The sequence below is a fragment of the Quercus robur genome, chromosome 8 (genome assembly GCF_932294415.1).
Source record: "Quercus robur chromosome 8, dhQueRobu3.1, whole genome shotgun sequence".
Taxonomy (NCBI): Eukaryota; Viridiplantae; Streptophyta; class Magnoliopsida; order Fagales; family Fagaceae; genus Quercus; species Quercus robur.
The window spans coordinates 39361913-39434001 of NC_065541.1; the positions used below are offsets into that span (position 1 = coordinate 39361913).

General features: G+C 36.8%; 2 protein-coding genes and 2 long non-coding RNA genes across 4 annotated transcripts; 2 read left to right on the forward strand and 2 right to left on the reverse strand.

Moving 5' to 3' along the window:
• Nucleotides 1-1980: 1980 nt before the first annotated feature.
• Nucleotides 1981-2525, reverse strand: LOC126696272 (uncharacterized). Its single transcript, XM_050393038.1, has 2 exons — nt 2231-2525; nt 1981-2096 (listed from the first exon to the last, which is right to left on the reverse strand). Exons 1-2 carry the CDS (start codon nt 2523-2525, stop codon nt 1981-1983), a joined length of 411 nt encoding a protein of 136 aa, XP_050248995.1.
• Nucleotides 2526-9607: 7082 nt separating this feature from the next.
• LOC126695456 (protein THYLAKOID FORMATION1, chloroplastic) lies at nt 9608-14995 on the reverse strand. The gene is made up of 5 exons (XM_050392214.1): nt 14642-14995; nt 13767-14034; nt 13020-13236; nt 11000-11115; nt 9608-9999 (listed from the first exon to the last, which is right to left on the reverse strand). Exons 1-5 carry the CDS (start codon nt 14838-14840, stop codon nt 9906-9908), a joined length of 894 nt encoding a protein of 297 aa, XP_050248171.1. The 5' UTR covers nt 14841-14995; the 3' UTR covers nt 9608-9905.
• A 13537-nt stretch (nt 14996-28532) lies between these two features.
• Nucleotides 28533-29109, forward strand: LOC126695457 (uncharacterized). The gene is made up of 3 exons (XR_007646030.1): nt 28533-28565; nt 28864-28947; nt 29031-29109. It is a non-coding gene; the product is annotated as an uncharacterized LOC126695457 (long non-coding RNA).
• Nucleotides 29110-29757: 648 nt separating this feature from the next.
• On the forward strand, nt 29758-30723 carry LOC126695458 (uncharacterized). The gene is made up of 2 exons (XR_007646031.1): nt 29758-30242; nt 30372-30723. It is a non-coding gene; the product is annotated as an uncharacterized LOC126695458 (long non-coding RNA).
• Nucleotides 30724-72089: the final 41366 nt, after the last annotated feature.

Here is a 72089-nt window from a genome sequence, read left to right on the forward strand (position 1 = left end):
TGGGCCTTGGGCTTAGTATAAAGTGGGCCGGGGTTGTCAAATTCTTTGGCCCCACAATACTAATTTAAGCAATTTCATTCAATAAATTTACATTTTTCCTCCTTAAGAATATCATTGATCATTTTAAGAGAAATGCTACAACTAAAAACTTTTTAGAACAGTTTTTAAAACTATTGAGGTAGCAAATTCTTATTGGTTTATATTTGGACCTAACAATTACATCACTTTTTTTACTTACTGATAACCACTCATCACAAAACAATTTGGAAAATGGTTTGTAGATCTAGTATTTTTCCTTATTTTAAAGGCCATAAAAAATTTTTATAGATCTAAAATCTAAAAGAATATATACAAGCCCAAAAAAGTTAACCTAAGAACAAAAATTACCGATAGCAAAGCTAAAAAAATAAAAAATAAAAATTACGACCAATCAACCAATTTTATAAATATAAATAAAAATAAAAACTTGGCCTTTTAAAAAATTTTAAACAAATTAATTTTTTCCTTATCTACAAAAGACTCACTCTACACACACACAAACAAAAATAATTAAAGAAAATCCTTGCTAGTTAAGTTGCAAAGCCAAAAGTCAAAGCAACTGCACACAGCCAACAACAAAGCCGTCTCCCCTAACTCCAAATCTTGGCTCCATCCCTGTTTGTGCACCACCATTTTGGTTTACTATGAGTATAAAGATTTAATTAAGATTGGCCTTCCTAGTCTAATCCTATACTGGGTGTTTGGTTTGCTATGATATGTCTCTGATGTGATACACATTATGATGATATGTCATTGAAGTTTTTGGTTTATTTTCTTTTTTCTAACATTACAATAATTTAAAACTATAAAATATATCACACCATCTTAATCTCATCACCTTCCTAAACAATGTAATATTGTATTCTTGTATTGAGATTACATTAATATAATATTACAATAACATAATATTACGGCGTAATGTAACATCATAGCGAACTAGACACCCCCTAAATCAATATGATGGGTGAAGGTTTATCCTTGTGCACCACTATATTTGATTTGCTATGTGTATAGATGTTTATTCAAGGAAGACTTTTTTTAATATATATATGAGTTAGGTTCAAATTACACCTGATGTAACTCTAAGTAGTGTTACACTATCCAATAACTTGTTATATAATTCATATTTTAAGAATCTCACCATTGAATTACATGTTCTATATGTGCTTAACAAGCATGCCAATTTTCATGCCAATTGGATGTTATTTATCATGTGATCCATAAACTCATCTTTTATGTAATTAAACTACAAAAACTTGAATTTAAACAATTGATTGATGACACGACTATTGATCTTTGATCACCATAAAATTTTGCAAGCATGAAGAGTATATGAATATAATGTAATCCTATGGTAGATTTCTCAAAATTCGCATCTAATAATAAGTTATTAAGTGTTGTAATATTGTTTAGAGTTACAATAAGTGTAACTTGAACCCAACTATATATATATATATATATATATATATGAAATTTACAAATTTTCTTGCCATCCATGAGGACCCCAATGTAAAGCTAGAAAAACCCAATTCAAAAAAAAAAAAAAAAAAATGAGTGAGAGAGAAAGACCATTACAAATATTCTTGAAAAAAACAAACAAATAAACAAACGAGAAGTACTCAAAAAGTTAAAATCAAATTATAGTGGTTAAAAGAATGCATAATCACACCTTTTCTGCTAAAGTCTGTTCTAGTTGGATTTGAGGTCAGCTGGGCCTCCTTAGGAATGGAATGGATTAGAGAAGTTAGGGAAGAGATGAGGAAGAAATAGTTTGTTCTTATTGCCTGAAGATTCAATAAAATCAATAGCTATTTATACAAGTCTACAAGGCTTACTGCACCACTAACTAACTACTGCTAGCTGTAGTAACTAACTCTACCTGTTGTCCACCCCATACTAGCTAACTAACTGCCATACAAATGTAATACCAGCTACTCATGCTCAAACTGAATCAATCTTCCCAATTACAATCATCATGATCAAACTTAGCTGGTCTCCTAATAATTGCCCCTCCTTTAAAGCACCTTGCCCACAAGATGAGGGAATTGTTGCTGAAGCTGATACAGATTCTCCCAAGTAGCATTATCTTTAGTTCCTCCCTGCCACTGGATGAGCACTTGTGTGACAGTTCTATTTCTGATCTAATGGGACCTCTCTTGCAGTACAGCAACTGGCCCTGGATTAAGAATACCTTCTGAGTTCACTGCTGGAAGAGTAGAACATGGTGTCACCTGTTGTCCAAGCTTAGCCTTAAGGTATGAAACATGAAATACAGGATGAATTTGAGAGCCAAGAGGTAGATCTAGCTTGTAGGCAACTGCCCCTATCTTCTGTAGCACTTGGAATGGACTATAAAACCTTGGAGATAACTTATTAAAGGTCTTATGGGTAATGGACTTTTGCCTATAAGGTTGTAACCTCAAGTACACCCAATCCCCAATCGAGAATGACCTTTCTAACCTATGCTTATCAGCATGAAACTTCATTCTTTCCTGAGCACTGACAAGATTGGACCTGAGTAAGGAGAATAGTTCCTATCTAGACTTCAATTGAGCATCTACAACTTCAACTTTAGTTGTGCCAGGTATATAATCAAGCAGTCTTGGAGGTGGGGAGCCATATAAGGCTTCAAAGGGAGTGAGTTTAGTAGCAGTATGGAAGTTGGTATTAAACCAATATTTTGCTAATGGAAGCCACTCCACCCAGCTATGAGGCTTATCAGCTGCATAAGTCCTAAGACAGTGCTCTAAGCTTTTATTCACCACTTTAGTTTGGCCATCTGTTTGAGGATGATAAACAGAGAACATGGCCAATTTCACTCCTTGCAACTTCATCAATGCAGTCCAAAAATGTGAAGTGAAAATTGGATCTCTATCACTCATAATTGAAGAAGGCATTCCATGAAGCTTGAAGACAAACTACATGTGTAAGGCTGCTACCTTTGAGGATATATAAGGATGTGTTAGTGGAATGAAATGTACATATTTAGAGATCCTATCTACCACTACCAAAATGACATCCTTCTGCTGAGATTTAGGTAAACCCTCCACAAAGTCCATGCTAATGTCAAGCCATGGTCTTGCTAGAATAGGTAAGGGCTACAGTAAACCAGCTGATTTACAAGTCTCAGTCTTATCCTTTTGGCAATTATCACACTCTTGAATGTGCTTCTTCAAATCTTTCTTCATTCCTAGCCAGTAGAAGTCCTGTTGGAGTCTGTGTAAAGACTTCAAGTATCCTGAATGTCCCCCTAAGGATCCATTATGGATTTGCTACAACACATTAGTTTTAAGGTCACCTTGAGATCCCAAATAGAGCCTTCCTTTGTACAACAAAAAGCCATTTTGCAAAGAGAAGCCTTTGGAAGCTTGTTTCCCTTCTTGTAATGACTGAAGTAATCCTTGCACCACTTGATCAGATTCATAACTAGCTTTCAAATCTGCAAGCCATGTAGGAGTAGGAAAGGAAATGATACAATAAGTGCTCACTGGACCAGAACATGTATCATCAACAACTTGTAACAAGCTAGCATCTTCTTCAAAAGTGTCTATGTCCCTCCTAGACAAAGCACCTACCACCTTGTTCTCCTTGCCCTTCTTATATTCCACTATGAAATCATAGCCCAGTAACTTGGTGATCCATCTTTGTTGTGTTGGTGTACCAATTATTTGCTCCAGCAAGTACTTCAAACTTTGTTGGTCAATCTTAATGTTGAAAGGTTTGCCCCATAGATAAGTCCTCCATTTCCTGACTGCAGTCACCAAGGCTAGCAATTCTTTTTCATAAGTAGATAAAGAAAGACTTCTACCCTTTAAGGCTTGACTATGAAAGGCAATGGGTCTCTGATCTTGCATTAGGACAGCACCTAAGCCTTGGCCAGAAGCATCACATTCAATGGTAAATGGCTTGTTAAAATCTAGTAAAGCTAGCACTGGAGGATTGGAGACAGCTAACTTGAGTTGAACAAAAGAGTTTTCAGCCTCTTCAGACCATGAAAAAGAATCTTTCTTTAGCAAGGCTGTTAATGGAGCTGCAATTTGCCCATAACCCTATACAAACTTCCTGTAATACCCAATGAGACCAAGAAATCCCCTTAAGGCCTTAACATCAATAGGGGTAGGCCATTGCTGCATGGCAGTAGTCTTTTTAGGGTCAGCCTTTACACCTTCACTAGAAATAAGATGTCCAAGGTACTTTACCTCCATACAAGCAAACATACATTTGGATTTCTTTGCATACAAATGATGTTTAGCTAATGTACTCAAAACAATTCTAAGGTGGTTAACATGATCAGCCAAAGACTGACTATACACCAAAATGTCATCAAAAAAGACAAGTACAAACCTCCTAAGATATGGCTTAGAGATATCATTCATCAAGAACTGAAAAGTAGAAGGGGCATTAGTCATGCTAAAGGGCATGACCAAGAACTCATAATGCCCTTCATGAGTCCTAAAAAGCTGTCTTAGGAATGTCTTCCTCCCTCATTCTGATTTGGTGATAACCAGACCTTAAGTCCTTTAAGAAAAACGACAAGCACCATGGAGTTCATCAAACAAATTATATATGACAGGTATTGGGTATTTATCTTTAATTGTCTCATGATTAAGTGCTCTATAGTCTATGCACATTCACCAAAAGCCATCTACTTTCCTGACTAATAAAACAGGAGATGCAAAAGGACTTTGGCTATTCCTGATTAAACCAACCTTCAGTAATTCCTTAACAATCTTTTATATTTTAGTTTTTTGGTAGTATGGATACCTGTAGGGTTTCTGACAGATGGGTTGTGCTCCATTCTTCAAGTTGATCTGGTGCTCATGCCCTCTTAAGGGAGGTAATCCAATTGGTTTATCAAAAACTCCATTGAATTCCTGCAACAAGGATTCAATCTCTGCTAGATAAACACTCTGTTGGGCACCTGCAGTAGGCCCTTGCATTGCAATATGAACTAACAATCCCTTCTTGAGTGATCCTTTTAAGAAACTGTCACCATCTTGTAAATTGGAACCTGTAGCCTTCATACCTTGTAACAGAACTTGATGACCACAGTACATAAAGGACATAGTTAAGAGCTTAAAGTTCCAACTAATAACCCCAAGAGTACTGAGCCATTGTGTGCCTAAGACCAAATCACAGCCACCTAAAGACAGGACATGCAATTGAACATAAAATTTTTAGCCTTGTATCACTACTAACACATCAGTATAAAGACCATGAGTTTGGATAATGGTTCCATTAGCTACTTTTACACCAAGAACTTGAGTAGTATCAATAGGAACATGCAGTTTAGAAAGCAAGGACACATCAATGAAATTGTGGGTACTTCCAGAGCCTAAAAGAATTACTAACCCTTCTTTTTCTATTCTACCTTTGACCCTCATGGTTCTTGGAGTAGGATTGCCTATAAGAGCATACAAGGTAATTTATGCTTCCTCTACACGACTATCTTGCAAAACTGCTTCTGCTTCTAACTCACCATTTAATTCTGTAATCTGAACCCCTTGGTTAAATTCTGGACCAAAATCTAACCCTTCCAACAAAAACAAATTAGCCCCCTTACACTTATGATCTGGAGACCATTTATCATCACAGTTGTAACACAACCCTTTCTTCCTTCTTTTTTCCACTAGAACAGGAGAAAGCCTCTTAATTGGCAGCTTGATCTTGGTTTCATTGCCAGTAGTCAGTTAAGGGCCCCAAGAATAGAAGGTCTGATTTGTTCTTAAACATTCTTGCAATTCTTCTTGTTTGTTAACAAATATTCTTCTTGAATCTTAGCCAACCCAAAAGCTGCATTTAAGGTAGATGGATTCAACATCTTCACTGGCAATGTGATGTCATCCTTCAATCCACTTAGAAAAAAACTAAACCTGTGCCTTGGAGACAATTCCCTGATTATGTTGGATAAGGCCTTAAATTCTGGCTTGTAAGCAACCACTGTTGTTGATTGCCTCAATCTTGTTAAAGCTTCCATTGGATCGTCATAAGTTGTAGTCCCAAACCTGATCTGTAGTGCTTCAACCAAGGTTTCCCAATCTTTAAATAACCTAGTGTCTTCACCTTCTTGAAACCAGACTAATGCCTCCCCATCCATATGGAATAAAGCTAGTAACAATTGCTCATCAAGAGGAGTGTTGTAATGCTTGAAATACTAATTGGCTTTATAAACCCACCCAGTAGGCTACTCTCTTGAAAATCGTGGAAATTCCAATCTCAAGGGTTTGGAGATAGCAAGAACTGTTGAAGTGTTTGATTGAAATTCATGGTTTCTTATGGTCTGTTGCCTAGTTGCTTTTAAAGAATTCATCTTTTGCAAGATTGCACTGAGTTTCTGATTCATTTCATTTAGCATGCAAGTATGGATGCTGGTGATCTTGTGGATTTCCTCAATACCTTTGGCTTGGTGATCTGAGGTTGTGCGAAGAGAAGCAATGGACTCATTGAGGATAGCATGGGATCGTGTTTCTGCCATTTGACTTACAGGATGATCCTGCTTTGATACTAGTTGCTAAAGTCTATTATAGCTAGATTTGAGGTCAGCTAGCCTCCTTAGGAATGGAATGGATTAGAGAAGTTAGGGAAGAGATGAGGAAGAAAAAGTCTGTTCTTATTGCCTGAAGATTCAATACAATCAATAGCTATTTATACAAGTCTACAAGGCTTACTGCACTATTAACTAACTACTGCCAGCTGTAGTAACTAACTCTACCAGCTGTCCACCCCATACTAGCTAGCTAACTACCATACAACTATAATACCAGCTACTCGTGATCAAACTGAATTAATCTTCCTAATTACAATAATCATGACCAAACTTAGCTAGGCTCCTAACACTTTCTTTGAAGAAACCCACTTGATGAGCCCTCAATCAAAAGCTTGGATAAACAATCTCAACCCTGCATGTACCCTTTTTCTCTTAGAAATCTTGTCCACCCACCAACCATTGTTATCAAACGCATCAACCTCATCAAGTAGAGAAAACTCAATAGCCAAATAATTAGATGGTATGGGACTGACCTTGTCCATACCAACATCTCAATTAGTGAATAAGAAACATAGCTGAAAGGGTTCACGCCCACCAAAACAAGCTATTTGATACAGTGGAAGCACATCAACCTCGATTAAAACCGATTACACCCCCTTCGATAGTCTTGTCAATGCCATTGTCATTGCTCCAAGATCATTTAACTTCTCGATCCTGCTCTCTACAAGCTCTACTTCTTCAACTCAGTCCACCTCCCTTTTTTTGATGTCATTTGGAAGAAACACAAGGGTTGGTTGTCTACATCATCCATACCAAGGCCTTCTTTGGCTCTACCCAAACCTAGCCATCCTAGGGCATAACTACTTCGATGAGAACACCATGTACTAGGGGTGTAATCGGTTCGGTTCGGTCGATGTTGAATGCATTTTTTGCACCGAACCGAAAATTTCGGTTTTAATTTTTGAGCATCGAAACCGATTTGTAAGGAAGGGACGCCGAACAAAAGCAATTAAAAAAAAAATCATCAAACAGAGATATAATTGAAACACAATCGTAGTACAACAACTAACAAGAAAAGCAAAACCAACACAAACCCTATTGTCAACACAAAATACAGAGCAACATAGCCAAAAACATAAAACACAAACTAAGATTAAGCCACCATCTACAACAAAAGGTAGTAGCTACAAAGTTTCTTTAAAAAAAAATCAAGAAGACATACCCATAGCAAGCAACCAAGAGAGAGAATCGGTGCTGGAAGAAATGAGAAAAATATGATCACGGTATGTGAATATCAAAAAACGAAAAAGATGCAAGGTATGTTTGTGAGAGGGATAGAAAATTGGGGAAGGGCAGCTGGAATGAGGGTTGTAGACTATGAGGGTTATAAGTTTATAACTTATAAGATGCTAGGGTTTAATTTTTTTTTAAAAACTCAAGAAGGGTAGCGTGAAGGCTCGAACTTGTGATTAAGAGGCTAAAACACACGTGTCATTCCACTAAGCTACTCACTCTATTATGTTTTAAACTTACATAAATAAATAAATAAATAAATATATAAGTAGGTTCGGTCGGTTTCGGGGTGAAAAAATCTAGCACCAAAACCGAAACCGAAATATTTTGGTTTCAAGAAATCCAAACCGAAACCAAACCGAACTAAAAATTAGACTTAGTTCGGTCTATTTCGGCCCCTTTTTTCGATTTATTGGTTTTTTGCACAACCCTACCATGTACTGCGACTTTTGGGGGAATAACATTGTTTGTGTGTGGAGAGAGAGAGAGAGAGAGAGAGAGAGAGTTTACAAATATTTATTATCTAGTTTGATAAAGAGTATCATTGTGGCTTAAATAGAATTCAAAATGACATTTTTGAAAAAATAAAAAAATTACGGATGATGGTTAAAGCCACCTTGACCAAGAACCAAAGCCTTGAAAACTATGTTTGTATATGATGCCTTAATACAAACAGAAAATTATGATTAGAAGAAATATTACACCTTTGTGATATTGCAATAATTATCTTATACATTCTCTTCTTACAATGTAAACCCCATAACAATAGTTATTAAATCCAAATCGACCCAGCTAGTCAGAGTGGAAACTTGGTGACCCAGCACCTAGATTGGTTCAGGTATTTAAATGGACCATTTCTACATATGACCCGATCAAATCCAATCAAACCTGGTGGGTTTGTGGCAACCTGAGTAACCCAAATTAGTTTATATAACCTAATTAGGTTTGTAAAATTAGTAAAAGTATATCTATAGGTCCACTTAATTGACTTCTTTAATGTTTAATGTGTTATAATATGGTAATTTAAAAAGGAGAAAGCCTAAAGAATTAAAAAAAGTGCACTTCACTATCTATCTACCTACCTCCAAGACTCTCATCCTATCAAAAGACTACTCTGTTATTATGAAACCTTGATTTTAAATTATAATTATATTTAATTTAGACATATGCCTATTTTTTAAATTTATATATTTATGTTATGATTTCTTAGATTTATGTTTTTATATATATATATATATATATATATATTTTAAATTATTTGACCTTGCAGTTTGACCAGTAATGCCTTGGTTGAACCAGTGACCTGGTAACCTGACTCATAGACAGGTAAATGTCTGAGCCAAGTTTAATGACTATGCCCATAACTGTGTGGGATTCATGTGATCTGAGGAGAAAGCATATATCAAATGCATGGGATACATTTTGTCCAATTCCATCACCAAAGAAAGTCAAGTCCTTTAGAAGGTGGTCTTCCCCCAACAACACAATATTGTTTCTGATGAAGAACAATTCAGTAGCCATCTTATTGCACCTATTTCATTGTTTGTGACATGATGCTTTTGGCAATTACAAGGATCATATTGTTATCTGGTTCCATCAGGAATTCTTCCAAATGGGGGCATCATAGACTTGTTTTGGTAGAGTATTCTCAGAAATAATATTCTTAAAAACAGAATATAATCTGAAAAGACTTCACTATCTTGTGGAATAAACAACCAATGATGGACATCTCAAGAAAGAGAAGAAAAATAAAAGTTGAGATGAGAGAGAGAAAGAGTACTTATGAAATGTAGATTACAAAGGGCAATACCAATTTATATGCATTATAAGTATTATAGTTATGAATTATGAAATACATTTGGAAGTGAAACAAGATGAGTTTTAAGGAGAAATGTATATGTGGACATGGTCAATGTAGGCTGTATCACCATTCTGAACAACATGCTAAAAATGCATACTAATCAGCTGATGAAAGGTGCCTGAACTGTGAAAACTTGAACTCTACCTTGAAACCACTTCAAACAAATTAGGGCTTTGAAGCTTCATAGCGTGTGAAAAGCAAATGGAGGAACCACTACAAACTGAACTACTGGCCTGCATACTGGTAAACCCCCAAACATTTTGTGACGGCCTCATTAGCCTTCTGTGTTTCTGCCCTTTCCTCTCTTTTTTTCTTCTCCCTGAAAGCCAAAATCATTGCAAAGAAATACAAAGGTTTATTCACCAAAAAGTAAGTATATGATTCCCTAAGCAGAACAATACAGCATAAATTAATTCTTTTGTTAGTGACTAGTATGGACCTAAGACCAACCCCAACCCCAACCTCCCCATCCCAACTCAACCATTTGCAAACTGAAGAAAGGGCAAGAGGCAAAACCAAAATGAAACAAACAAAAAGTTTGCACTCCAAAAAAGGCCCAAGTAATATAAGGACTTGAATTTCAAAATCCAACCTGTGGTGTCATGTAATGTAACTATAAAAGACTTTCTATCAGATTTTGGAAATTCAATCAACCTCACGCCTAAAGTATGATTGCAATTGGATCTACCTTGCTTTATGCTCGGACAACATTTGGAAATTCTGATCCTTGTAAAAGGTTCATAACATAACACTGTTCAATTTTCCAGTTTTGTTAATTTATGAATTCAAAGACTTTTATCCAATCTGGATGTAGGTAAAGTTACCATGCTCAAGTACCAAGAGAAGTACCTAGTCATGTGTACTTTGCGGCAAAGAAAAAGAAATTCTTTCCATTCTCATCTCTGTCTCTGTTTCCACACAGGTTCGTTTCTGTTTACTTTTTATACTCTCTCTCTCTCTCTCTCTCTCTCTCTCTCTATATATATATATATATACCTAAACATCATTCATTGTTAAAACTTAATATCAACATGTATATCCATTTTTGTGGCAACTCCCAACTCTCTGCAGATCTTATATTTTGTCAAAAAAGAAAAGAAAAGGTATGTATGTCTTTTTATGTTTAACAACCTTAATTGTCTCTTCTCTTTGTATATCTATTTTACTCTTTCCAGACAGAGTTCACATAATATGACATCCTTAATTTACTACTACTACTACTAATATCCTCAATATCACTCTCATTCCTTTAACTTTTTAAGAATCCAGATCCAAATTCAAAACTATATAGTATCACAAATTTAAAGTGTTGTTTTTACCTATCCATATATTCCTTCAGCAGCTCTTTTGCCTGAACCAGCTTGGAAAGCAAATTGCGATATACGTCAAGGTCCCGATCCACACTTCTTTTGTTAACATTCAAGGCTGCACATAACTGTTGGAAAGCAACAAGAGATTTATTGCCAAACCATTAGTCAAAACCCCACTCCTAAATGATAATGAAATATATATATATATATATATATAGGCTCCAAGTTTTAACTGTCATTTTCATCTGAACTTCAGCTATCTTTAAAAAAAAAAAAAAAAAGATTTCAGCGGCAGATACACAGGGCACAGTACAGAGTTAGCAGAAACTAAACCAAAATTTTAGTTAAAACTTACCTAATTACAAACTTTAGAAAAATTTATAGCTGAAAAATGCCAACACATTAGCAGGATGAGAATGAAGCAAAATATGTTTCTCTACCCCACAAATATACGCCTCTTACCCACCCCTACTTATGCAACAATGGAGATTGATTTGCTATCACTTTGCAAATTCGCCTATTCAAGAATTATTTTAAGGGGCCTTGTGAAGTCCAATCGAAGTAAAAAGTTGTGTGGTTTTAAAGGTTTAGGTACGAGTCTTTTTGGGTTAAAATAATTTATTATTTGGGTTTTTATTTTTTAAGTTATGGTCAATTTCATAGTTGGGAAAATCTGTAACTTCTGTAATTCCTATGAATCAAGGGTATTTTGGTAGCTTAATTAAGTCTAGAATTTTCTAAGTGATCCTAAGTATCTTCTTAGTTTTTATTTTCTTTGGGTCCAAGTTAGTCTTTTACTAAGTTTTTAATTTACAAGTCAAATTAGGAGTCCTATTTTTACTAGTAGTACAAGAAAGAGAGAAGGAGTCTATATATTTGTGCTCGATGTATTCAATATATGGAGTTGATTAATAAAAATATTCTGTTTATTATTGAGGCATGTTAACCTTCTGCTTCTTTTGGGTACTGTGCTTAGAATACCATAAAAACTACTTTTTATTTTTTCCTTCTTCCTTATAACACCAAATCAAGCCCCTTCTTTTACCTATCGAAACTCTAAAACCCCCATATACTTTCTTCTACCAAAAAACCATAAAATAACTCATCAAACCACCTTTTAATACAAAATACAACCCCATAACCCTTTCTTCAACAACCCTAGATCCTATTTCCACAAATCTTCCTAAACCTTAACCCACCACAAACACACGTGGACGAGTTGCCCTTTTGTCCTACGTCACGTACAGCCACATCTACAGTCTACACACTGACAGAATCATATGTGACAATTTTATCATATTCAATAAAGTTTAAGCTCTCACAAAAGAATCAATTTGCTATATGGAAAATAAGGCTACAATGCCAAATGCCCTTTCGGCATCAAGATTTTTAACACCATCATCATTCACAGCAGGTAAGGATTATGTAGTTCTTTTTTATTTTGTTATTATTATTATTATTTTATAGATAGTGAGGCAAGGAGAGGTGGGGTTCAAACCACAAACATGAGGCACCACAAGGGATGCCATTACCATTGGACTATCACTTGAACACATAAGTATAATATAGTTGAGGGTTGATATACCCTACAAAAATAAATGCTACTACTAGCAGTTTTGAAGTAATAATATCTGATGTGCACCATATATATCACATCTTATGTCCACCAGGAGGCGTATGAAGTGATTCTTAGTTGTGGAAGCCTAGAATTATCATATTATGACAGATAGATTTTTCATTTTGTTATTTGTGTTAGTGGAAGTAATTTCTCTACATCAACCAATACTTTTTAGTCTATCTGTGAATTACAAGTCTCCAAACAATCACATAAATTCATGTAGGGGTCTAATTTCTTCATAATCTTGAAGAGTAAGCAATTCCATTGATTTGTTATAATTGCAACACTAAAATTCCACCACTTTGGGTAGAAAAGTGAAAACTATAAATCCCAATAGCCTAAAACAAAGCTGATGGAAACTTTAAGCGCAAAACAAGGTTAAGATCCTAGGGTTAAACTTAATGCTCAAACCTTTTCTAAAATAGTGGGTTCAGTTGCATTTGCCAACTCAAGAAGACGAAAGAGCCCAACAGCAAAGAAACGGCTGTAGCTGAAACTCCCCTTCCCCCCAGCTCTCTCTGCAATGTCCTGTAACATTCCCTCAACATCTCCTTCCCTGGATGTAAATTCAACCAATGAACTAGCAGTTTGAGCCCGAGCCCATTCTTCCAACTTTTGTGCATCAATTCTGCAGTGCACAGCATAGGAAAAATTCACCGTAAGATTGAGAATCCTTCTCATATATATGCGAAAGAACTTCATAATACAACACAAATGCTCAAGAGCTTAATATTGATTAAGGATTACTTTCTTTTCACAATTAATCTTCAGACAAGGAAAAAAGGGAGTTTGATGTTAGTTATATAATCAAGACATGGAGTGGAGCCTCTAATTTTTATAAGAATCCATCTCAGGTTCTCAGGCGGATTATTATTCACTTGCCATATCTTTTGTCCTCTAGCTAGAGCTTTATACATTTACAGCATGCTGTTTGTATGACTCATCTATTTTCTTAGTTTAATTTCTCTTAATTACACACAAATACCCACAGAAGAAAGATATTGCAAGATCACAATCTTAGCAGCCTACCATGCCATGTTACTAAATTTCAAGGTGTTCTATGCTTAATAAGGTTACTGGTGCTTCGTCTGGTCGCAGTTTAAAAATTAAATCTATAATTATGGAAACAGAATGAGTCACTGGAGAAAGATGAGAAACCTATATTGCTGAGGATCCTCCTTTAGTGCTTTTATGTATGCTTGGAAGATGGCATCTCGATCCTCATCACTAGGGTACCCTTCCATGAGTTGATCATACACGGTAACGAAACCAAGAGCAAACACAGGGTCATAACGGTAAGTTCTCTTGTACCTCATCAAATGTTGCTGGACAATCAGCTCCTGCAGCACAGTGTTGTACACAGTCGGAATTGGTCGCTTATATGTGTTAAGGAAATTCAACTTTGTCTCAGACACAGTGGGCACATCTGCAATCAAGCAAAAAAATAAATAAAAAATAAAAAATCATGACCAACAAAGATTTTAGGATCTTTATTTCTTACTTGGACTAAAAATAACAAAGGCATCTAGAGCAAATAACTTCAACCTACATATAATATTATCTTGACATAATTTAAAATTTGTGGCTTTGGAAATGAAAACTCCAGAAGATTTTTAGAGTGCCCTTATAATTAGTTATTCGAATAAATACGAGATTTCGCAAATGAGTCTTTTGCCTATAATCAAACTCAAAATTCATTCTTTTTCCCACTCATACTATTTTCAAAGATGGATAAAATTAACTCCAAGCTTAATTGCATTTAAAAAAAAAAAAAATCTACATTACAGTTACTTTTTCAGTTAAACTTATTTACAATTATGTAAATTAATAAAAGCACAAATGCAGTAATTCCAGCTACTAGTACTCCAAAAAAACAAAAAAATTAAATTAAAAAAAAAAAAACGCTCAATTAACCAAACCAATCGTAATTACTTAAAATTCACTAATTCGAGCTTAAACAAAACTAAAACTTCACTTTCTATTCATTTTTTACTCGATTTTTCTCAGCAACCAAGCAGAGTATAGAGAATAACCTGTGGAGACGGACATGCAGTGAATAGCCATAGGAGAAGTGGAACCCGAAGATCGAACGCCCACATAGTGACAAGAAAAGTTGGTACGGAACCGAAACGCTTCGGAATTCGAAGCCAGAGTACGAGCAGACTGCACGGTTGCTTTTCTCTCAGAGCATTGACTTACTGCTGAGAACGACAATGAGGCAATAGCCGCCATTATAGAGAGAGACAGAGAGATACAGAAGAGATTGTTGTATATAGTTAGTGATTTTCCGGGAAAATGTGGTTCATCACTGAACTGGTATTTTTTTTTTTTTTTTCCTCGGGAAAATTGAGAGAGAGATGTCCACGAAAAGTTAAGCTTATCCAGTGAGTGTGAAAAATGAAAGTTTTGTTTTCGAGTGTAATGTTTAGGGAGGACCGTGTAAGATTTTGACACGTGGAGGCTTTTTTTGAGGCTGGGACATTTAATTCTTTGGACTTGTTTGGGTCGCGTTGGACTTGTTTGGGTCCGTGACTTAAGTGTGTTTCTCACTTCTTGCTGTTGCGGTGAAGGATGGTTGAATGGGAGAGATGGCGATGGATTGGGTTTGGATGGTTTTTGGTGGTCAATTTTTGACATATTTAACTATATTGTATATTATTATTATTATTATTAACAATCAAACCTACTGTCGGGTGCCTTATTTTTTCCGTTACCAATATGATATTTGGGAAGTCAGGACCGACACTCGACTTTGGGCTTGAAATATAGTTTAAATAAGTCCGGGTTACATCTAACAAAAATTATAATAAGACTCCAAAAATACCTCTGCAAAGATAAGCTAGCACAAAAGATGGTCCACCACAATAAGTGCTTAAATAATAGTCTAGTGGTAAATAAGAAAAACGTCCAATGGTAGATATCTAGTAATAAATGTATTTGCATAGTAAAAATTATGCATTTCTTTCATAGTCAGTTAATATAAAAGTGGACCCGTTATAACAAGTACACAAGAGGAAAAATGGTCCAGTAGTGAATATGACAAACCTCCAGCGGTAATGTTTGATTAGTCAATAAATGTATTTATATGATAAAAATTATATATTTTCCTCATTATTATTAAGTCAACATGAATAAAAACTTTCATAGTATCCAAGACATTATGTCCTTCATTATAATAGCAATAAAAAATGATTAAAGACTTTATAATTACAAGTAAAAGAGGAAAAATTAAGATGGAATGAAGGGAGAGAAAGACCCCCAGCTTAGTGTAGCAAATATTTAACCAAGGTTCTTATGCCCATGATGGAATATGTGGAAGGATGTATGGTAAATGATGGAAACTACTCTTATATGAGTGGGTGAGCAAATATATGGTGATGCGGGAATAAAATGGTAAAGGAACTTGGCTATTTTTTGCCATAGTGGAGAGAGACCGATTGTAGCTAATCATGAGACTTTTATGGTGCTGGGTTTTGTTAGAAAATGGAATGAATATTTGTGAGTTGATGGGTATGGGAATTTATGAATTAAAAAAGGAACTTATTTATGAATTAAGGGTTGAAAATAGCAAGATTGATGGAGACTTTGAGAGGATTTTGTCCCCCCTTGGTGAGTAGGCCTTTTATAGTGAAGCTTAGGGAGAAATTAGCAAAAGCCAAAAACGTTGGGCTTGATTAGCAAGGGAATTTTCAGAATATTCATCATGAGATTTGGCCAAAAATGGTGTGAGCTCCCTTTTGAATGTTTATCTCCTTTGGGTAATGTCAAATAAAGTTGAAATTCAAAGCATCTAACCTAGGATTTAGCCAAAAATGGTGTCATTTGCTTTTGGGTAATGTCATTAAGTGTTGATATTTCAAGATTGATCTTAGCCAATAAAATCAAGACAAACATGGAGCTAGAACTTGGTTGCTGCAACTAAGATTTGAACTTCAAAGAGTAGGAGTTATCATCCTAAGCCAGGTGTCAAACTTTTAGCTTATTTCAGGGAGCTCCACTAAAGATCTTTTTATGCCCTCCAAACCATATTTCCCTAAATTTCCCTTTTTGGGATTCATGGGCTTGGTTCATGAATCAATTACATACGTTTTTAGTAATAAAATAAACTATTTGGTTGAGGATTTCATGAGCTTGGAGATATTGGTTATGCTTCCTTGAGTTGTAACCAAAACTTGGGAGAAAAATGGTATTTATTGCCCATTAGCTTTTAGGTGTTAGCCCAACCCCTTAGTACAGTTCACGTAAGAAATGGCAGATGGGACAGGTGGCTAGCTTCTAATTTGGTTTGAGAGCTTGGTTGCTTCTTGAGATGCTCTCTAGTGGAAGGTAGAATTGAAGGGATTTCTCCAGCTCGGTCAATCTGCACACATGGGCTGTTTTTGGCTGAGATTTCATGTTAGGCTTGGCCATAAGAGCTGAGTATTTTGGTGGGCCTCTGACTTGGTGGTTCTCTCCACTTAGGCCTATCCTTTTGCTTTCTCATTGTGAACCCTACAAAATGGACAAAGTTACCATAAATTGCCATGGATTTTTATTCCACATGAGCTTTAGTTGTTAGTAAAAATGAAATATATTCATTAGCTTTAATGAATATTTATGATAGGTTTTGGGTATTAATTTCCATGGGCTTTAAATAACAACTTGTATAGTTTCTCATAATTTTTATCATGGATTATTTTGTAAATGATATTTTCTTTAGGGATTTTAAATAGTAACCTCTAATGTTTCTTGTGAATAATATTTACCATGAGTTTTAATAGAGGAAATATCCATGTGTTTCAAATAAAATATGGCAACAACCACTATAGTGGAATAATGTGACATTCTCATGGGGTTTTCTATAGAAAATCATAATGGGCTTGTAGGATAAATAATTATCATGAGTTTTGAAAATAAATATCATGAATGTTGTGATATAAGATAAATAGTGACTATGGGTTCTTATATAAATTCCATTTCATGGGCTTGAGATAAATAATCATAATTTTCCATGGGCTTTTATATTAGTAACACAAATGCCTAATTTTCTATGGGCTTGATATATGTTTGCCATAGGTTTTGGAAAAATGAATTATGTTACGTAACATAAATAATTATCATGGTTTTTATAAGATAGATTTCATGGGCTTGTAATATTATAGTAATAGGTTTAAGAACTTAAAGTATTGTTCATCATTGGACTTTAAGTGAAAAACTTACGATATAGTATTTTGCCAAGCATTGATAACTTTGGGCCTTTTACTAAATAGTGTCAAGTAGCTAGCTTGAGCTTTTAATAGTGCCAACGTAAATTGAGTTTTTGATATTGCCAATGAGAATTGGGCTTTTGAAATATTGCCAAGCATAAGTAGCCTTGGGCTTTAATAAGAATGGGACATGTGCATTGGGCTCATAGTTCCGGTTTTGGGCTTATCTAAATAATAATAATAATAAAATTGGATAATATATGAGTTTTTGGGCTTTTGTGATGGTTTATATCGTGGCCCAATTTAGATAGTGAGATAGGAAATATTTGTGGGCCAATGAGATGAGAAATTTTGGAATTTTTGGTGAATAAATAAATGTGATTAAATAAGATTGGGGCACGTGGCATGAATGAAAAAATTGTACCTCAACACTTATCAAAGAAAATGTTGCAAATTTGAAGGGAAAAGTTAACGAATGCCTTAAGATATTATTTTAAGAAATTTTTAAAGAAATTTTCTATAACAAAAGAAAAAAAAATAATTTATTTTGACAGTTTTTAAATTTCTCATAAAAGTAGTATCAAAATTTTTCTAAAATATTCTATTAACAACTTCCCTTAGGACACCCATTAATAGGACCAAAAATTAAAATCAGTTTAATGAGTGATTTGGGATATTATTGGTAATGGGTAAGTTTGTAGCACATGTGATATTATTTAGGGAAATACGGAATGAGAGTTAATTCAATAAAATGAATGTCAAATTGAGTATGAAAATTTCTAAATTTTTCATTATTTACTTTCCAAAAATGGGATTTTTGTTGGTTTTTGAAATTGTTAGTTCTTGTTCATATTGATTGGGTACTTGAATAAAGATAAAATTAATGTCAAATTGAGTAAGAAATTCTCTAAAATTTTTCATTATTTACTTTCCAAAAATGGGATTTTTTTTTTTTTTTTTTGGTTTTTGAAGTTGTAAATTCTTTTTCATACTTATTGGGTAGTACAATTGAGTTTTTTTTTGGTAAGAAACTTAAAGAAAAATTTACAATCCAATTGTTTTACTTGTCTACTTAAGATCCTTCGTTTTGCTATCCGTAGATACGTTTTGTAGTAATAATAAGAAATGACAGGGATGAACTTTCGCACACCAAAGAGTTCCAAAGAAACCGCAGAGCTCAATTTTTAGCACTCATTTTTCCGAATTAGTGTGCCCTATTGTTTTTTATTTTCAGCTTCTTTTAAACTCAATTCAGCAATAAGATTGCCAAATCTCAAATTTTTTTTTGCAAAATAGCATCATTTTCCTACAATTTCATTAGTTAGCAAGGTTTCCAAACTATTTAAGAAACTAGCATCTCGAGTCCCTTAGATTCGAGTATATTGTAGCTCGAGTCTTAGGGACTTGAGTTCCATGTGCTGACAGAGTTGAGGTGGATTAAAATCCACGTGAAACTTGAGTGCAAATCTAGTTGAGAGAGAGAGAGAGAGAGAGAGAGAATCCGAGGTGGAGAAGTCATCCTTATGATGGTGGTGGCTTAGGTTTGCTGTTAGATCAAGAGAATTGGCTTAAGAGAAAAGGGTTTTGGTTTGGGTTCAAAGAGATGAGCTTGAGATTGGATCATCGCTGATGGTGGCAATGATGGTCAGAGGAAGAGCCAAGGAGGCTCGGCCATGGAAGCTTAGACAGTAGAGGGAATGGAAGTTCAGTCCAAACTAATTTCCCTTGCCTGGAGCCTTTGCCGTCTAGGTTCAGTTCGATCATGGGGGTTGCTTTGTTAATTCATTGTTGCTTTTATGGGTTTGTTGCTTCTTTGGGTTTGTTGCTTTGTTGCTTTGTTGCTTCTTCTTTGGGTTGTTTTGTTTGTTTTTGTTGCATCTTCTTTGGGTTGCGTCGTAAAAGGGAACTCTGGGTTGCTTTGTTTTTTAGGGAACTTGAGTTTTTAAGACTCGAGGTCCATGTGAATAATAATCCACCTCAGCTTTGTTAACACATGGAACTCGAGTCTTAGAGATTCAAGATGATAGTTTTCTAAATAGTTTGGAAACATTGCTAACTAATGAAATTGTTAGAAAAATGGTGTTATATTGCAAAAAAAAAAAAAAAAAAAAAAAAAAATCCTCCAAATCTCTCCTAAATTCGATCTTTATTTTGCCGAGACCTCCATCGAGCTTAACCATGCCAGCATTTTTGTTGAGCTTGGCTAAAAAAATCCAAAGGTTAAGTGTCTTGATAAGAAAGAATACCTAACATATGGAATCAATTTTGATCTGAAGAAGGAAAGAGCTGGTCATTTAAAGGGGTCAACTTACTTAATAAAGCCCATAAATTTTTTTTTTTTATCTTTTATTTATTTTTAGAATCAATCAAAGCCATACCTAAATTACTTAGAAAGCAACTTTTTCTTTTTCTTTCTACCTTGTGCCCTAGTAATAAATAATTATTAAATAATATGTATGTATAAATGGAATAAAGATCTTTTAGTATTTTTTTTAATATTTCTAAAAATAAAAATCATTGGTTTCAATTAACTCAACTGATCATGTCGTTCTCAAAAAAAAAAAATAAATCAACTAATAAAGTTTATTGTCATTAAATAAGGGACTTCGGTTAAAATTCCACTTATATCAAAAACCAATTGTTACCTTCACCTAATGATAAAGAACATTCGTCTTAAAGTGGATGTCATAGATTTAAATCTAGTGTGTGTAAGCATAAAAATGTAAATTATACACTTAGAATTTGGGGCAATTTTGATTTTTTTTCCTTATAATTAAAATTTTTAATTTTCGTTTTTCATGTTTAAGATCTTTACTGATGTCATCCTTTTGTTGATTCTATGTGCGTGTATAAATATTAACGTATATACTGTTTTAACTTTTTAGTATTTGAATCCCCAAATTATCTCTTTGATCCTGCTTCTATAATGGTTCATAGTACTTAATCTTATCCCAACTTTTAACTTTTAAGCCAATTAAAATTTTAAAATAAATTAATTAAGATTAAAGTGATCAAGTTCTCTTGTTATTCAACCAAAATTAAAATATAATAATCACATTTTTCTTCTACACTATGCTCTGGAGCCTAAGATGAGACTGTTCTTTTCATTTTTATTTTTTTGCTGAAGATGAGACTCTTCATTTTGTGATCAATGGTTGAGTCTTGCCACATATCTCTCATGTCATGGTACCACTCTCCCATATTAGACCAACGGTAGAGTCTTGTCGTACATTTCTCTTTTTATTGTAATTAGCTAATCCTTTAACAAAATGCACTTTACTTGTGATTGGGTAGATTTAAGATGGGTTTAGTACTTCAAGAAACGTGTTGTTCAAGTCAAGTATTAAAGACATGAGACCATGACCACCCCGAAACTGCACTATGACGTTGATGACCCTGAGAGTAACTTTCTGAAAGATACTTCACGAAAAAAAACATATGCTGAGGTGACTCGGGATATTTGCATGCCGAACTTGAGCTGCGGCATAGGAGAAGAGGATGTTACTGGAACACCCATGCATGGCAACGCTGATGAAGAACACTCACGCAACGACGATATCCACCACAACGATGAAGATGAGTTGAACGCAAAGGCTTGGGAAATTTGGGTGACTTTAGAAATGAAGCGCAAGCTAGTTGGACCATGGCAAACGAGCATCATCCTTAAACTTATGGGACGACCTCTTGGATATCGAGCACTCCAAACCAGGTTAGCGGGTATTTGGCGACCCTCAGGTATGACGCATTTAATTGATATCGGGTATGGCTTTTTTATTATGTGTTTTGACGTTTTAAAGGACTACCACCATGCGCTAATGGATGGGCCATGGTTTGTGGGCGAACAATACTTACACATGCAGGCATGGGAAGTGGATTTCCACCCGTATATTGCCAAAATCTCAACCACGGCAGTTTGGATCCGGTTGGAACAATTACCTATAGAATATTATCATCCAAAGTTTCTCAAACACGTGGGCAATAAACTAGGAAAACTTTTAAAGGTGGATGCAATAACTAGTGCTGCCATTCGAGGGAGATATGCTCGAGTGTGTGTCCAAATAAATATGGCTAACCCACTACCGAAACGTGTTAAAATTGGCACTTTTTGGCAAGACATTGTCTATGAAAACCTTCCCATGCTTTGTTACCGATGTGGGAGGATTGGCCACCGCGAAGTTCACTGCTTAGAGGGCATTGCTGAAAAAACAACCACATCACCACTTGAATCTGACCCACGTGGTGACCAGGGGCCTTCGACACCTAACCATGAGACCACTCCTTGGAAAACAGTGCAAACCCGACATGCTAGAACACGTGGCCCACTTCCAGAGACTTCTACACATGGTAAGATGTACCAACGTGATTTGCAACCCCTGGTTAAACCATATGTCCAACCCGTTTCACCTTAGGTACATGTGATGCGCAATCCTCATGTTGGTTTGGTGATAAGACAGAGGCATGATGGGTCGAAGAGGCCAGCTGGACTTCACCGCAAGGAGGTGGCATCCCATGGTAAAAATTTGAATTTACTTCAGCCACGTGAAATGGACTTAGACTACATGCAAACTCCTTGCATGGCCACCTGTCCAAGCGCTAAACATCTCACACCATCCTTTTAAGACATGCAGCACTTGGAGAAAAACAATGATGATCTTCATTCCACACCCACACAGACCAAGCAACTCTTGAACAATGCCTCCCTCATCGAACCAAAGCTCTTCGACACCCACTCCGATAGACCCCGACCTGCGTCTCACACCTAGTCCCCAAAGCACCCTGACTCTCCCTACCACTCCCACCATGAACACACATTCATTTACTCCCCAAGACCAAGCTCTAGAGATGGCGGACCTCGATCAGATATGGAACGGCTTATCTTTAGGCCGTTCCAACGACGAGACAATAAGCTATGTTCGGATACCGGTTCACCCATGGACTGCATTGGCATGGAACTAGGTGATGCAGACTCCAAGTCTGCCAATGCAGCTCGAACCACCACCCCAGCCCACTCCCTACCATATGCCACAGACTCATGTCCGAGTGCGCCGCTCAATGCACCTTTACCAAGCCCCGACAGGGCATTCCCGAGCTCCACCAGTAAGGCAACGAAACAATCAAGTGAGCTCCTCTAGTGTGGACTCTCCAGACCCACTGCTCGCAGTCATTTTTCGCTTCTTGGATCTTGGCAAAATAAACATAGCACTGCGAGAAGACGAACCCAACTTATACATAATCATGTTCTCAAACCAAAGCCTACCATTTGTCGTGTTCGGCACGCACTAGGCTAGGCTCGGCAAAGTGGCACCAATGTATCGTATTAAGACCACCATAGCGAGGCATCAATGCCTCCCTCAATCTGCAGCAAGGACCCTGATGATAGGGGGAGTCCCGAATGATTATCTCAATCCTAATACTTCATCAATGAAGATGATTTCTTGGAACTATCAAGGAGCAGGTAGCGTGACTTTTCGTAACCATGCCTATGAGCTCCATTGTAGGCATCGCCCTAATATTATGATCATTATCAAGCCCCGCATTGCCGAAGCAAGGGCTCAAGCGGTGATTAACACTCTTCCTTATAATCATTCTCGACGAGTGGATCCTACTGGTTTCTCCGGCGGCATTTGGCTGTTATGGAATGAAAGTACCTCCTTTAAAGTTGAAATTATCACCCATAGTGAGTACAGTATCCATGCACTTATGAAGGTATCATCTCCCTCTCTTTCTTTTTTACTTACTGCCGTGTATGCCTCTCCTAATTTTAATAAGCGTAAATATTTTTGGGATTATTTGCAAAATCTAGCTAATGTTGTATCTTTACTTTGGGTTCTCTTGGGTGATTTTAATGATATGCTTTCGGATGATGAAAAAATGGGAGGCTTACTTGTAAATAGAAATCGTATAATTGCTTTTAGAAATTGCATTGATAAGTGTGGACTCATGGATCTAGATTTTCAAGGTCCTTGATTCACATGGACTAATAAAAACCCGATGTGGCAAAATAATATTAAAGAACAGTTGGATAGAGGGTTGGGCAATGCCGAATGGAAAATGCTCTTTCCTGTTGCTAAAACTCACCGTCTGCGTAAAGTTAAGTCTGACCACTGTCCCATTTTGCTTATCACCGACCCCTTAGAGCAGAAATCTCCCAAGCCATTTAGGTTTGAGCAAATGTGGCTTATTAATCCTACCTTCCCTTCCCTTGTGGAGGATAGCTGGAAAGCATCAGAAATACTCCCATTTGCTTCCTCCTCTTCATCTAGGTTCCCTCGGCGCCTTGATTTCTTAACCGATAACATTCGTACCTGGAACAAAACCCATTTTGGAAATTTATTCTAGCGCAAAAATCATATTTTAGCTAGAATTCGGGGAACCCAACTAGCTTTAACTAGGAAACCCTCGACCTTTTTATATTCGCTTGAGCAACAGCTGGCACAAGAATATAACACTGTTCTCCATCAAGAATATGTATATTGGCAACTCAAATCTCGAATCATGTGGCTAAACTATGGAGATGCCAATACAAAATATTTTCACCTAAAAACCATTCAACACCAAAGCCATTTGCGGGTGGCTACTTTAAAAGATGACACGGGATTTTGGCTGACTAGAGAGCCCTTAACCCAACATATTAATAATGCTTTTAAAAAATTGTTTCAAGCTACGTCTCCTCATATGTGCTCTACATCTAGGAATATGATGCAGTGCAATCATAATAGCCCTTTTCTTACTCACGCCCAGTCTTTAGCCTGTATTCCCCAACCTGCTGAAATCCTTAGGAACCTTAGGGATCTCCCTCCTTTAAAGGCACCGAGGCCGGATGGCTATCATGCTCTTTTCTACCAAACAAGTTGGCCTAGTTTGGGCCCGAGTATAATTCAAGTTATTTAGGAAATTTTTGAGCATCTTACTATACCTCCAAACTGGGGCATCATGAACTTGGTTCTTATTCCAAAAGTTGCACATCCTGAATTGATCACTCAGTTTTGTCGAATCAGTCTTTGTAATACCCTCTATAAATTGCTTTCTTGACTCATTGTGCAACGGCTCAAACCTTATATTGCAAAGGTTATAAACCCCTGCCAAGCCGGGTTTGTACCTGGACGTCGAACGAGTGACAATATTATCCTCGTCCAGGAAGTGATTCGGACTTTAAAATCAAGGCGAGGTCAGGCTAGATATGTAGTTCTCAAATTGGATCTTGAAAAAGCTTATGATCGCTTAGAATGGCCTTTTATTCAGGAAACTCTAGAATTTTTTCAGATGCCACCAACCCTCATTACTCTTATAATGAATATGATCTCCTCCACTCAGTTCCATATTCAGTGGAATGGGACTCCTCTCCCGGAAGTGGTGCCAAGTCGGGGAGTTAGACGGGGTGACCCTCTATCCTCGTATCTATTTATCCTTTGTTTGAAACGGTTGTCGATTAAGTTGGAAGAGGCTGTTCATGGTAAACTTATCCACCCTATAAATTTTAGGGCTAGGGATTGGAAAGATTTAAGCCGAATTTTACAAACATTTTGTGATTCGTCTAGTCAACTTATGAGTGTTACCAAATCGAGATTATGGTTTTCTCCTCGTACCCCGAGGCGTATAAAAGAGCAAGTGGTTGGAATATTTGGGATTCCCACCACTGACCGCATTGGTACCTATCTAGGCATGCCCATTTTCACCTCCCGCCGCACAACACAATCTTATTAATATTTAGTGGATAATATATGATTGCGAATTGAAAGATGGCAAGCCAAATATTTATCAATGGCTGGCCGGGCCACCCTCATAAAAGCCTCTGTAACTTCCATCCCGAACTACGCCATGCAAACCACCTCCTTCCTCAAAAAACTAGTCACCAAATAGACAAATTGAGCTGTAACTTCCTTTGGGAGGGAATATTGACCATCATAAGGGTTGTCACACAGTTAAAAATGGGAGATTGTCACGTTACCCAAGGAGGCTGGGGGGTTGGGCATCCCATCCACCTAGCATAGAAACCATGCGATTCTCATGAATCAGGCCTGGTGCCTCTATACCAATCCTACTACACTTTGGGCCCAGGTGCTAAAAGCTAAATATTTTCCACATGCAACTTTGTTTACTAGTCCACGAAATTCAAAAGGGTCTCATATTTGGACCGCTTTCTCGGTAGGAGTAAAATTGCTTCTTAAAGGCATGAGTTGGATAGTAGGCAATGGGAAAACTATCCGTATTTGGAAGGACCCTTGGCTCCCCCACGGCTCCCTTTGTAATTATATACAAAGGCCCTTCCTCCCCCATGATGAAGACAGTAGGGTTAATTCGTTGCGGACCACTCATTCTTGGTCTTTCAACTCTCTTAACATCTCCTTCCCCCCCAACTTCAAAACCTTATTCAGGGTATTCCTATGGCACGGTTTGCTCGACTTGCTGATACTTTCTTATGGCCCCACAATAATGGTGTTTGTTCAGTTAAATCTGCTTCAAAATTTCTTTTTCACCAACAACATGCACCTTGGAATAAACCGGTGTGGAACTGGATTTGGACACTAACATGCCCCAAAAAGATCCAAATTTTCTGCTGGAAGGCTATGTGTAATCGGCTACCTACCAAACAATTCCTAGCTTTTGGGCGTCCCCATGTGGATAACCATTGTCCCCGGTGCCATACCTCGAAAATGACCATACACATTTTACGAGATTGCCCCTAGGCAAAAGAGGTCTGGAGTCAATCCTCAGGAATTTTGCCCCAATCCTTCTTTCAAATGTCTTCGCAAGACTAGTTAAGGTACAATGCAATGACGAATGTTGTTATCCTACCCTATCAAATCCCTTGGCATGTTTATTTTCCTTTCACTTGTTGGAATCTTTGGTTAGCTCGCAATGAGCAAATTTTCAAGAATCAATCTCAATCCCAACATAGCCTTATCTACTCCTCTGTGCAAGCTGCTACGGAATTTGACTTCCTAGCTGGCATCGCTAGACGGACCTAGGTCAGACTCCCCCTAGATTATACGATGGCATGTGTCCCCAAATCCCTATATTAAAATCAATACTGATGGAAGTGCCTAGGTAATCTAGGTATAGCTAGTGTTGGGGGATATTGAGAGATCACTTGGGACAATGGATATTAGGTTTTTCCCTTCACGTGGGTCTAGCAATGAATAATATGGCTGAATTAGCCATGGTCAGCCAGGGCTTGGCAATGGCTTGGACTATGGGTTTTAAGTATATTCAGCTTGAACTTGATTCTAAAGTGGTTTTAACATGGTTAACAAATCACAATGCGAGTTACCCTACTAATATGATGCCTTTAATTTGTGATTGTAGGAGACTCTTAGATCAGGACTAAGAAATGCGAGTGCAGCAAATTTACCGTGAAACCAATGAATGTGCAGACACTCTGGCAAAGCGAGGAACTCACCAATGGAACCTTTTAACTGTTTATAGTAACTGTCCCAGTTTTGTATATGTATGCTATGTAAGGGATTTGGTTGGCCTTGGAGTTACTAGACTATGTGCCCAAGGCTCAGATGTTGGTGATGTATAAACTTTATATTATATAAATAAGATCTCTCGTTTTCCACCAAAAAAAAAAAAAAAAGACATGAAAATTGGTCCAAGAAACAAGTGAAGAAAATGTGTTCATTAAGTCTCGATAGATAGCTCGACAGAAGCCTACTATCGAGACTTAATGTGAAGCTCGATAGATAGCTCGACAGTAGCTTGATCTATTGAGAATTACAATTTCAGTATTTCTAGATCTGAAATTTAGTCCAGGCTTGTGTATTTGTTTAGGGTTTCTTTTCTCACAACCCTAGACATATATAAGGCTTATTTTTAAGAGTCATTACACATGGATACAGAGACCAAGAGACTTATTTTTTCTGTGTGAAGCTATTGCATTTGTACGCCATAGGGTTTTGTAACCAAGTGCTTCCAGATCTTCATTGTTGATGAAGTGAAGAACTTTGCAGCTAACAACATCTGTTCAAATTGCTGGAGTTAGTCACGTACTCAGATCAGTGCAAAGAGTTAGTCACAAATTGGAGGTTTGTGCATCAAAGGGAAAGAAAGCTACTACAAGATCAAGTCCAATTGGGTATTGGAGCGAAGGTTCAAATGTAGGTTAGTATTTCGGGATAGGCCGGGGTAGTTGGTAAGATTCCTTATATTTGTAACCGCTTGATTGTTGATTAGTGGATTTTTGGGAGTTGTGACCTTAAAATCACTCGGTAGAGTTTTTGCCTTGCAAATTTTTTCTCATTTATCAACAAATCACCGTGTCTAATTTATTTTCCGCTGCATTTAGTATTTTTGGTGATTTGTTGGTGCCTTCATGATTTGCATGCAATTGAACTTAATTAATCAACTTGGGTAATTGAATTAATTGATTGGGATCAAGCTATCTTAACCCAGCATTATAGGGTTATAGTACTATTCCCATAGTAAGAGCATTCACATCAAAGTTTTCAAAAATTTTAGCATTTAGTAGCTCAAAAAGCCACTTTACCTATTTTAAAAACTCATTTTACAATACACCCAACTAGGACTGAGCAAGGACCCGGCCCACCCAAAAACCCGACCCGAATCGACAAGTATTGGGCGAGTCTGAGAACATTCGAGTCGGGTTTCGGGTCTTATTTTCGGGTTTAGGTTGGTGTCAGGTTGGGTGTCGAGTCATATAAGTACACTAGTTTGAACCCGATTTTTTCTTTTGAAAAAAACCCTACTCTGTTGTTGTTCTCTCTGCCTCCTTCAGCTCTCCACCTCTCTCTGGGCCTCAGTTATCTGTGTAAGTCATCCTTCTCCACCCTACTCTGTTGTTGTGTTTGTGTGTCTGTGATAGTGTTGTTGTGTTTGTGTGTCTGTGATAGTGTTGTTGTGTTTGTGTGTGTGATAGTCTAAACCTGATTCAATAATGGGTTTATGTACTTATGGATGAGTTCAATCCTGAGTGCCTTCAAGTTTCAATTTTTTTTCATATATTCTATCTGGGTTTGTGGCTAAAGCCTTCAAGTTTCAATTTTGTTTTTTTTTGCTTTCTGGGTTTACTCTCCACTCATTATACACGATATTGGATTTTCCTGCAGTTTTTTGTTCTCTCTTTGAACAAGACCAAAAACCCAGTTGGAGTTTTGTAGTTTCAAACCGCCAGATCTGTTCTACAGTGCTAGGTACGTGTAGTTCTTGTTTTCTCTATGCTTTTCACTCCAATGGGTGTTCTGGGTTTTGCTAAAGATAATATTTTTTTTATCAGATCGGGTTTTTGGTTGTTGTTATGTGAGATTTGGGAGCTGGGTTTTGTGTAGGAGGTTGTTTGTGATGGTGGGTGTGGAATACCATTTGGCTCTGAGAGAGATTTACTGAAAAAGAAAGGGAGAGTAATGGAAGGGAACTTTGTTATGGCTTTTCTTTCACTCTACCTAATCTTCTTGCTTTCTCCTTTATGCTTGATTTCAGCTAACATGGAAGGTTTGTTTTGATATTCTTAAACTTGCTCTTATTCTTTTAGTGTTTTTCTTTTGCTTTGATCTTTGTTTCTTAATTTTTGGATATGGGTTTTTTTTTTTTTGGCAAACTAAGAAAAAAATTTTTTTTTGTTTTTTGTGTTGGTAGTGGAAATGGGTATGTTTAAGTTAATTGAATTACTTATGTGATTATTGTATTTCTTAATAGTTTCCTTGTCTTTTGTTGATTGGCTACTGTTACTGTGTTTGTATTCAAAGTAATAATTTTGAGTAGATGGGTACCCAGCACAGCTTTTTTATGGTTATGGTCAAGAGTTTGAAAGAATTTCTAAAGACAATTCTTTCTTTTCTGGATGCCCTTATGAGATGCTTCAGATATGGTTCAAGCTGGGCGCTTAGATTAGTGTACATTAAAATAATGAGTGGATGATTTGTGAAAATAACGGCAATTTCAGAAAATTTGAATAGCTTTTAGTTTACCCTTCTCAAGATGGCCATAAAACCAAGCTATTTGATACAAAAGTATCATTTTTTTTACCACTTTTCCATTCTTTATGATCAACGAGGGCTCCGCTAGTTTAAAGGGGTCTGACATACATTTTCTTTACATTCAATATTAATTGCCTTTCAATATCCTCGAATCTATTATTGAAGTGTCTTACTTTGAGCAACATTTAGCTTTCTTCTGATTTTTTTAGAGATTTAGAGGTGTTTCTGGTGATTGGAGATGAGTATACTTTCTCACTGTATCTTTTCAAGTTCATGATCATTTATTATCAGCACGTAATGGTGTTCACTTACATCTTGAAACAGGTGATGCTTTGCACAGCCTAAGGACCAATTTACAGGATCCTAACAATGTCCTATAGAGTTGGGATCCTACCCTCGTTAACCCCTACACATGGTTTCATGTCCTACACAGTTGGATTTTTATGCAGTTTGAGGATGACAGTTTGGAGTTTGCAAAGACTGTGAAGCAGTGGAATGTAAAGATTATCTCAGTGAGTATTGTTTTTCTTGATCTGGTTGGTTGTTTTTATCTTAGTTATGTTGAATGGGATATGAGTATATCGATGTCTGCAGCCATTTATTATTAGGATTTGATGTGAATGTATTTGGCAAATGTGCAGATTAGCAAGAATAAGCGACACCAAGATAGAACTACAACGTTGGATGTGTGGGAAAAACTAGAAGATTTTGTTCGGTCACAATCACATTCTTGATGTGCACCGACTTTTTATCAATAGATAGTTTTCTTGAAAAATCAATTACCCATATTTACAAATTTGGATAGTCTGGAGTTTATGTCAAAAGTTGGAACTTTGATAAAAATAAGTAGGGAATTGTAGTTGACATTGTTTATTTTAGGTGTGTGTGTATAATTGTTAATGTAAGACTTGGTCTTTGTTTTTGTGAATTTTGGTGAACTTCAAGGTTTTTCATTCATGGTAGTTGATACAGAGGATGCATTTTGCAAGAACACTGAATGAAGTGTTATGTGTTAAGTCACACTTCAATTTCCTTGATAGGTAATTGGAGATGGACCATGCAATTTTATTGATATGTAAATTTCGTTTTTTGTTGTTGCCTATTTGCTTAGGACAATACTAATCTTAAAACCCAGGAATGATTTTTTATTTTTTGATGAATGAGCAAATTCATTCAAAAGAAATGACCCACTTTAGGCAAGGATAGGAAAATCTAAACAGTCAAACAAAGTATCCAAGAGCTGAACTAGAGATGACCCAATAGCAACCCTTACTTCCCATTTAACAAGCAGCAGTAAAAAAAGGTCCGACCCGAGACACGGAAAACCAACCTGATTACAGACTCGATTTTTCGGGTCGGGTCGGTTTTCAGGCAGCCAAACCCGATTTCTATTGGGTCGGGTTTCGGGTAACAGTAAACCCGACCCGACCCAATATCAGTCCTACACTCAACATTAAAGGTTCTATTTTTACATTCATCTCATTAAAATAATATAAACAACTTAATAAATAAAATAAAACTTCCAACAAAAAGTTCATAACAACCAACCACTTTCACCACCACCACCACCGTGGCAGCCATAACTCACTGGAAAAAAAAAAAAAAAAAAAAAACCCACCACCACCACAAACACAACAACAACCACCATTAGCCACCACCAAACTCGTTCACCACGACCACCACCATGGGAGCCACAACCCACAGCAAATAAAAACTCCAAAACGCCATAACCACAACAAAAACCACCATCATCAACAACTCACCACAAAACCCATTAAAATAGACCAACATCACCAGCCACAACAACCACCATCACAATCACAAGCCAACTCCAACAACAACAAAAAATACCACCACCATCGGAAAAAGAAAAAAAAAAAACCACCATTGCCTACCATTACCACCATGACCTGGAGAGAGAGAAAACCCACCATGACTCACCATTGCCACCATGACCCACCACACCACCACCACCACCACCACAACATGCAGAAAGATTAGTCCAAGTTAAAAATTATTGTTAATAAAATTTAACTTAGGGCACGTTTGGTACACTGTAATGATTATTACATGAGAATAGGAATAAGTATTACAAGGAATACATTAAGTTGGAATGTAATAAGTATTATTATTCACTAGTTTGGTGACCATTTAAGAATAGAATCCTACCACCGCGTACTCTTGGTGTGGTGGTCACTTCATAAGTATAAATGCTTGTGGGGTGTGGGGGGCAAGAGATAGAGTTCAAGTCTCCAAGAGGGAGCTTCACACACATATACACTTAGATTAGGCTAAGGTAGAAATTCTATCTTGTAAAAAAAAAAAAAAAAAAAAATAGAATCCTGAATATGCATCCACAATTTAGTAAAGTATAAAAAAGAAAGTGTAATTAAATCATTTTTAAGTCAAATTTCTTAAAATACACTTATTTTAGGGTGTTCAAAATAGAGCTAATAATTAATAACAAGGAAAATTTATTTTCTTTTCTTTTGAAAATGTGGCAACTAATGGTTTTTTAGGAAATTTTTTTTAAAAGTTATTACATAAGGTGAAGGAATAGATATTCAGTACTTTTGATAAGAAATAATTATTCCTCATTTTGAAGAATAGCTATTCATAAGGAATAATTATTCATTGTAATAAAAACATAACCAAACAACTGAATAGTTATACCATAAGAATATTTATTACATTACAGTGTCTATTATAGTCTACCAAACGTGCCCTTATGGATTCTATTACCGAAACATCAATTCCCATAAGCGTCCTAAGAATCTTAATAAAGGACAACTTTTTATTTATTTATTTATACATACACAATATATAGAAATATTGGGCCATGTTGAATCCAAACAGGAACATGCCCACAGTGAGTTTGTTCTAGTCTATAATGAAGAGTTCGTGACTCTTCGAGAAAGGCTTTGATTATTTGTGAAAGATTGTGAATCTTGATGAAGGGTTACAACTTACAACCTTTGATAAATGTTGCAACTTGAAATTATGAGGAGGATTGTAACCTTCATTGAAGGAGTGGAAATGTGTCCTTAAGCAAGACTACACATTTTTGTTAACACAATTAATTTTGTGTGATGTTGTAGAGAACAATAGACAATATATATACACGCACATATTTAGATTATATACATTGTGTTTTGTAATTATAACAAATATCACCATGTGAGTATTATTAAAATTTTGTTCACGAGAGAAAATTCAAGACAATGCAAAAGACTTACAAAATCTTGTTTATTTGTGACTTTAATGAATGAAAATGGTAAAAATTGCAAAATAATATTATTTGAATAATTATTATTTAAATTGATACTTGTTTTGAAGTTATTTCAATCTAGCCTTTTTTTTTTTACTTTTAAAAAAAAAAAGATTTATTTCACTTTGAAAACACGATTTCATAACTTAAAATCGTATTTCACAAACAAAATTTCAGCCGCTTTGGCTGAATTTTAAGTGAAATTATGTTTTGAAAACCTAATTTTTAATTAACATTTAAAATCATGTTACGACAAAAAATTATTTATAGAAAAAAAATTAGATTTCCAAAATAATTTCAAAACAATAACATTTTAAATAATAATTATTAAAATAATATTATTAATTTGATAAAACTTTCCAAACTAAAAGTTACTTAAAAGTTTTTCTCAGCATAATGTTTTGGGTCCAACTAACTAATGTTGAGGATGGAAAACCCAATGCTGTCAAGCATGTTCACTAAGAAAGTCTATATTTTACTTTCTCCATTTGCTACTTCTCATTACAGGTAGATCAATAATATGTTTAAAGGCAATCGTTAACAAAAGGTTTTTATTTATTTTCATCATCTCCACTTTTCAGCAGGTACTGACAAGGCATGCAAGTTTTTTTTTTTTTTTTTTTTTTGGGGGTGGGGGGGGGGGGGGGGGGGGGCATAAACGGGAGATTTTAATAATTGAAAAGAGTTTATACATTTTTCTTTTCTTTTTTTTTTTTGATAATCAAACAGAGTTTATACATGTGAACAGAGATAGATGGACAGTTCCCATAAAAATAAAAATAAAAAGAAAAAAGAAAAAAAAAAGGAAAAAAGAAAAAAGGAAAAGAAAAAGAAAAATATAAATGGACAGTACATGGCATGCAAGTTGCAACTATGGTTTGGTGTCAATCTTATCCAAATGACTAACGTGTATATGCTATCTAACGACTCACGTGGTAATGTGCTTTCTGTCCCAATGTTTATGGAAGTAATGCTAGGTGTCTTTCTTAAACTGCAATAATCTTCTTTTAAGAAATGCTATTTTATTGCAAAGCAAGAAGAGATAAAATTATGGCGAGGGAACAAGCAGATATATTCTTCGATAAAAAAAAGCTTAAAATATCTCAAAGCAAAAAGTCCCCAGGTAAAGATTGATAAGAAATAAAGCATATGGTTCTCTATTATTTAGTTTTGTGATCGAATCTAGCCCCTAACATAGAGTAAGACTAGACACCAAAGGTAAAGGTGTATTTGACAGGTGATGCAGTTTATTATAATGACATTAGTTTAAATAAGGTTAAAAGAGATAACATTGCTTAGGATCACACCCAAGCCGGCCAGGTCAGTATGCATTAGGATTACACACAAACCAAGTCAGTATACACGCTCAAAGTATTAGGATTACTCTCTCTCTCTCTAATTATAGTGCTTGTTTAACTAGAAGAATATTTTTGGTCATTCAGAACCATTTCAAGTACTGCTAGGGTGGGATTAAATACTGCAGAATATTGAACTTGATGGAGATGGATTTGCCAAGTGGATCGTTAAGATCTTTGACGACATTATGTTTTCTTCTATCACATGCAGAGACACTTTCCACATTGTCTTTCTGAAACCAGGAACCACCAAAAGCAAAACCACCATTGTTTCACAGATTGTGCCCTCCCTATATATAGATTGATAAACTCCTTCCAAAGTCCCCTCCTCCTCTTTTCTTTTTCCTTATCCACTCTCTTTGTAGAACTACTATGCCACTATAAGCCAACTCTCTCTTTCTCTGAAAAGAATAGCATTTGGATTTATCTATTAATTATTGGAGATGATCTTGAGGTACATGAGCAGAGATTTCTTCCAAGAAGGCTCACAAAGGATGCGAGGAATTAATGACCAAGCTCCTAAAAGTGACTACACCATCTCATCTTTCAAGGACTCTGGTTGCAAATCCACTTCTTCTAAGCAAATGAGAGGCCAATCAGGTGGTTTAATTGCTGATTCCTCTGTTAAAGCTGCTAAAACCAGCGAGGATGATAAGATTAAACAGGCTGAGGAGTCCCTTCGGACTGTGATGTACTTAAGCTGTTGGGGTCCCAATTGATGTCCAACCAAAATTTTCAAAGCAACTCTGAACATAGTTTTCTGTAGCTACTTCTTTCTAAGACTAAGACTATGAAAGTAGCCCACTGTACATATAGTATGTGTGTATGATGTTGAAGAAGTTGGAATCGTATGGATATTTATGTTTCATCTTCTATATAATCAGAAGAATATTAAGTCTTTACTCTTCAGCAATAATTAGTGGCATGCTCATTGTGCATAATCCATGATTTTGCTATCAAAGCAAGGTCAGCACAATGCTAAAGACACTATTTTTCACAAATTGCTAAGGTAATAAGTTGTAATTGTTTTAACATCAATTTACATTGATCTATGGTTGACACTATTTCTATTACGAATTAACATTACATGTAAGATCAACAATTTGGAAAAAAAAATTGTCCCAAAATTTATTGGAATTCTTGTACATTTCTTGACCTACTTCACGTGGGAAGTCAATTGAACTGCAATAGTTGCTCTCTATGACATGATACATTAAAAAGATAGACTAGAATCAAACATTTGTATACAATAAATTATGATCCCCTGTTTCCCATCTCGTTAAGAAAGAGGTCAAGGGCAAAAGCATTTATTAAATGGCTAATATCTCTAGCTTTGATTCAAGTATCAAGCTCTTGTTCACAGTACAGTAAAGCTTAAATATTCATTCATGTACTAAAATATTAATCAAGAAATTGAAGCAGTAGCTTGTTCACGAAGATATGACCATTAAATAAACCAAAAATAGGGAAAGGGCATAAAAAAATTTTAGTGGTAGAATAATTTCTAGCACAAATATTATATCAATCAATGGATTGAATTTTTTATTTGTTACAATATGTTGCTCACTTCTATACCCCTTTCGATTTCTAGTATACGTTCAGTTATCACTTTCTAGTAATTGTGACCATCTAGTTTAGTTAATCAATCTTATTGAATTTGGAATCTAATCAAACCATCACTGTTATTCAATTTATATAATATATGTATGTATGAAAACTTGTAATTTAGTTTATCAATCTTGTTAAGAAAAACTTCTGCCATATCTGAATATAAACCAAATATTTGTTCAAGAAAAAGCCTGGTATTTCCTGTTGCTAAGATTAAAGTATCAAACTCTTGATCAGGGTAAGGTAAAGCTTGATTATTCATTAGTATTAAAATATAAATCAAGAAGTTGAAGCACTAGCTTATTAGCAAAGATATATATTACCATTATTAAATAATAATAGTGCAAGTATATATGCAAAATAATAATAATAATAATAATAATAATAATAATGATTTTGGTTAAGAGTAATGATTTTTACTAATAAGTTCTTTGGAATTTTGGTTTTCTTTTTAAAATTTTCTTATTGAATAGATGTATTGAACACATCTTTTATATGTATGTGGGATTGACCTATGTAAGCTCAACATACATATTCAAATTGGTATATTTAATTTGTGTTTGCCTATTGGGATTGTGTGTGACCTTGGGTCCTTGCTATTTAATTGTTACTCTCTCTCTCTCTCTAAAGGCCAAATACTTTGATATGTTGAGTTATTTGGGTTTCATTTGAATGGTTTCACTGTTTTTTGCAGGTAATCTGGTGCCAATTAAGGACTGTTACTTTACTCAAATTTGTATCTGCCAGCCCTTCTAAGAAGCCTTCAAATAGGTATCTAAAAACCTGATCAGAGCATGATTTGGTCGCACTAATTCCTGCAAACCTGAGTATGAGTCCTCCATGACCAGCAGTAGTTGCACTTCAAATCCAAGGTCTTCTTTCTTCAATTATATTGAATTGGGAAATTCTAGCTCTTTGTATTATAGATTTATGTTGCTGTTGACTAACTATTTGATTAAATTTGTTTCTCATGATCTATTTAACTGATACAATCCATGAACTTGGTTTAGTTGCTATAGATGTCAGTTTGTATGAAAGTGTGACTATTGTTGTCAAATAGCATTTGTTGGGCCGACTAATGAGCAAAAAAAAGAAATAAAGAAAAAAAAAAAAAAGAAGAGAACAAAATGAGTTAAATGGGAATTGAAACACGTTCTAACACGCCTCTAATACACCTAACAATATCGGCAATAAAATGTGTTAAATGGGAATGAAAAGACTATTTTTATTCCCATTTACAACTTGTACATCACAACGTGTTAGGTGTACTGCAAATAATCTTTTCATTCCCATTTAGAACATGTACACCGCCTACTTGAAAAAAAATCTCAATCCCTCTTGCTTTTTATTTATTTATTTAGAATTTGATAGTTATATACTCTCGTATTATTTTAAGTCAACTTCATGGTTTGTGTCTCTTGGTTTTAGTTGTCATAGGAATTGCTAACACACTGAAACACCACCCGTGCTCTCATCCTACATTAAAACAAAAAATGTTATTCACTGTTAACTAACCAAGCATGGCAAGTGTTCAAGAAAATAATATAGTAACATTATCCCATTGCTTTCAATTTATTTCTCCTTCCCCTAATTCCACACAGATACTTTGACATATTTTATCAAACAAGTCCATGCATTACACCACAATGACTCACGAAATGCATTGTATGTAATTGTGGTAGATTTGGTTGAATTAGAATTGGTTTTATAGTGATTGAAACCCTAATTTGGGTCCATTTCTATATACAATCCTCTATACACATCCATTGGTAAGGTTTTTGTTTTCCCTTTTGAAAATTTGGATTTTAAATATGACTTAGGTTTTGATGTTGTGGTGGATTGGCTTTGATTTAGAAAATTGGGTTAGTTTATGGTCAACATAAAAGGGGTTGCCTAAGAGATCATTTGGGAGAACATGCACTTAGCATTAATTTGTAAAGCATATTTTGTTGGTGTTGTTGTTGTTGGGTTTTTTTTTTTTTTTTTTTTTTTTTTTCATGCGGTTTTGTGGACAATTATCAATGAGTATTAAACTCTTATATGGTATATGTATACATGTTATTCTCAGATCTATAATTGAGTTTTGGTCAATTTCACCATTGCCTTTGGTGATTATTATGTATAGGCTACACTTACATCATCAGTTGAAGGAGTGGTGTTCCTTTGCAAAGCAACCAATAAATATAAAGCTATCAACTTCATTTTCTTTTGTTCTTCAGTGAAGATGAGGGGGATGCATGTTCACAAAGCTTGATGTGCAAGTTTAAAGAAAAGAGATGAGATTTTAGAAGGAGAATGTTTGGATCTAGCTTGTCGTAGCATCGAGCAACCGTGATAGCTATTGCGGTTGCTATTGGCTTCTATGTAAATTAAATGCCTACAACAAATATAGATGTGGCAATAGTGTTTATTGGAATTCTTTTGACAGTATTTGATCTACAAAATACATTAGAGCGAAAAGTGAATTTATGTAGTGAGACTGATTTACAATTAATATGAAGTACGTTTTTATTGTTTCAAAATTGAATTAGGATTTTGACCTTGAGCCAAGTAAAGATACAAAGGTTGCAATCCTTTGCAAATAGATTTCCCATTGTCTTAATGTCGCTTTAGTTTTCAACATTATTATTATTTTTTAAATAGTTTTTTCTTTCTTTCTTTTTCAATGTCTTTTTTTTTTTTTTCCCTTTCCTTTTTAGCTTTTTTTTGGTGGGCAAATCAGCCTTTCCTTGATTCTTTTAGCCTTTTCTTTTAATGTGAGGTTGATTAACTAAATATTTATTTAACTAGCTTTTTCTTTTAATGTGAGGTTGATTAATTAAATATTTATTTAACTATCTTGTGCATCTCACGGGTTAGTGACTAGTAATAATAATAATAGTGCACAAATTGTGGAGGCCGAGAAGAATCATGTATGGTTGAAGCTTGAAGAATCCCGAATCTGAGCACAAAACCTAATATTATATTAAAACAAGGAAGGCTATTTTGGAAAATATATTAACAAGGGAAGGAACTTTTTCTTTATTAGAATATATTGCTTAGTCGTCTATACTTCATACCCCATAGGATTTCTAGAATATGGTATCACTTTTGTTTGGGATTATGGGGCTAACAACGGAAAGATCTCAAGTAGACTTTGTGGTACGAATGTATCGTTTCCTTCAAGGAAGATATTTTTTCCCCACTCCATTAAATTTATTAAAATGCTACAAACAAAATTGTCTTTAGGATACAACTAAATCAGGATTCTTCAAGAAACAAACTTAGAAAATTCTATGAAGTTCTCTTAATGTGTGCAAAATTTGTAAAAATAACTAAATGTGAAAGCAGGCAAGAACTTTGAGTTAGGGGATAGTAGTATAAAATGAAAAAGATTACAAAGGAGAGAGATAGAGGATCTAATACAAAACACACCACAAACTCCACTAAAAAATCATGGTAAGGGTAATGCAAGCTATATTACAAACAACACACTTTTTTAGTCAATATGAAACAATTACTCATTTTTTTATTTGAAGTGAGCATTCATATACTATTAACAAAAACACAAAAACTAACTGTACATCTATACTATATATCTATTTTGTATTATTTGTCACTAAAAAACAAATTCAATTTATATAGACATATTATAATAATACTAAAAATACCCATCTACATAACCTCATGTCCAAACTTACAGTAGTGAGCGCGGCCTCAACTCACAATTATTGTAAACAAAACAATTATTTTTTGCTATAACGCAAGTGAAATTTTTATCCAATTTGTAATTTTGAACTCATTTGATCCACTAGATTATTTATTTATTTATTGTAGAGAAAAATATCTTTCACTGTACCATGAGACACTCATGACTCACTATACAATGCACATTAGTCATTATTTAAACAGAAAAAAGAGAAAGATAAAGGCAGAAAGCTCTCTTCTCTTCTCCTCTCTCTTCTTTGTTTTAGAGAATAAAAGGGGAACTGAGAAAGTGAGACAGATAGATCACTCCACCTACTCGTTGCTCAAATGAGAGAGACACAAAAATACCAGATTTGGGGGTTGGAGCGCGACTCTACTGCTTATGTATTGTGCTAGAGATTTGCTTAATTTGCTATCCTGCTATGCTACTCAGCTATCTCCATTCGGCAATAACACTACCTCTTTGGCTCTCTCCGCAGTTCAACATCTCTCACTCTCTCTCTGTTAGAGTGTTTTTATTTTATTTATTTATTATTTTTTTTATAGAATGAAGGAAAGATTTGATCCATAGATTAGTGTTGTTTCAAAAAATTTTAAGGGCTGGGCTTTTTTTATTTTGGTAAAATTAGTTGATTGTGATAAATTTTTTAACTTTGGCATTGGTGATTTTGTTGTTGGGCTTAGTTTGTTGGGGCTTAATATTATTAAAGAGGCTAAGTGATAAAAACCCAATCTATTGATTTCAGTTTAGTAGTTCTTCGAGGGAACTAGGCCTCCATTGATTGATTCTTCGAGGGAATCTACCTCCAGTAGCAAATTCAAGAATTAGCTATTTTCTGTATTATTCTTCAATCAAAATGCTTACAATCTGATTTGTGGCTTATATCCTATTCTAACTAACTAGGTACAACACAGCATAGCTTAACCAACTAAGCCTAACTAACTAAGTACAACACTTAATGCAATACCACAATAGCACAACAATACAACATCTTAGTTACAAGCCTCTCTTGCCATTCTGTCACAATAGCTCATCCTAACACACTACCTTGCACTACCCAACACACTACCCTGCATTATCCATCAGGCTGCCCTGCATTACCCATCAGGTTGCCCTGCATCACGGACTGCCTAGCCCTGCAGTCTACACGGACTGCCACGCAGCCTCTCAATGTACTTCAGTCAGGGTCCTAACAATACCTCTCCCTTTAAAGCACCTTGCCCACAAGGTGAGGGTATTGAACCTGCAGTTTATAAAGAAGTTCCCAAGTGGCATCAGCTGTAGAAGAACCTTCCCAGTGAACCAAAACCTCAGTAGCATCCTTGTACCTTCTGAGCTGACAGTGCCTTTGCTGCAAAATAGCTTTTGGTTCTGGAGTGATACGGCCTTGAGCATCAATTGGAGGAAGTGTTGGAATTGGAGTAACTGATTGGCCAATCTTAGCCTTCAAACAAGAGACATGGAATACAGGATGGACCCCGGAAGTGGAAGGCAAATCCAATTTGTATGCCACTGATCCAATCTTCTGTAGAATCTGAAAAGGACCAAAAAACTTTGGTGCCAGCTTCCCCACCTTAGACCAACGAAGGGAGTGTTGTTTGAAGGGTTGCAGCCTAAGAAAAACCCAATCACCCACCTCAAAACTTCTCTCTTGCCTATGTTTGTCAGCCTGCAACTTCATTCTGTCTTGAGCAGCTACTAAGTTCCCTTTAAGAAGGTCCAAAATCTGCTGCCTAGCTAATAAAAAATCATCCACAACAGCAGCCTTAGTGAGGCCCGGAATGTAATCCATCAATTGAGGGGGTTGAAAACCATAAAGAGCTTCAAAGGGAGTCACCTTAGTTGCAGTATGATAGTTAGTATTAAACCAGAATTCAGCCAAAGGTAACCACTCTACCCACTGTTTTGGCTTGTCACCAGTAAAGGCCCTCAGATATTGCTCAAGACTTCTGTTAACCACCTCAGTCTGACCATCAGATTGAGGGTGATAGGCAGAGGACATAGCCAAGTCAACTCCTTGCAATCTAAACAACTCCTCCCAAAACCTTGAAGTAAACACTAGGTCCCTATCACTCACTATAGAAGCAGGCAGCCCATGTAACCTGAAAATGTGAGTCATGAATAAGGAAGCCACTTTAACTGCTGTATAAGGATGAGACAATGGAATAAAATGGACATATTTGGTAAGTCTGTCCACTACCACCATCACCACATCATGCCTTAAGGACTTAGGTAACCCTTCCACAAAATCCATACTAATGGAAGACTAGGGTGTATGAGGAATCTCTAAGGGTTGTACCAGTCCAGCTGGTTTACATGCCTCATGTTTAATCCTTTGACACATCTCACAGCCTTTAATATACTCTTTCAAGTCCTTCTTCATCCCCTTCCAGAACCAGTCCCTTTTAGCTCTGTGAAAGGTCTTCAAATAACCAGAATGTCCACCCAATGGATTGTCATGCACTAAACTCAACACCTTAGGCTTCAGACTACAATTAGAGCCCAAGTAGAGTCTGCCTTTGTATAATAAAAGTCCATTTTGGAGACTAAACTTGCCAACAGCAGCCGGATTAGAATGGAGTGTTTGTAGGATATCTTGCACCTTCACATTAGTGGTATAGCTAGCTTTCAATTCCTCAAGCCAAGTTGGATGAGGAAAGGAAATGAGAAATAAGCTATTAAGACTGTCCAAACAAAACAAACTAAAGGTCGAATGATCACAATGAACTAACTCAGAGGCTGAAAAGTCATCAGAGTCTACCAAGTCTACTTGAGTGAGCAAAATAGAATCTGAATCAGAGTGATCCTTCTCACCTTGTCTGGATAATGCATCAGCTACTACATTTTCCTTTCCTTTCTTATAGTCAATGAGAAAAGAGTAACCAAGGAGCTTAGTTATCCATCTTTGCTGCATAGGAGTGCCAATTCTCTGCTCTAGCAGGTACTTCAAGCTCTGGTGATCAGTTTTGATCACAAAGGGCTTCCAAAACAAATAGGGTCTCCATTTTCTTACTGCTGTAACAAGGGCTAACAACTCCTTCTCATATGTAGATAAATGAGCACTCTTACCCTTCAAAGGTTGGCTGTAAAAAGCAATGGGCCTTCCTTGCTGCATCAGCACAGCCCCAATTCCAAAACTAGAGGCATCACACTCTATTACAAAGGGCTGAGAAAAATCAGGTAAGGCAAGGACAGGGGGTTGAGAAACAGCTTGTTTAAGATTCTGAAATGCTTGGCCAGCTTGTTCAGTCCACTCAAAGGCATCCTTCCTAAGTAGGTCAATCAATGGGGCAGCAATGGACCCATACCCTTTTATGAATTTCCTATAGTAGCCTGTTAATCGTAGGAATCCCCTCAAAGCTTTCACAGTCTTGGGAATAGGCCAATCTAGCATAGCTTGAGTCTTCTTAGGATCAGTCTTCACTCCATGGCCTGAGATGACATGCCCCAAATACTCAACTTCAAAGCAAGCAAAGGTGCATTTACTTCTCTTGGCAAATAGTTTATGATCAAGTAGCACTTGCAAGACTGATCTGAGATGCAAAACATGAGAAGCCATGTCCCTACTATAGACTAGAATATCATCAAAAAATACAAGGACAAACTTCCTAAGATAAGGCTTGAACATATCATTCATGAGAGATTGAAATGTAGAAGGAGCATTAGTTAACCCAAAGGGCATGACCAAGAACTCATAATGGCCCTCATGAGTCCTAAAGGCTGTTTTCTCCACATCCTCCTCCTTCATTCTAATCTGGTGATACCCAGACCTCAAATCCAACTTTGAGAACACCCAAGCACCACTCAATTCATCAAGGAGCTCATCCACCACAGGAATGGGAAACTTATCCTTGACAGTATCATTGTTAAGAGCCCTATAGTCCACACACATCCTCCAACTACCATCTGCCTTCCTTACTAACAACACCGGTGAGGCAAAAGGACTTTGGCTATTTCTAATTGAACCAGACTCAAGCAAATCCTTAACAATAGTTTCAATTTCAGTCTTTTGATAATATGGATACCTGTAGGGTCTTTGACAAGTTGGTTGAGTACCTGGTTTGAGGAGAATTTGATGCTCATGCCCTCTACAAGGAGGTAAGCCTTTTGGTTCCTCAAAAACAGTAGCATACTCTTCAAGCAAGGATAACACTTCTGTGGAAACCTTTGAAGCCTTGGATCTGTCAGCCACTTCAGTAGACACAATCTGCAATAACAACCCCTTAGTGATTGGCTGTTTAAGAAATTCATTTGCAGCCTGAATCAAGGTTCCCGTAGGTTTAATGCCCTGCAACCATATTTGTCTATCCTGGTACATGAAACCCATTTTTAGCTGCTTGAAATCCCAACTAATAAGGCCAAGAGTGCAAAGCCATTGAGTTCCCAGCACTACATCACAGCCCCCTAGAGACAACACATGCAAATTCACTATAAATTCAGTACCTTGCATTTTAAGCAGTAGATCCTTACATTCCCCTTTAGTTCTAATCACATCTCCATTAGCCACCTTTACCTCCAAAATTTTGGTAGTGTCCACAGCCAACTTCAAAGTTCTAACCAAAACAGCATCAAGAAAATTATGGGAGCTCCTAGTATCCAAAAGAATCACCACCCAATGTCCCCTAATCTGACCCAACACCCTCATGGTACCCGGGGAAGGACTGCCCAATAATGCATATAGGGTAATATCAGCTTGGTTCAACTGCAATTTTGTAGTTAATTCCTCATCCCCAACTTCCACTTGACACACTTCTTGAACTTCATCAATCATGAATAATTTGAGTCCTTTACACTTGTGTCTAGGTTGCCATTTTTCATCACAATAATAACACAAGCCTTTCCTTCTTCTCTCTTCCATTTGGGCTGATGTGATTTTTTGTACGGGCACCTTAGCTTCAGCTTTACTGTCATGCCTAGCTGTTGGGTATTCTTGCCAATTAGTCTTGCTAGGTTCTTGGAATGGTTTATAAGCCTTCTTACAAGTGAGCAAATATTCCTCTTGAATTTTGGCTAACCCAAAAGCAGCACTCAATGTCCTTGGATTTTGCATCCTCACAGCCAACCTTATCTCATCCTTTAATCCACTTAAAAAACAACTAAGTTTATGAGACTCAGGTAAATTCTTGATCCTATTGCTCAACATCTCAAATTGACTTTTATAAACAGCCACAGTAGTAATCTGTTTAAGCCTAGTCAAATTTTCCATAGGATCATCATATGAGGAAGGTCCAAACCTGACCTGTATAGCCCTAACAAATGTTTCCCATGAATCCAAAGACCTTTCACAATCTTGGAACCAAATTAAAGCCTCATCATCAAGGTGATAAGAAGCATTCAAAACCTTTTCTTCTTTAGGAATTTCATAATACCTAAAGAATTGTTCAGCTCTAAAAATCCAAGCAGAAGGATCACCTCCACTGAACCCAGGAAAGTCCAATCTAATAGATTTAGGGAATTGAACACCTACCTCAAATCTTTGGTGAGCTTGATTTGATCGCACCTCTGTTTCATGATTGTTTCCTGCCTGAGGAACAGAGCCTCCGTGTTGTTGTATTGCTGGCAGTCTCTCTTCGAACGTAGCTTGCAATCCCTTGAAATTGTTGTCTAAAGCTTCCAACCTTCGAGAAATCATTTCCATGGTGGAGGCATGATCATCCATCCTCTGCTGAACCGATGAAACAGTCTCGCTCAACAGGGAGTATCTTGTTTCTTGCACCATGATTGAACCGGCTATGATACCAAATGATAAAAACCCAACCTATTGATTTCAGTTTAGTAGTTCTTCGAGGGAACTAGGCCTCCATTGATTGATTCTTCGAGGGAATCTACCTCCAGTAGCAAATTCAAGAATTAGCTATTTTCTGTATTATTCTTCAATCAAAATGCTTACAATCTGATTTGTGGTTTATATCCTATTCTAACTAACTAGGTACAACACAGCACAGCTTAACCAACTAAGCCTAACTAACTAAGTACAACACTTAATGCAATACCACAATAGCACAACAGTACAACATCTTAGTTACAAGCCTCTCTTGCCACTCTGTCACAACAGCTCATCCTAACACACTACCTTGCACTACCCAACACACTACCCTGCATTATCCATCAGGCTGCCCTGCATTACCCATCAGGCTGCCCTGCATCACGGACTGCCTAGCCCTGCAGTCTACACTGTCCAGCCACGCAGCCTCTCAATGTACTTCAGTCAGGGTCCTAACACTAAGGTTACGTTTGGATATCACTTATTTTACTGAAAATTGAAAATAATAAAAAAATAATTTTCAAATTACTGTTCACACCAAAAATATTGTTCATTTGCCTATTTACACTATTCCTATTCATGGGACGTGCAATAGGTGTTGGTTAAAAGAAAAAGGAAAAACATCAGATGTGGACGCGCTGGACGTGATCCAAATGGTACCTAAGGTTGTATTTGGTTCGATGTAAATCGAATTCTGAGTGTAAAATGAATGCATGGGAAAATGAATTCCAGTAAGGAAAATGAAATCCGGGTGTTTGGTTCTGCAATGGAAAATAGTCCGGAAAACAATTTTCGGTGTTTAGTAACATTCTAAAAAATGCTATTTTCCTACAAATGCTTCATATTTTCTCAGTCATTTTCTCAGCTTCCAAACAAATTTTATAACAGAAAATTTCAAAATATACACTTAACACAACCAAAAATCAAAATAAAATCATTTATTCACAATATATCCATAATATACTCGGTGAGAGATAGATCGGGAAAGAGAGAGATCGGTATCAATGGAGGACGACGGTGGCCAGATCGGGAAAGAGAGAGATTGGTACCAACGGAGGACGGCGGCAGCTAGATTAGGTGGGTGTGGATCGGGCAAGATGGGTGTAGGTTTGCCAAAATGGGGATTGGGTTATGTGGGTAGATGGGTAGCTTGGATGTGGATCAGAACTCATGGAGGAGGGTAGCTTGGATGATGGCAGTGGTGGATTGGAGACATGCAGCGGTGGAGCATGGTGGTGAGGTTAAGTGGGTGCGATCTCGGTGCAATCTTGGTGCGAACGAGCTGGTGCGATCTCGGTGGTGCGGCGTGATCTGGGCAGAGGGGGCGGCACGATTTAGGTTGGCCTTGGCTTGGCTGGGCAGCCAAAGCTTGGTGTCGGACGGTGTGTGGAGTTGAGGTTAGTGCGTGGGTTGGAGCTGAAATGAGGTTGGTGCGTGTGTGAGAGAAGTGTAATTCATTTGAAGGTAAAATAAAACTTGAAATGGTTTTACGCCTGAAATGCCTTATTTTACAATCAACGCGGAATACCAATTCCGTTTGACCTAATTTTCAGTACCTACCAAAAACAGACGCGAGTGTAAAAGCATTTCTGGAAATCCTTTGAAGCCAAAACAAATGCAGCCTAAGTGTACAATTTTATTGAACCAAATTAGTAAATCAATACATATAGTATATACTAATAATTTGTTTTCAAATTTTAAGGAGGCTGTTGCCCCACAAAGCCAAAGAATGGCTCCGTCCTGTGTGAAAGCCTAGTTATAAACATTGAAAAGTAATCTTTGAAAAGACACACTAAAAAAGTCCTAGTTATAAACATTGAAAAGTAATCTTTGAAAAGACACGCTAAAAAAGTTACTTTGGCTGATACAAGCCCTCTAAAAAGTTGTCTTAGTTGTTACTAGACGTTAGGGATTGGAAAATCCTCTCCCCACTGTGTAGAATTTTCACTCTTTGCAGTTGGCTCGCTAAGCATGCTTTACAATCTCTCTCAAATATTAAGTGAGAAATAAGCTATTCCAAGACTCCACCCATACTTGCTTGTGTCACACTTGAGTAGGCTTATTCAGTGAGTCGCTCTAGGGAGCTTAGTACTTTCTCTGTTGCTCGTGTGGAGACATGGATTTCCTTGATCAACAAACAGAGTTTTTGGTTTGAAGTACATATCAATTAATCACTGTTATCCAATATATATATATATATATATATATAACATAGAGTGAAACTAGGGTTAATTACTACAAAATTTTGTAGTTTTTACAAACTCATATGTTACTAATAACAAAGAAGTAATTTAAATATTCTTTATTATGTTTTGAAATCTACCCATCACATTAATTACAATGTTTGCTTGTGAAGTTTACTTAATAAAATTTATGGTTTCTTTAATTAGTATTTTCCTATATCACATTACATGTGTTTGTATGAAAAATGAAGCATGAATGTCAAGCACATCAATCATTTTTTACCCTTTTGTTCCACTATACCCGTTAGGTGTATGAGCTACACAACAAGAGCTAGTATGGCTTCCCTCATATAAACCGCCTCCCTTTAGGGTAAGTGGGAATGTACCTTGAATATATAGTCTTTTTCCGAACACCCTTTCCAAATAACAATAAATATCAAAAAAATTAGTTAGTTGTCACGTTTCAAAACAATGCTGAAACCTAGCATCTCGAGTGTCTAAAACTCGAGTTCCAAGATAAAACTCGAGTTTTTAAGCCTCGATCTGTAAGCAGATGGGGCTGATGTGGAAAAAAATCCACATCGAAATCAAGTTTTATAAACTCGATTTCTATAAATTGCAGAAAAACGCTGCTATAGGATTTTAAAACGTCACTATAGGGCTTAAAAACGCCACTATAGGGCTCCCAGAACTTGGTATGGTGATCACACTTATAAAAAAAATTGCAGGAAAACGCCGCTATAGGGCTTTAAAACGTCACTATAAGGCTTAAAAACGCCACTATAGGGCTCCCTGAACCTGGTATGGGTTGATCACACTTATAAAAAAAAATTTGCAGGAAAACGTTGCTATAGGGCTTGAAAACGTCACTATAGAACTTAAAAACGCCACTATAGGGGAAAATTTTTTTGCAAGGAACTCGAGTCTTAAAAATTCGAGATCTATGTGGCATTTTCAGTCCAAATCGTCCAGCCAAACACTCGCAAAGTGAGTTTATAAAACTCGGGTTTTAATATGGATCTCGAGTTTCTAAAACTCGAGATGCTATTTTTCTTAAATCTTTGAAACGTTGCCTAACTTACTACTTTGAATCCCTATTAACAGCTATTCTGCACATTCCCTCGTCTTTTTCCTTCGAAGCTGAATCTTGAAGCACTAACTGCTAAGCCAAAAATTCTACCATAACTGAATATAAAGCAAACCCTTGTTGAAGAAAAAGACTTCAAAACCACTTGTAAGTGGCATTGATGGAATTGCCATGCCAAAATTGTCACAATACTTGAGCTAACATAACCCTTTTCCCTTCCAGATTTATCAAATACTTCCGATATCCCAAAATTTTATCACCTTATCATTCTTTGTAAATCCAAGAATGCTCCTTGGTAGTCGCTATAATGATCACCGATCAGTACTGATTATTGATTAAGCGTATAACATGGTCAAACTTTTCTTATCAAAGTATATTTGATAGAAATTCGTACAACCATTATACAAGTTTAGGTTTATTGCATCTTTTTTTCACGTGTATTATCTTTCTTCTCCTCTTATCTGTTTGTTTTAATGTAATTTCTCTCTGTGATATCTTATTACAGCTAATTAAGTTGCTTTTACTTTACATTCAGCCAAAAAAATAGGTTCTTTTACTTCGTGCTTAAATTTAAGGTATCCCATGCATATAAAAAAGAGTGCCTTTTCAATCAGAGAGAGAGACAAAAACTAAAACATAAAGAAAAACCAAAACTTAAAGGCCAAAAAAAAAAAAAAAAAAAAAATCAGATCTTACAATTTACATAAGAAAAATGATTACTTGGGTCCCCAACAAATTAGGTGCATGACATTCTCAGCCTTCTCAGCCTCCCTTAGTCTTCTTTTCCCAGCCACATTAACCTTCTTTATTGGTTCCACAGTGCCCGAAAACCATCTAATCTGAGAGGAATTATCAGAATCTGATCTGATTTTTGATTGAGGAGGCCTAGTTAACCCTTTGGATCCCTGCTCTTTTACTCCTTCAACTATTCTAACAGCAGTCCTGCTCAGATACCTCAAACTCATTTTGGAGCAATATATCTTTGATCTTACGGAATTGACGTTTCATTAGGAGTCAGGGAATATGGTAAGAAACCTTTGAATCAATAAAAAACTTTCTTCTTATAAAAATAAATAAATAAAAACTTACTCTCTTTATTCTGAGTATTTATTACAGTCAGGGAAAAAAAAAAAGTGCTTTCTTGGTGGGTACGTATAATCCAATAATGATTTTTGTTATTTATAAGGGAAAAAAAAAAGAAAAAAAAAGAAGAAGATCTTTGATCCCCAACGATACAATCTTTGGACTTTGATAAGTGCCAAAGAGATCGTGGACATAAACGGAAATTTTTGTAAGACACTCCAAAAGCATTAGCACAAATTTCGGAAGAAAGATCAAGATTAAAAAAAAAAAAAAAACACTCATAATTAGTGGTGTAAGATTTATTTATTTATAGAGAGTGTGCCAGTGTGGTGAGAATTAAGATCGATATAGTATCAGCCTTTCTAGATAAGTGCCCATTTTGGAATTGCTGTAAAATTGCCAATGCCTTTAAATAAAAACGATAATTCCTAATATATTCCATGAAAATAAAATGTTTTAAAGTTGTTATACTTTTTCTTCTTCTTTTTTTTAATCAAATTGATAAATAGCCTCTTCTCAAAAAAATAAAATTGATAAATAGCTTTTATATCTCAAAAATAATGAAATGTGTCATATTTTGTATTTTCATAATTGAACCCAATTAATTAAATATGAATCTTAAATATTTTTATTGAAAATACTAAAAAGTGTCAATCAATTGAATTATAAAATCTTTGATCATTACCAATTTTATTTAGTTATTTTTTTTTATGTTATTATATGTATGTCTAAGAATATGTGCACCTCAAGACTCATGAGTTATTTTGAAAAATAAGTATGACCATTTATGCCAATTAATTATTTCTTGTAAAAGTTGTAATAGTGGGCAAATAGATTTAAATATTAAAATTCGAATTCCAAAGCTTAGCTTAAAACTATTTTTCAGCTTTTAAGGGGAATGTTTTTTAGCAAAATTCTCAAATATATAGCAAATTTTACTATAGAGTTTTAAGGGCATCTTTTTGGGAGAAATTTTTATATATATGTGCTCGGCATATGAGACATTTCTCTCGCTAATATGTTTCATAGGTGTGGAACCCACAATCAAAGAGGGAGATGTCTCATACATCTAACCCACAAGATATCTTCCCTTTTATTTTTTGAGCTCTTTGGACTTGTCTAATGCAGTGCCAAGTATGCCTTCTCAACATATCTGCATTAGTGACACCCTTCAAGCTATGTATGGGCCTAGAAGGGTTTTAATTCATCTTTACACCTATTTTGAAAATTTTATTATACAAATATTTTTCTTTCCTCTATAGTTGAAAATCTGCTTTAAGGTAAAGGCAAGAATTTGAAACTTTTGAGATAGAGTTATTTTAGCATTGTTTTAGCTTTTAATGAAAACGCTAAATTAATTAAAATGATCTTGTTAATTTTTCAATATAACACTTGATGCTCTGATCTCTCATTAGAGCATTTATATTAGTCTTCTCAAATATTTAGTTAAATTAATCCAAAAAACTTCACTTTTTCTATTTTAGGAAACTAGCTTTTTAATACACCTACATCAACCTCAATATTTTCTCTCTCATTTATTTAATTTTTTTTTTTCTCTCTCTTGATAACATACTGTTTTCTTTCTCCTCGTTCTTTCCTCAGCTTCAACCCAAAATCAAACATCAACAACCTAGATAAACCCAAATCAAACATCAACAAATAGAGCAGATTAAACAACCCATATAAACCCAAATCAAATTTCAAACAAATAACATCGATCGCACAAACTATCAAAAGCCAAAAACACAACCCAAAAATCCACTACCATATTAAACCATCACCACATCGTTCGTCTTGCACCCACGAACCCCAAAATCCACCAACCCAGAGGTAACAAAACCCATCCAATGTCGACGTACTAGATTGTTGTAGCATCAAAGTGACGACGGAGTGGATATTGATGAGGTGGAGATCACAGCAAAGCAGTACATGTATTTTATTGACGGCAGAGCAGGAGCAAATCCATTGATAAATATTATAATAAGATTTTTTTTTTGAGAAAGTTTCAACCTATGGCATTCGCTTCTGATAATAACTCTTTATTATCATACTAAGATACCAACCAATTTTTGGTATAGGCAGAGATTGAATCTCAAATCTCTTATATAATCATAAAAAATTTTACCAGTTGAGTTAACTGGAACCTACATTATAATAATATTATTAAGTCTACGTGATTAGTAACTAATATTATAAGTCCAATAATATTATAAGTCTATGTGAACTCTTCTTAATATTATAATATTACAAAACATCAAAGAATTAGTCCAACAATACCACTCATTGGTAAATAGCGCAATACTTTTTCGTTAATCACCACTATTTTAATATGGAACATCATAACAACGAATAAGAATGAAAGAAACAATGGCTCCTATATATATTAACTACTGGGAAGATCTTAGCAAAGAAGCCAAGGCCCAAAAAAAAAAAAAAGAGTAAACATGAAGTGTCGTGAAAGAGGGGGATGGGAAACAAAATGGAATATACCGGATTTTTATCATGTATAACCATCAAACAAAAGAACAAAGTAGGGCTTAACAAAATAGAAAGTATCATTGGTATGTTATCCATTCTTGAAATGGAACCTTCATGCTGGAGCAAGAAGTAGCTTGAAAGTCGACTAACACTTAGATGAAAAGATAATTTTCATCTCAATTCTCAATAAAATATACCTGACTTATCATCTTCTATTTTGTGAGTGCCAAATAGTATTTCTCAAATCACATATTTTTTCTCAATTTTTAAATACTCCCACTATTTGAGAAAAAATTTTACATGTAAAAATGTTTCATATAAAATTCTCAATTTTTAATCTCAAAAATTCAAAGGCATGTGAACTCTTCTTAAAATAAATTTCATAATATAATAAATAAAAAAAAGCATCGTATCTTGTGGGTTTCATAAAAATTCATGAGATTTTTCACTGCCTCATATAAACCTATAAAATATTTTTTCTTGTATGAAATACAAGAGCATTTCTCAATTTTTATAGTGGTTGAAAATATTCAATAAATAAATAAACTCAATAATATCATACTCAGATAACACTATTTGGGGATTTACTAATATTTCTTATTGATAAGAAACTTTTTATTCATGATCACTTTTAGACCGGGCATCATCTGATATCCTAAAAAAATAATAACAAATAAATAAATAATCCGTAATTAAAAGTAAAAAAAAAAAAAAAAAAAAAACCTCCCTGTTATTTTTTATTAGATAAGAAATGGGTATTAAGAGATTAAGAAATGACAATTTATGGAGAGAGAGAGAGAGAGAGAGAGAGAGAGAGAGAGAGAGAGAGTTATTCAATAAGGGAGGAAAAACGAAAATTCAATAAATGGGCTCTTTAGTGTATTCCCAAAAGTTTCCATAACAATATTATATTTTCACCTTTTATGAACATATGGATTAAAACGAAAATTCAATAAATGGGCTCTTTAGTGTATTCCCAAAAGTTTCCATAACAATATTATAATTTCACCTTTTATGAACATATGGATTTTCAATTAGTGGTGCCAAACTGCCAATTCCATATTTATCTATCAAAAATTAGATGTTCTTAATTCTACAACTTAAGACGACTAGAACTTATTATTTGAAGAATTTTAGGATTAAGTGTTGATAGATGACTACAAGCAATTTTTGGTGATGGTTTTAATGATCATATTGATGGCATTCTTAGCTCTTATTGGAAGCACACAAGGGCAACCAATTTGTTGCATTCGTGACCCTTGTTGTTAGGGGTGTAATCGGTCGATTTCAATCTGTTAGAAGTGCGATTTTTCCACCAAACCGAAATTTTTGGTTTTACCAAATTTGGCATTGACACCAAACCGTAAAGGAGGAACACCTACACTGAACTGATTAGATTTCAATCGGTTTGGTTCGATTGGCTTTCGGTTGCTTCCAATTTCTTAGAAACCAAACAGATCAAAGAAAAAAAAAACCTATTTCCCTTTTCTTTCCCACATTTTCTCCACACCTAAACACCAAGCACACACACACATACAAAAAAAAAAAAAAAAAAAAAAAAAAAAAAAAAAAAAAAAAAACCCTCAAAATCATGTATATATTCAAAGAAGATACCAAAATAAGAAGAACAAATCTATTACCCTTTGGTTTCCCATGTTTTCTCAGCAACCAAACACCAAGCAAACAAAAACAACAACAACAACAAAAACCTTCAAAATCATGTATATATTCAAAGACCATACCAAAATAAGAAGAAAAAATATATTTCCCTTTGGTTTCCCATGTTTTCTCAACACCCAAACACCAAGCAAAGTAGCAAAAAAAAAGGAAAAAAAAAAAAAAAAAAGAGGGGAGGATGGCTGCTACTGAAGTGAGAGAGAAGAGCTGAAAAAATAAGGTTAGTAGGGTTATAAAACAAACCCAAAACGATGTAGTTTTGGTATAATAAGAAGAGGGGGGAAAAAAAAAAGGCTTTGCTATGGGTTGAACTTGGGTTTACTAGTGGGGTCACGCATGTCCTTGCCACTATGATACCAAGAACTTTCTTGATATAATTTGACATATTAATATTTCATATATTTTGGTTCGATTTCAGTCGGGTCGGTGTATTTGTGTGGGACACCGAAATTGAAATATTTTGGTTTCAAGAAATTAAAATCGAAATCAAACCAAAATTTTGGACACGATTTGGGCAGTTTCAGTCTGTGTTTTAAGTTTTTCTGTTTTTTACACACCCCTACTTGTTGTTGTGAAAATTGTCAGTCTGATCTTGTGCATCGTCCACCCTAATTGAAATTGGCAAAAACGTATAAAGTGTATGAGTGAAGTATGCAATAACATATGGAATGTATGAATAAAGTTTTTTAACTTTTGGTTGATTTGTTTCATTTACTGTATGTTGCCTCTCTCTCTCTCTCTCTCTCTCTCTCTCTCCATATATATATATATATATATATATGTATGTATGTATTTGTCTTTTAAAAAAATTAGAAGATCAAAGATATTTACATGATAGCATGGTATAAACACCACAATAGCAACGGTCGTCAATAAGACAAATGTCTCAAATGAGGAATTTTATAACTTCAACTTAGCATAAATATCTTTCTCAAAAAAAAAAAAAAAAAAAAAAAAAAAACTTAGCATAAATAACAATTAGAATTGAATGCGGACCTTAGGTTGATTGGGAATTGCTTATGGATCAAATACAATGGCATAATTACACTAGGGCTAGAGGGTCATGGCTTTTGCTTAGGCCAATGACGGTGCCTCTTCACATCTTTGTTCTTACTATCAAAAAAAATGGTTCTAACTTCAATGTTTATTTAATAAGAAAATGTTTCTTATTTTCTTTATATCATCCCACCTTTATAAAACTAAGGGCTTGAGTATATATCACAACCTCTAATTTTGGTTCATTTTCAATTTCTTTTTTAAAGTTTTACTTTGTTTTAAACTTCGAGGTCATGTTCAACATATAGTCATTCTATTCATTTCTATCAATTGGAAAATTGTTGTGCTCCATAAATAGTGTAGTTTTGATCTTTTCCTTATTTCTAATATGGAAAACGTTTGATAGGTTTTCTTTATTTATTTACTAATTTAATTATTTTTAATAAGGCTAGGGACATAAGAAAAATTTACTACACTTTCACCAAAATCCTACAATAGCCTACGACTTCACACTTGGAGCCATAACAAATTTGCAATTTAATTTTTTAATAAAAATTTAGAAATATTGTGAATTTTTGTTGTGTTTCTAGCATGACTTCATTTTTTTTTTTTTTTTTTTTTTATCACAGCCCAATAAGAAATCGCTTAGAGAACACATCAATTAGACCATCCCTAAGTATAGATGTTGAAAAAATAAATAAAGGAGAAAAATAAGGTATCTGCGTAAGTGAGAGAGAAAGAGAAAAGAATGGTATATATTATTTTAAGAATCTGGAGATAAACAATGCATCCTCAGTTGTAGCGTGTGCATTATCCTGTCCATTATTAAGGTTTTGGGAGAAATTATTGAGACTGATGTGGAGTAATAGAAATGTTATTTTAGAGACACTAATTTGAGTGCTTTTACCGATCTCACATCCCTTTTTCTTTCATCTCATTCTGGCAAGGACAGTGGTTAGTAAAGGGTAGCTTGACGGCTTATTGTGTGATAGAGCTAGCAGTGGCATGACATCTAGAATTGCAAAAACAATACACCATACATCATATACTTTATTCTTTTGTAAGATTAAAATAAATTGGGGTTAAATAAAATCATAGTATTTGAGATATAGATGTTGCTACAGTGTAGTTTTAGATGTTATAACTTATAATAGCAAAATGCAAAAACAAAGTTAGAGCACTAGATGTGGTGTTTGTTTAAGCAATTGATGCTACAATAAAATAATTTTCTCAGTCATTGGTAAGAAAAGCGAGGGGGGGGGGGGGGGGGGGGGGGGGGGGTTGTTATTTTCTAGTGATCTTCAAAATCATGGTTGCAATGGGTTTTTACAGTTGGCACTGAATTCGTTTTGATATTTTGTTGACCGAAGGAAAGAATGACAATTCACTAGAATTTTATTGGCTTTTGTGTGTTTGATGGTAGTAAAGATTGTTGTATTTTTGGTACCTTGGGTGACATGGAATGTAAGTCGATGGTGGCTTCGATTTTGGGTTTTGCATTTGCTGTGAGGGTGTTTGTGCAATTGGTAATTAATGTTTTCACTTTTGGGCCCACTATTTTTAAGGTTAAGACCACCTTGGAATCCCTATACACTAGTGAATTTTTCTTAGTTGTTTAAAGGTGGCTTCCATTGATTTGAGATCAATTATGTTTTTAAAGGGTGCTGTTAACAGGTGCTATACACTACCGTTAATGTGATAAAATTTAAAATAAATTATTCAAGTTTTTTTTAGGGATGTGGAAAAAACTAAATATGTATTAAATGTGTGTCAATTTAGATGGAGAAAATCAAATCACTTTGTGATAAATCACAGCTGAAAAGTAAAATTTTACCAATTTTCTATGCAGTGGGATTTGTGATAGATCATAAATGAACCACAGCTGGTTCATTAACAAGTGCTGGCCGACACCTGTTAACAAAGTCTGTTTTACAATTAGAGTTTGGCTTATCTTTAGTACTTTTTTAATTGAAATCTCTTTTTGTTTTAATGAAAAACTGTCACATCACTCACTAATTAAATAAAAGGTGGAGATTAAAACTCACTATCACTTGCCATTGTGTATTTAAAACAAAAGGAGACCTCCAGTTAAAATAGTACTGAAAGTAAGCTAAACCCTTAAATTAATAAATATGAAAACATGTATTTTTTATGAACAAAAATAAACATTAATTTTAGTTCCATTATTAAATCAACTTGTTCAAATAAAAATCACATGTCAAAAAAACCCCCCAAAAAATTGAATTGATACAAAATAGGCACCCAAAAAAATTACAATCAATATAGCCCATTTCGTAGTCCATCATGGCCTTCCAAGTACCAAAAGTGATGAAGCATGACTTCGTTAGTTGAGTTGGGTGTGTCTGGATGGATCCAAGCTCTCGTTTGGATACCTGGGTAAATGAAAAGACCGCTCCTTCCAATGGGGTCACCGGTGTGGTGCCTACCACAATGTCTCCGATGCCAAAGTCAGAACAGGAAAGTGCTTTGTAAAATGAAACAGAATAGCAGAATAGCAGAATAACAATCAGTGTTTTTCAGAGTGTCCTTGTACTTGTATTGGCAATGTGAGGGCTTTATATATGTTGCCTTGGATTCTAGCCGTTGTGATTGATATTGTGATGTTAATGCCCTCCTTGGTAACACCTCTTGCCTAGTAATAGGGCTTTACTATGCTCTCAACGGTCTGTACAGTTGGTTTTGTAACCGTCCGGGGCATTATTAGTGGCATTGAATGATCCGGCTGTCTTCGTCAGTGACATGGGCATTTGTTAGGCTCACGTCAAGGAATGGTTTCGTTTGTCTTGCTGAGCCCGTTAGTAATCAATTTTGTCAGTCCCATCAGCTGCCCCCGGATTCTGTGGTCATCATGACATGTCATGACGACCATAGAAGATAAAAGGTCTTTGGACTGTAAGTGACTCTTGGGATTTCGCGCCATATTAAATGCGTAGTGGCAGCGCCACACGCGTCGTGGCCACGTGGTGTGTGTTGATCGGTAGTGGCAGCGACCCTTGGGTTTCCCGCTGTTTTTCAGTTGTTTGGGCTTTAGTTTTTAAACTTTCTTTTCCTTTTGTTGGCCCCTTCACTTTTCCAAATTTCCTTAATCATTGCTTTGAGTTTCTTCTTCTCCGTTTGTTCTTACGACTGTTCCGACCTTGCTCCAGTGACTTCCTCTGAATTTTTTCCGATTGCGCTGCCTCTTTTCAAGGTATGTTTCTCTTTTTCCTCTTCTTCTATTTCCTTTTTTCTTCGTAATCTATTATAAGTTCCTGATTTTTCCTTTTTTCTTTCCTTTGTTGTGGTTGTTTTTGTTTTCTAGCTTTTGGGATTTTAGTATTTACCTCCTTCTTCTGTGTTTTTCCTGGGTGTCCATGGTTAGTAGTTCTGAGGTTAGGATAGCTTGCCCCTCAGTTTCTTTCCTTTTTGCGTGTTTGGGGGGGTCTTTAGGCGTTTTCCCAAACCTTGAGGACTTTGTTTTTTAGGGTAACAGTTTGGAAGTTACATTGGCTGAGTTGTGTCCTTTGCTTCGTCAATCTATTGATTGGTTTGAGGGTCTGGTGAAAGAGCGGGGGATGATGTCTGAGGTTAGATCCAATGAGCTCGACACTGAGTTATCATCTAGCGGTGACTCGGTGGAGGGAGATACTGCCGTTTCTACCCCTCTAGAGGTTAGGGCTTTTTACACCCTCGAGGAGGTGTGTGGGCTGGATGCTGACACTGTGGGTAGGTTCAAAGATAGGTTTCAATTTCCAGAAAGGGTTCATGTTCGTCGGCCCCATGACGAAGATAGGGCTTGCCACTTCTTCCCTGGTGAGGTATGCTTCTATGAGGCTGCCTTCACTTGTGGCCTTAGGTTCCCTGTCCACCTGTTCATGATGGAGCTTTTAGATCATTTTGGCATTGCTCCTGGGCAACTTATGCCCAACTCATGGAGGATAGTGGTTAACTGTATGGAAATATGGTTGGCCGCTAACGGGGACATGATTAAGGTGGGTGAGCTCGTCTACCTGTATCATTTGAAATGGTCTAAAGAGTACGGGTATTATGAGTTAGTGCCCTTGGAGAGGAAAACAAGGATTGTCAAGGGTTTATCGTTGTCCTTCAGGTATTGGAAATAAATATTTTTCTTTGTGTCTGGGGACGATTTTGAGACTCCCTCCAGTAGGGATTGGGGTGATATCCCGAGGTTGCTTCGTCGGTGGGGAACCCCGACCTTAGGTGTGTCAGTATTTCTTTTCGTCGTTTCTAGTTTTGTTGTATTTGCTATTACCATCACTGACTCCTTTGCTTCTTGTTTTGTGCAGTTAAGAGACGGCCTAAGCTCAAAAGCAGGCATAAGGAGCATGTTGAGAAGGTGATAAATACGCCCTGACGATTGAAAGTTAGGACAACTTGGTAGATCTGCGAACCCTTTCCTTCTATAACCTTGGTCCCAACCCGTCTCCCTACGTTCTGCGCGGTCTCGACATTGAAGAAAAAAAGAGTAAGTATTGAGTTCGTCAGTATTGTGCTCATCAGTATTGATTCTTTTGAAAACACTTGGATTTTTTTTTTTTAACAAGTGTTTTCTTCTTGCAGAAATGACGACCAAGTTTAACAAGGATATGTATGCGAAGATGAGGTCCAAGAAGGACGAGCTGCTGTCCAGCATTGGGAAGAAGGGAGTGCGTGTAACGGGGAAAGGTCCGTCCGTTACTCCAGTTGCTTCTGCTACTCCCATCGTCTCCAGTGTTGAAACTGTAAGGACGACCTCTCTAACCACTTCGGTTGAAGAAATCCCCACTCCTTCATCAAAAAGGCCGCACATATCGGGCAAGGAGAAGGAAAAAGCCGATTCTCGCTCGTCTACCGTCTAGGACGACGAAGGCTAACAGTGGACAGGGCGCACGGGGTCGTGACTACTGAGGACCTGAAGGCTTTTACCGATGTGCCATTCAACGTGGTCGCGAATCAACAAGTCCACAAGCTCGTCCAGGTAAATTGCTCATGCGTCTTTTAGTCTCTTTTTCTTTCTTTTTGTACTGACGACTTTAATTTTCTTTTCAGGTGTTGGGGGAGAGTCTCCATATTGCTACTGAGTACCTCACTTAGGAGGCCAAGGTGGCGTCTCTAACATCCAAGATGGAGGCTTTGGAAGAGGAGAATTCTACACTGAAGAAAAAGCTCATCGACTCCATGCACGAGGCCAACACCTTAAAGGAAAACGCCAGGACCTTGACTGACGATCTCCAAGCTGAGCGTCAGCTAACTCTAGAGAAGGACGATCAACTTCTGGCTGCCAAGGAGAAGCTCAAGACTATTGCTGCCAGGTCCGTCGAAGCTTTCTAACAAACTAACGAGTACAACACTATGCTCTTCATGTGTACTTTAAAGGCTTTGAGCTTCTGAGGAGGTGCCTCGTCAAGCATCCCACTGGAGTCGACCTGTAGAACCTGGACCTTGAATTGGTGGACCAGGAGATGGCAATTGATAAGGCTACCCAGTCTTCAGCTCCTGAGGTTGACGCCCCCAAGAAAGCTCCTGGTGATGACGCTCCTGCTGGTGATGACGTTGCTCCTGGTGATGACGTTGCTGCTGACCCTCGAACCTAATACTTAAGAAAATTTTCTCTCCTTTTTTGTTTCTTTGGGTGCCCATTATGTTTTGGGGTTCTTGTAAATCTAATTTTAAAACAATTTCCTTTTAATCTATTTTGAGAACAATATTTTTAGCCCAGTGTTTATGGGCCTTTAGATGTGAAAACAATGGTAATGGCCCGTTGTTTTTGGGCGTTAATCAAATTTATGGCTGTGTACTTACTTGCATTTATGATTGCTCACTTACTGGCTCGTCATATACTTGTGATGTCTTACATCCGTCCATGCTTTGTACTTAGCAAAATTTTTAGTTATAATTTTCCTTTTTCTTCGACATCAATTTTCTTCTCGTCTGCGCGGGTTTTGCTACTTAGTTGATTTCATGCCACTTACACCTCTTCAAGGGATTTCGTTGAGGGTCTTGGTGGACTGGTTGGGAGCTCAGATTCAACCTGAGCTTTGTTCTGATTTGTTGCAAGGTTCTTGTCCTTCTTTTTTTTTTTTTTTTTTTTTTTTTTTTTTTTTTTTTTTATCCTCTTAGGGACTTTGCCGTGCATATGGCTTTGTTAGCAACTTACATCCGTCAAGGCGGAATCTTGTTACTTTACCATTTTATTGTGTGACTTACACCCATTTAAGGGATCTTGTCATGTTTGTGGCTTCGTCAGTAACTTACACCCATTAAGGCGGAATCTTGTTACTTAGCCGTTTTATTGTGTGACTTACACCCATTTAAGGGATCTTGTCATGTTTGTTACTTCGTTAGTAACTTACACCCGTCAAGGCTGAATCTTGTTACTTAGCCGTTTTATTGTGTGACTTACACCTATTTAAGGGATCTTGTCATGCTTGTGGCCTCGCCAGTAACTTACATCTGTCAAGGCAAAATCTTGTTACTTAGCCATTTTTGATTTTACAGTTGATTAGACCTGCTTGCACGAAGACATTAGCTGAAAAATTCTTTTATTAATTTTAAGAATGGATACATTTATTTGTTACGTCTATTGGTGGTACTTCTTTAAGTGCTCAATGTTCTATGGCCAAGGGAGCTTCTTTCCATCTAGGGTTTCCAGGTGATACCTGCCTTGCCTGGAGTAGTGGACGACTTGGTATGGTCCGTCCCATGTGGGGCCAATCTTTCCCTGGGCAGAGTCTCTAGTTACTTGTGAGAGACCGCGCCCCCGACCCGTTTTAATGGGATGTTGGGCCAAACCCATGTGAATGGGTGGAGTCGCGTTATTGCCTCTCAAAATGGAGGTTCGACTAGTTATATTTTTCCCTTTAGATTAAGGGTTTTATAATGGAGTCGCCACTTATTTAATTGTTGGAAAAATAAGAAAACCATAATTGAAAAAGTCCTCATTTTATTAATTTGAAATTGAATTTACATTGATCATAGAAAAATTACATGGCTTTGGTCCTAGATACAATCTAAGATAAAGTACATGGCTATGTTTCCTAGTTACAATCTAGAAATCGAAAATTACATGAATAAGCATTTGATCAACTAACCCTTGATCTAAGCTCGGAAGCTATGTTACAAGGTGTGAAAGTGTTAGGCACCCACCTTGCCCAGTGAAACCGGTCTTCTAGACTATGGTGGCCAACATTCATATCACATCATCCAATATGTCAATTAATTTGTATGTTGAATTTAATGTGTGTGCATGTGATAAACCCTAATTCAATTTATTAAGCATGGCATTTGGATTGAAAAATAAACTCTAGTGAATGTGTGTGGATAGTGATAACCTAGATTCAAAGATTTGAAAGAATTACTAAACAAACATGTTTTTCATATTTTTGATGTGAATTTAAGATTAAATCTAGTGATATGCATGAACATGTGATGAACAACTAAGAACATGTGAAGAGCACATACGAACAATTAAGAACATTCAAATATATTCAAGGGAATTATCATGTTTTAATCTTAAATTCTCATCATGGCAATATAAACAAACAGTTAGGGAAGGGGATTATACCTTCATGCAAGATCCATATAATGGAGGAGGGGACTCTTGATGGAGGTCCTAAGGGTGGAGGAAAAGAAGAGCTAGGAGAGGGAGAGTGAGTCTCACTCAATACCTTGAGTCTCAGGAAGACCAAGATATGACAAGACTACTCAACTTCACTAGAACTCAAGAGAAGAGAAGAGAGGGGGATTTTTTTGTGCCCTTTAGAATGAAGGAGAGGAGGGGGTTTATATAGTAGTGGTAGAGGAAATATGAATGGAAGGTCATTCAATGAGGGTTGACAAAGAATCATGAACCTAGACCTCATTTTAACCTTTGGAGAAATCTAGTGCATTAAATGGGAAGATTGGTGGGAGTGAGGAGCAAGCCAAAATTCGGTTTTCCCGTAGCTGCTGTAACAGCTTGTAGAGCAAATTTCGAATAATCATATCTGATACAATTCTGATCGGAATTGTCTCGTTCTTGTGCTCAAATTGAAGTCCCGGATGTCTAGTTTCTGGGAAAATTAACCTCATTCATAGATTCAAAATATTCTGAGAGATATCGATGAAATGGTGAGCAGAGGTCATTTGTTAGAAAATGGTTTCAGCACAATTAACATTAATAGGTTCTAAATTAGCTCCCAATTAACATTAAATGGCTCCAATCACTCCCATTTCAGACTTAATTGGTTCCAAATTTATCCTAATTAAAAGATAATTGCACAAATTACTCATTAAATAATTAATGTTTAACTATCTAATTAATTAGGTGTGTGTAACCCTACCATAAAATATAGTCCTAACCAATCAAATTATGACACATCATCGATTTCAAATTGATTATACTTATAACCAATTGAAATCAATTGTTCATAATCACAAATAGTCGGACTCAATTTGTGATAGTGCATCTCAGCCATTAAAACTTGATTTGATAATAACTTTCAATCTAATGGTCCGATTAGGACTCATGACCAGTCGATTTGATCGTTACAACATCAAGATAATTTTGGTGAAATGAGATTAAGGATCTAATGACCAGAATCAACATGCATATTTTCAATGTGAAATTACCCTTTTACCCTCCATGTGAGGTTAAATACGGGTTGCAAAATAGGGTGTCAACATTACTGTGGTGACCTTGCGCAGGACGAGGTCGCCTATATCAAGTCATTTGAGCTTTACCCTCTTGTTGTAGTATTCAGCCATCTTCTGCTGGTATTTCATCATTCTGCTGGAAGTTTTGTCTCTTACTTCGTCTAAACAATCCAGGTTGATTCATAACTGATCGTCGTTGTCGTTGTCTTCTTCGTGCAGAACTTCTCGCCTGATGCTGGCTACTCCTACCTCGACCGGGATTACTACTTTAGTGCCATAGGTGAGTCTGATGGGGGGTTTCTCCAATTGGGGTTCTCGCGTCGTCCAGCTTAGCTTTGATAATCTTGAGCAGTGTCCGATTCGTCACCTCCGTCTATCTGTTCGCTTGTGGATGCCCTGGGGATGAGAACTGGTTCTTGATGTCTAGGCTTGAACAGAAGTCTCTGAAGCCTTGGCTGTCGAACTACTGCCCATTATCTGATATGATCATCTTTGGAATCCCAAACCTACAGATTATATTCTTCCACACGAAACTCCTGATTCTTGCTTTAGTGATGGTTGCTAATGCTTCTACTTCGACCCACTTTGTGAAGTAATCAATAGTAATTCGTAGGAATTTTATTTGGCCTTTAGCTTGGGGCAGTGGGTCGACGATGTCGATTCCCCATTGTGCGAATGGCCACGGGGATGCTATCGTCGTCAGTTTCTCTGCTGGAAGTAGCTGGACATTCCTAAACTTTTGGCACTTATCACACTTCTTGACGAGCTCTACTGCATCCGCCTGCATAGTGGGCCAAAAATAACCTATTCAAATGACCTTGCTTACCAGGGATCTAGGGCCAGCATGGTCCTCGCAAACTCCTTCGTGGATCTCTTCCAAGATGTACTTGGCTTCATCTTCGTCGGCACACTTCAAGTAAGGCATGGAGAAGCCCCTCTTGTATAAGACATCATTTAGGATCGTAAATTTGGCTGCCCTCTTCTTGATCTTCTTGGCCTCCTCAGCGTCATGAGGGAGATGCCCGTCTTGGAGGAAAGATACGATTGGTGTCATCTAGTTGATTGTGCTCTGGATTGCAAATGTTGGGACTTCTTCGATGCTGGGGCGCTTTTGGATCAGCATGTCTAAGTTCATGCTCGTTGAGCCTTCTTCTAACGAGGCCATCTTTCCAATCTCATTTGCTACCATGTTCTAGCCTCTTGGGACCTACACGAGTTCCAATTTATCAAACTCCTGGGCTAGATGTTTTGTCAGCTTGAGGTATTTCTGCATTCTTTCCTCCTTTACTTCATACTCTTCTTTGATATGCCCTATTTCTAATTTCGAATCGCTCTGGACGAGTAGGTTCTTAGCCCCGAGTGCCTTCTCGAGTCTCAAACCCATCAGTATTCCTTCATATTCGGCCTCGTTATTGGTGGTTAGGAACTTCAGTCGAACTCCGTACCTGAGCATTTCTCCGTCGAGGGTGACTATGATGATCCCTACTCCCCCTCTCTTTTGAGCTGACGAACCATCAATCTGGATTGTCCACTGTTTTGTTTCATTGGTGGGGGTGTAATCCTCTAGGAGGGTGAACTCAGCAATGAAGTCTACCAAGGCTTGTGCTTTAATGGTTGTTCTGGGGTGGTACTTGATGTCGAATTGGCTGAGTTCAATCGCCCATTTAACCATTCTCCTTGCCGCCTCGGGTTTATTCATGGATTTTTTGATAGGTTGATCCGTCATTACCAGGATGGGGTTCGCCTGGAAGTACGATCGCAATTTGCACGAGGCTACTATTAATGTGAACGCGATCTTTTCAATCCTTGGGTATTTGGCCATAGCCCCTTGGAAAGCTTGACTAACGTAGTAAATGAGAAGCTGCTTCTTGTCTTCTTCTCAGATTAAGGCTGCACTCACGGTCGTAGCTGACACTGCCAGATATAGATATAAGTCTTCTCCTTGTTTAAACGAACTCAAGAAGGGTGGATTGCTCAGATAATGTTTGAGTTCCTAAAACGCTGTCTCACATTCGTCAGTCCAGGCGAAAGCCTGTTTCAACGTTTTAAAGAAGGGCAGGCATTTGTCCGTCGCTTTAGAGACGAACCAATTGAGTGTCGCGATCCTTCCTATGAGCTTCTAGACTTCTTTGACGATCTTGGGTGACATCATGTCGAGGATGGCTTGTACCTTCTCCGGGTTCGCTTCTACTCCTCTTTGGAACACCATGAATCCCAAAAACTTTCCCAAGGCTACACCAAAAGCACACTTACTAGGGTTCAGCTTCATCTGGTATTGTCTTAGTGTGGCGAACGTCTCCCTCAGATCGTCTAGATGTGTTAGTTCTTTCTTGCTCTTGTCGAGCATGTCATCCACATAGACTTCCATATTTCTTCCAATTTGTTCGCTGAACATTTTATTCAGCAGCCTCTGGTAAGTTGTCCCTACATTTTTTAATCTAAAGGGCATTACCTTATAGCAGTAGAGCCCTTGACTTGTAATGAATGCAGTTTTCTCCTGGTCTTCTTCAGTCATCTTTATTTGGTTGTACCCCGGGAAAGCATCCATGAACGTCAGTAGTTTATGTCCGGCCGTAGAGTCTACTAGTTGGTCTATCCTTGGTAAGGGGAAACTGTCCTTTGGGCAGGCTTTATTCAAGTCTGTGAAGTCCACGCACATTCTCCATTTCCCGTTTGCCTTCTTCACTAAGACGACATTCGCCAGCCATTCTAGATAATACACTTCGCGTACGAAGCCTACTGCCAGTAATTTGTTAACCTCGTCTGTAATGGCCTGGTTCCATTCTGGGGCAAAGACCCGTTGTTTCTGTTGGACGGGCTTCTTTTCGAGATTCACATTTAACTTGTGCTCGATAACCTTCGATGATATGCCTGGTTCCGTTTTGGGGCAAAGACCCGTTGTTTCTACTGGATGGGCTCTTTTTGAGATTCACGTTTAACTTGTGCTCGATAACCTTCGGTGATATGCCAAGCATGTCATCATGGCTCCATGCAAAGATGTCAAGGTTTTCCTTAAGGAACTGAATAAGCATTGACCTCATCTCAGGACTCAATGTCGTTCCTATCCTGGTTATCTTGGTTGTCTTTCCTTCTACCAGTTCCACTTCTTCCAGGGCTTCTACTTTATCATTTTCCTTTTCCTCGATCGTCCACGTATGGTTCTCCTTGGTAGCCAATACGGCCTGGTAGTATTCTCTTGCCAGGACTTGATCTCCTTTTACCTCGCCTACACCATTCTTTGTTGGAAACTTCACCTTTAGGCAATAGGTGGACGTGGCTGATTTCCATTTGTTGAGTGTGGGCCTCCCGATGATTACATTGTATGATGATGGGCAATCCACCACCAAGAAGTCTAACTGACGGGTGAACTGCTTCGGGTAGGTCCCCGCAATCACCGTCAATGTCACTATGCCCTTGAGGTATACCTTGTCTCCACTAAAGCTGACGAGGGGGGAGTCAAATGGGTGCAGTCTTTCAGGATCTAGCTTCAGCTACTGAAAAGCGGGTAGGTAGATGATGTCTATGGAGCTGCCATTGTCCACGAGGATCCTCTTGGTATTGAACCCTTCAATCGTGAGTGTTATGACCAAAGGGTCATTATAAGGCTGCTTCACCCCCCTTGTGTCTTCCTCGTTGAAGGACATATCTTGGTTCGTTCATCTCTGCTTAAACAAAGGTACCATGTGGATGCTGTTCACCTGTCTCTGGCATGCTTTCTTGAGGAATCTAAATGACCCTCTTGTGAATGGCCCCCCTACGATCGTCGTTATTTCCCCAATCACATTCTGTGGGGGCTGGAATGGGTGATCCTCGTCTCTAAACAAAGACTCGTGTTGGCTTTTATTGCTGTCTCTGAACCTGCTAGGCTCCCCCTTCTTCACATACTTCTGCAATTTTCCCTTCCGTATCAACTCCTCTATATGCTCTTTTAGGTCCTGGCAATCCTCCGTGTAATGGCCATGATCTTTATGGAACTGGCAATACTTGTTTTTGTCACGGACGTTGGGGGACGAATGCAACGGCCTTGGCCACTTGAGGTAGTGATCATCCTTAATCTGTGCCAAAATTTTATCAATAGGCATAACTAGAGGAGTGAATTTTACCATTTTAGGGGTTTTCTCGTCTTTCCTTTTACCCCTGTCATTGATTCGTCGGTCTGGCCGCTCCATTTTTTGTCCTCTGCAATCGTCCTCCTTTCTTCCCTTATCTCCCTGCTTTTCTACATCCTTTATGGCAGTTAAAGCATCTTCGGCGTTCATATACTTCTTTGCCTTCAAGAGCTTCTCCGCCATTGACTTAGGTGGATTCTTCGCGAGTGAAACCACAAAATCTCTAGACTTCAACCCTACTTTAAAGGTCGTCAGCTGCACCATGTTGTCAGCTTCGTCTACCTCCAGAGTCTCTTAGGTAAATTGTTTCACGTACAACCTCAGGGTTTCTTTTTCCCCTTATCTGATAGTGAGTAAATGGTCAGCTGGTCTCTTTGGTCGTTGTCCTCCGACGAAGTGGCGCAAAAAAGCATCGCTTAATTGCTCAAAACTTTCGATGGCTGATTTTGGTAGCTTTGTGAACCATTCCCTTGTAGCTCCCTTGAGAGTTGTGGGGAAGGAATGACACAGTATCTCATCAGGAGGCTATTGGAGGCCTAAAGTCGTCTTGAAAGTGTTGAGGTGGTCCAAAGGGTCCTTAAGTCCGTCAAACGACTCAAGTTGAGGTAATTAGAATTTAGATGGCATAGGGCACTCTAAGACTACCGTGGTGAACGGCGAATCTGTTGTCCTGACCATCCTATCCACACTCCGATCTATCTGCCCTCTAATGGTCTTCCTCAGCTCGTCCATCTCTCTTCTCATCTCCCGGAAAAGGTCTGAGTGGGGTTCATCCGGGGTAGTTGGCCCTCGACGGTCACTCTTTCTGAGGCTATCTCCCTCGTCCTCTTGATTGGTTGCAGACCGATTTTCCTCCTACTGAAGTCGTAGCTTCATCTCTTGATTCTGTCTAGTGAGCTCCTCGACAGTGGTCGTAAGAGCCTGAACTTTCTGAGCTAGAGCTACAGAGTCTTGGTTGGAGTCCATCTAAAAACTATGCTCTCGACCCTGAGTATGAAAATGTCGTTCCCCACAGACGGCGCCAAACTGATGAAGCGTGACTTCGTCAGTCAAGTTGGGTGTGTCTAAATGGATCCAAGCTCTCGTCTGGATACCTGCGTAAATGAAAAGACTGCTCCTTCCAATGGGGTCACCGATGTGGTGCCTGCCACAACATCTCCGATGCCAAAGTTAGAATAGAAAAGTACTTTGTAAAATGAAACGGAATAGCAGAATAACAATCAGTGTTTTTTTTCAGAGTGTCTGTGTACCTTGTATTGGCAATGTGAGGGCTTTATATATGTTGCCTTAGATTCTAGCCATTGTGATTGATATTGTGATCTTAATGCCCTCCTTGGTAATGCCTCCTACCTAGTAATAGGGCTTTAATATGCTCTCAACGGTTTGTACAGTTGGTTTTGTAACCGTCCGGGGCATTATTGGCGACATTGAATGATCCGGCTGTCTTCATCAGTGACGTGGGCATTTGTTAGGCTCGTGTCAGGGAATGGTTTCGTCTGTCTTGCTGAGCCCGTCAGTAATCAATTTCGTCAGTCCCATAAAAAAAATAAAAAATAAAAAATAAAAACCAAAATTCTCCTTTCTAATTCATTCAATCACCAAAGATCAATTAAAAAAAAAACCCAAAAAATTTTAAGTTACTCTGTGTGTGTTGTGCACCTAACCCATCCCGCCATCAATCACCTCGTCATGAATCTGTGGTCGTCCATCAACTCCAAGCTCGGTCACAGTACCACTGGTATCTCTCTCTCAAACTCTCTCTTTCTCTCACTCAGTATTTAACTTGTGAACACCAAGTAATATACTACTAAAGGCCAAACTAGTGTAGTCGGTTTACCACTTTTGTTATACAATGTGTTATATGTTGTACTTTTTCTTTTTCTTTTTTCTTTCCGGAACCCTGTATGTTGTACTTTAGCAATTTTAGCTTAGCTGAGTTTCATTTGTGGGTCTGACAATCTCAATAAAAATAAAAAAATCTTGCGGCTATAATTTCTTTAAATATTTATTTATATCTTTATATAATATATTAATAATATTACTGTTTTGTTGAGTCATGAGTGAATGATGTGCTTTTTTTTATATATTATTTATTTATACTAGCTGCATAACATTAAATAAACTAAGGAGAATACAAAGTTTTGAGCCTTAGTAGGCTAGTTCAGGATACAAAAAAACCAGGACAATTAGTAGCTACAGAGGCTATGTGAAGTACATTCGTCATAACTAGCTTAGGAACAGAAAAGACAAATATACACAAGCTTTACTGCTGCAATTGCCAAAGGTCAACAAGGAGAGCTTGATCTTGCCATGAGGGTTTGTTGTACAGGTTGTGAAAGGTCACAAACTGAATGACTTCTTGTGGGAGAAATTAATTAATTAATTAATTAGTCAAGTTATTAATTAATCAATTTATCATGCAAACGCGTGGTAGCACAAACAAATCACCAATAAACTAATAATGCAGCAAAAAATAAATAACACAGTGATTTGTTTACGAATGGGGAAAACCTAACGGCAAAAACTCCACCGGGTGATTTTCAGGTCACCACTCCCGAAACTCCACTATTATCACAACAAGTGGTTACAAGTAAAGGAATCTCAAGTACCTTACCAAACTATAGTTGAACCCTTACCCCAATACCCAATTGGACTTGTTCTGTAGTGACAGTTCCCCTTTCTGATGCACGACTCCCAAGTACGTGACTAACCAATTGCGTGGATCCCAGTATGCGACATCAATCACCAACTAAGAAGATTGTTGGTTGTAAAGTTCTTCAGTTCATCCACACGATGAAAATTAAGAAGATGCTTTGTCACAAAACCCTATGGTGCACATACACAGCAACTTCTTCAAGAGAAAAGAGATGAACTAGGGCAAGAACTTCGTCTCCGGTCACAATTTGCTTGAACAGAGTTTGCTCAAAGCTTGTACAACTTGTGAACTGTTTGACGGCCCTTAAAACAATCCTTTTATATGTCTAGGGTTAGGAGAAAAGAAAGCCCAAAGACGTATTCACGGATCTCAAGAAAATCATATTTGAATTCTGAAAATCTTAAACCTCGACAGATAGGAGGTGTCGAGCAGCTGTCGAGCACACCAAATTTTGAACAGCTTTCTTAAGCTCGATAGATGCAGCTGTCGAGCCAGCTGTTGAGCTTTAATGAATTTGCACTATCAACTTGTTTTCTTGAACAAACTTGAAGGCTTCAATACTTGATCTTGAAACATGGTTTCTTGAAGTATTTAAACACATCCTAAATCTACCTAAATACAAGTAAAGTGCGTTTTGTCAAAGGATAAGCCAATTACATAAAATCATGACATATGTTCTTAATGTGAAACACATATGTCCTAACAGGTTACAAATTTGGACTAGCTTTTTATGGTTGCACAAAACAAGTATTTTGCTAAAACCACGGTCTTTGGCTTTGAAAATTGCTTCCACCATTGCCTCCTGAATCACCATATATATTGATTGTCTACCATTGTTTGCTACACCGCTGAAGATAGTGACCCCTACCATAGAAGTAGCTTCAAAAGCAAAGTCAAATCTCTTAGTTTTCCTATTTCTGCTAGCTGCCACTTTGATGAGAATCTGCCAGTTTTGGTGAGGAATTCTTTGCAAGGTCTGTTTCTCACTTGGTCTGGTGTTTTGCCTTTGACTGAAAGTTGTTTGATACCTGCACATGAGAGATTGAGAGATTAGAATAACTTCGTTGGGATTAGGAGATAGACCCTGATGCAGAACCATATTCCTATGGTTCCAAATTGACCAAAGAGTGGTGAAGATAGTTTGCAAGAAACACATTCTGCCTGTTTCAAATCTGTACTTGACACAATACACTGACTGAGCCACTGATCCACTGAGGTATAGTCCATATCAGAGGTTCTTAAGCCAAGATTTGAACTATGCCAAATTGCTCTAGCACAGTTACATTCCAAAAAAAGATGAGAAGCAGACTCATCTAAATCATTACACAGTACACATGTTCCTGCCACTGGGATACCTCTTTCCCTCAGCTTATCCAAAGTAGGCAAGCAATTATGCAGCAATTTCCAAATGAACATTAGAATCTTTAGTGGTAATTTCACTTTCCAGAAAAAACTCCACACAGATGGACTTAGGATTGAAGCATTTTGGAGGAGAGTGTTCTGCTCATGGTGAATAAGTTTGTATGCTTGACTAACTTTGTAAGCTCCAGATGTAGAGTATTTCCAAAACAATTTGTCACTATTGCCTTGGGATTTAGGAATAGGAATCTGGAGTATCTCCTTAGCTTTGGAGGGTGGGTAAATTTTCCTAATTAGATCACATCTCCATGACCTGGAATGATCATCAATTAAGTCTGCTATTGTACCATTATTCAGACCATACTCCCTAAGGGCATGGTTTGAACATTGAATCCAATTTGGGTGGGAGAGTGG

Coding starts and splice junctions, on each gene's coding strand:
- LOC126696272 (XM_050393038.1), bottom strand. CDS start 2,525: ATGAAGTTTCATGCTGATAAGCATAGGTTAGAAAGGTCATTCTCGATT. Junction 2,097..2,230: donor TCCAGCAGTGAACTCAGAAG/GTATTCTTAATC, acceptor AATCTGTATCAG/CTTCAGCAACAATTCCCTCA.
- LOC126695456 (XM_050392214.1), bottom strand. CDS start 14,840: ATGGCGGCTATTGCCTCATTGTCGTTCTCAGCAGTAAGTCAATGCTCT. Junction 14,035..14,641: donor CTGCATGTCCGTCTCCACAG/GTTATTCTCTAT, acceptor GCTTGATTGCAG/ATGTGCCCACTGTGTCTGAG. Junction 13,237..13,766: donor GAGGATCCTCAGCAATATAG/GTTTCTCATCTT, acceptor TGTGCACTGCAG/AATTGATGCACAAAAGTTGG.